General features: G+C 35.8%; 1 protein-coding gene across 2 annotated transcripts; it reads left to right on the plus strand.

Annotated features, from left to right (window-relative positions):
* Positions 1-9,823: 9,823 nt before the first annotated feature.
* On the plus strand, positions 9,824-33,804 carry LOC145662225 (uncharacterized). Of its 2 annotated transcripts, none has more exons than XM_081727565.1 (3): positions 9,824-9,932; positions 15,498-16,045; positions 25,130-33,804. In XM_081727565.1, exons 2-3 carry the CDS (start codon positions 15,561-15,563, stop codon positions 26,631-26,633), a joined length of 1,989 nt encoding a protein of 662 aa, XP_081583691.1. In that variant the 5' UTR covers positions 9,824-9,932; positions 15,498-15,560; the 3' UTR covers positions 26,634-33,804. The 2 variants fall into 2 exon arrangements, with proteins under 2 accessions (XP_081583691.1, XP_081583690.1); XM_081727564.1 differs by having other exon boundaries at positions 9,874-9,993.
* The last annotated feature ends 38,285 nt before the right edge of the window (positions 33,805-72,089 follow it).

Genomic DNA, 72,089 nt, shown 5'->3' on the forward strand with positions numbered 1-72,089 from the left:
TGTATCGTCCGAAAGGCATCCGATATGACCCTGAATATGTGGCTGCTTGCAATCGCATTGGCCATGTATCTATTTCATGTTGGGATTGGATTTCCAGTCGCGGAGCAGAACAGCTTCACAGAATTGAAGGACATCTGGACAGTGCTCAGTACTTAGACATTATGAGTAATATCATGGTGCCATCTGTACGAATATTTCAGCCTGATGGTGTAATTCACTTCCAGCAAGACCAGTCGCCAATACATACTTCCCGTGTGGTTCAGGAATGGTTCGCGGGGCAGCCTGAGATTAATTGACTGGCCGCCTCGTGGAGCAGACCTCAATCCCATTGAAAATATGTGGGCAGAAGTGAAGCGTACTCTAAGTGACAGTTGGCCTGAAGCAGATCCACCAAGAACTCAGGATGACCTGTGGCATCTTGTTTCCGAAGCATGTCTGGAGGTAGGGGAAGGAGATAGATTTGTCACCCATTTAATAGATTCCATGCCCAGAAAAATGGGGCGTGTAATAAATTCAGAAGGGTCTTGGACACAATATTAATGTCTCCGCCTTAACTCCCGAAAACAGCCCTTTTCAGGGATACCTAAACGCTTCTGAAAAAATTTCTAGAAGTAAACCACTCCTTGTATCCAATTTCTGTGCAATTCTACTAACAAAAAAATGATAATTCGCTGCAGGCTTTGAACTCAAGACCTCTTCATTGCCAAGCCCGTACCGTACCAGTGAGCTAACATAAACACGCAAACCCAATCTGAAGAAACACGACTTTCAATTTCCGGTATTCGATGACAATGATGCTCATATACTTTGCAAATGTTGTATTCAACTTGGGACATTCCGCAACACACACACCCATAAACAAAGAGAGAGAGAGAGAGAGATGAATATACAAAAGCATTCAACGTATTCGAATGAGACTCTAAGTAACGACATTCCGTTCTAAAGAGAATTTGTGTTTCTTCCCGTGACGTTAAGGGGATCGGGAAAAGTTATGTGTCTTGAAGCAGGATCCGACTTTGGATACTCTGTTTATACACTTTCTATATCCGTAGGAATATACTATATTTCCGAATATAAATGGCATGCTGTAATAAGAATATTGAGAAGTTACATCTGTATAACAAATAGCTGCAAATAAATACACTACATGATTTATTTATTGCTATTAAACGATTTTCCTAACTTCTATTTAACATTCTTATATATAATACCGACCTACCGTGAACACCTACCTATTTCAGATGTTATATTTTAAACATAATAATTAACTATGTTCTGCAATGATTATGTTATATATATGCAACTAATGTATTTTAATGTAATTTTTTTTATATAATTGTTCATGCATTGCGGAAAATATTATTTCATAAAAAATCATTGGCCCAGATAGGAATCGAACTCATAACCTGAAGATTCGAAATCAGACAGCTTACCAGTGAGCTAACACAAGGACTTATGGAAACATGCTTCTAGCGATGTATAACGGTTCTCAAGAAAATTATGATATTCATATCCACTACAAACGCTGTTTTTGTTCTACTTTGACTTATTTTAGTACTCACGCGATAATTATGTTCTATGTCTTAACTTTGAGCATTCTTTGACATTTGGAAATATTCTTTAACGTATCTAAATGTTCCATTACGTATGGAGAGCTAAATAACACACAAGCATGTGCTGACATTAATACAAGGTTTCGAAATATTGTATCATTAAATATTTCAATCAATGTTGGTTTTTTTCAACACTTGGTAACAAGTCTTATTATATTTAAAAAAAGAAAAACACATCTGCAAACTTGTTCCCGATTGCAAACGCTGGCTTGGAGGTTCGAACCTCGTTTACTATTTTCCGAAGATACCCGAAGTTGGACTTAGAAAATTTTTGCCTCAAAACACCAATAAAGAATGCGCTCAACCTTTTTGAGACAAGGTGTACAGGCTTAGAAATAATCTTTAAAAGAGAATCAGCACTGCGAGAGTTCTCACTACACCTTCTCAAAAATATCTCATTAGTTTCACGGCAAATATCACCGACTATCCACCTTTGACTACGGCGCATTTGACCGACATTAAATTTGCGTCTACCGAACAAACTCTCTTCAATGTTAAATCAATTCACACAATATTCCGAAACGATACGAATTCACTTCAGTATCACAAACATGTTTAAGCAAAAAAATATCAGAACAATCAAACTCGCAAAACGGTCTGTTCAAATCCTGGACAATATTACAAGAACAAACCGACATCGAAATTAACTTCAGTTGGCACACTTTAGAATGTGGTTCGTAAATTCAATTTTAGTAATCTTCAAAATAATTCATACGTTTTATCACTTTCTTAGCTGATTTTTAATATTCAACCATGAGAAGCGTACATAATCAACTTTATGCATATTTAACAAGATGTCTACATACATACACATACTTATTTTGTACGTTTCCATAGCAACAGCTTTTTTTAGTTAACGATTACAAAATAATCTCTCGATATATCTGTGTGTCTTTCTTTTCTTTATACATAATACTGCTCCAATAATTCGTCTCTGATCCACTTTTTATAAACTGGCACAGATTGAAAATACTATATACAACGTTATCGTTGTAGAATGTCGTCCAGACGGGACTTCCGTAATAATTTTGCTATGAAGGAAAGAACCCTGGGTTGAAGATTATAAAACACCTACCTTTTCAATAGTCCTCGTATATACTCAATATCACTTTTAATACAAATATTTTACTCTTCCATTATATATAACATATTATAACATTACACATTTTTATATTTATCAATATATATCAATACTAAGAACGTCGATTTACAATTATCGTCGATGAGGCTATTCAAAAATTAAATCTAACTGATAGTTTCCTTCATGTTCAAACAACATTAATTACAAATAAAGATCTTTATAACATTAAATATTAGTAGGATCAGAAGGCAACAAAATTAGAACATATAAACACATTGAGAATTATCATTTAATACATTAATAAACTTTGAAAAATTAAGAGATTCGATATTCATTATTCATATTCTTTCCATATAATAAGTTGCATCTATTTTATATACCTGTCGCTACCTTCATACGTTTACATTAAAATTATGATCTTTTGTTTTTAAATATTTATAATATCCGCATGAAATTCGCATAGAATAAAAACACGAAAACAAGAGTAGCGTCTTACAATAAAGCTTTTAGATAATTTCTAAGCATGAAACACAAATTAACATTTCCTCAGTTAATACTATAAAAGGAAATTGCAACAAAACTATAAGAAACAAATTCAATAATATTTTCAGTTAACTACCATAACTTAATTTCATCACTTTTTCGAACTATTTCACAATTACATATATTTTTAACATACATTTTAATAATAAATCGAATGAAGAACATATTAGCCATAAACGTAAGCAAAAATCAATTTAATACAAATCCATCAGACGCCTTTTTGATAGTTCAAGTTATACGTTCGAAGGGTTCATTTAAGGAACATTGTATAGCACAATCTTGTGTACATTCTTGTCTTTCATAGGATGATACCATATTTTGATTCCTATTTACAGAATTCCTGCCATCCGCAAATTGATTTTGTGAAAATCGGCGTTAATTATTACTTCAACTGAAATTCCTGTTGCTACTTCTAAAATTCCTAGCTCCATTTCTGTGATTAGGTTGCGTTTGATTATCGGTACGATTATATCTATTCATTCTATTATTAAAACTATGGACATTAGAATTATTTTCAGGTTGTATATTTACATTACGGACAGAAGCATATTGTGTCTGATTGCGTCCATAATTACCCTGACCTCTATCCTGAATTTTATTGTTATTCTGTATTGCCGACTGACTTTCATAATTCTGAATAAGCATAATTAGATGATTAAAGTTTATGCACTGCGCCGACATTAACAACTCTTGTAGTCGAAATGCTAATAAGATTATAATGGAAGCTATAATTCGGGATTCCGGATGATTTGGATTTAGTGATCTTAACTCATTATATGTAGATACTATAAATTCTGTAATACTCCTGTGTAATTTTGGATTGAAATGTTTCGTTCGCAAGACGGCGTCTCTATTCGCTATCATAAAATCATTTTCATAATTTGATAGGAGAGCATTCTTGAAATCTGAATATATACGAAGACTACCCCTGATAGCTTTGAACCATGTTAAACAGGGTGGTAATAATATATGCGGCAATAATTTTAAAAACTGAGACTCATCTACACCCATGAGTTCACATTCATCCTGAAATTTTTCAAGAAATGCCCTAGCGGGGATATCTTCCGCCACACCACTAAATTTAGTAAGCAACTTAACTTCGCTGAATCGTAACGGTTTACCTGTATTTGTCTTCATACATCTGTTGGAGTTGTGTTTACGCCGGATGTTTGCCTCACTCTTCTTTCTCTATCAATACTCTCATCACAGCTCGAAGATTCATTAAGTTCCAAAATTGGTCTGGGATGACGAGTAGGTTCACATGCTGTAGATGTAGGATGCACCACATTCATGTATCCATTGTCCTGAAATAGATTTTCGGGAATACATTTCTCCTTGATAAAGTTCACCTCATATTGCAATATTTTAATGTGATAGGCGTGAGCGTTTATCGTTGACTCTAGGCCATCTACTGAATCTTGAACTTCCGTAAATCTTTGTGTTACTTTTTCCATTTTTTCGTCGTACTGTTCAAAGTTTTCTACTATGTGTTGGTTCGTCTGACTCAGTTGACGTTGAATAAGATCCCATCTGCTTTCATTACATTGTTCTAACCTCGCTATCTTTTCATCAAAATCCTTAGCTAGCTGGTTTATCTTCTGATCCAATTTTTCATCAAAGTGTTGACCTTGTTCCCTAATTTGTTGTGCTATTTCATCACTTTTTCATACTTGATCATTAATTTGCTCAGACTGGTTCCTAATCTGTTGAGCTATTTCATCACTTTTTCGTACTTGATCCTTAATTTATTGAGCTGTCTCTTAAAATGTCAGTCAAATTTTCATTAGGATTCATTTCTGGATACACACTCTGATCACCAGTTATATTACTATCTGTTGCACTCATGGCCATATTTCGGTGTATCACCTTGCCGCTTCTCAATATGGTAACACTAATGTCACATTGAAAACTTGCCGTTTTTACTATTCTTCAAAACGACACTTTTATATTTCCCGGTGTTGAGGCACCAATTTAGAAGGTGGTTCGTAAATTCAATTTTAGTAATCTTCAAAGTAATTCATACGTTTTATCACTTTCTTAGCTGACTTTTAATATTCAACCATGAGAAGCGTACATAATCAACTTTATGCATATTTAACAAGATGTCTACATACATACATACACTTATTTACTACGTTTCCATAGAAACAACTCTTTTTTTTTAGTTAACGATTACAAAATAATCTCTCGATATCTATGTGTGTCTTTCTTTTCTTTATACATAATACTGCTCCAATAATTCGCCTCTGATCCCCTTTTTATAAGCCGGCACAGATTTCAAATACTATATACAACGTTATCGTTGTAACTTCACTACCTTCTCTTTCCTTCACCAAAGTAACACATGTTCAACTACCAAATTCAAACATACAGCATGAACACTCATTAGTACATAACTACCAATTAGCGACGTCAACACAACCAACCAACCACAGCACAAGAGACTATATCACTGACACCAAGCGCTAAAACACCGAAACAACATTCTCAACAGAAGGAATAAAAACAACGATTCCGTACCTGTTCCGTGATTCTGTTCCTCCAATACCACTTTCCGTGACAAAATCACTTTTTCGGCATAAACTGCACTCTAGCCTGTATTCCAAATCGATAAATATATATATATGGTTCATAAGAGTGTATATCTGCAAATTAATTCATTTTTACTTTTGGACTACAAACTGGGGCGCCGGAACCGGGAGGGCAAGGGGTGAAGTTGCCCCTCCTGAAATTTTCAAAGGGGGCAAGATACTCGTTTTGCCCCCTCACTTTCCGACTGTAAAAACATCACACAACACTGATTATATGAACTAAATTTTGCTTTTTATAGGAATGTAAAAAAAATTTCTATGTTCCAGATTCATCTTTCTCTTTGAAACAAAGGACCGGGCGCTTTTTCTGCCCCCATGTTAGACAGAAAGAGTTAGGAAAAAGGAATTGAAAATTATCTTTATTTCCATTGGTGTACATTCTCAAAACACTGTAAATTCTTTTAAAATTGTTGTTTAAGTAATCGTAAGTCTGCAATATGAAACGAGTCGTTGAGCGAGATTTTAAAGTTTGAAAAATATTACAGTTTAAGTGAGTAACAGGATATTTAGGGCCTAAATACATTTTCCATAAAGTTAAATTAATGTTCTTACAAACAATATGCAGAGTGCAGTAGGTTTTATAGTGAGGAGGAAAAATGTATAAGGTAGGATTAATAATTCAGAGCATATGAAAAATGCGAACTCTATTGTCGTTCCGTTCGTTTGATCCTCTCACTACCATTTTTTTTCGGAGTGAGAAACATTAACATATATGGCTATTTTAAGTTGTTTTCAAACGTAAAAATATATATAAAAAACATTTTCCACCGTTTCGTTTCTCGACGTGGGAAGGGTGGGACATTAAGTATCCCTCAGATATTTTTACGTGGGACCTATATGTCCCAGTGGTATTGACATGAACGATCATCTTGTATTTTCAATTATGAAACGAATATTGTCAGAAAAACAATTGGGTCCTATTTATGATTACAAATATTTTACATTTCGGCATTCTTTTCCAAATTACAGTACATGCAACCACTGCTTTATCACTAGCACATTGTTCCTCACTTTCATTGTTCACGTTCACTTCCACTACTGTTTATTTGATAATGTTAATTCGAATTCTGTGAACCATTAGCAGGCTTCTCTTTACCAGTGGAACATCGATTCATAGCATTAAAATGTAAATTACCAGGGGCCCTCTGAGAATGTATCGTGGGACACATATGTCCCAGTGGTAGTGAAAGGGTTAAGATATGAGTGCAGAAACAGAACACGTGTTTCAGCTCTCATTTCAGACCAAGTTTGTAAACAAGAATAAGGAAGGCAGTCACTGCTTATAATAACTAGTAGTGTTAGATATTTAGCTCACAGTGGTCAAGCGAGAAGTGGACATTTGCATAGTACGGATAATTTGATGTCGTTCCTGGCTGAAAGAAAAATGGATATGCCTGTTCTCAATCAATGGATTTATCGACGGGATATCTGGCTTAGTGCTGATTGAAAGAATGACATTTTAAAGATTATGGGACATGCAATATAGAGAGACTTGGTAGCAGAAGTTAAAGAGTCCCCATTTTATGCAATCATAGTCGACTCCACGACTGATATTTCAAAGAAAAAACAGTTGTCTCTGTGTGCACTGTATTGACTCTGATTCATGAAACCCAACAAAATGATCATGGAAATGCCCCACATGCCACAAAATCGGAAACAGAATTCACGATCAAAGATATTCTAACGAAACTAACCTGAATACAGAAAATATACGCGAACAGTGTCATGATGGTGAAGCTATCATGTCAGGACGAGTGAATAGTGTGCAGAAGATAACTTCGACTCAACATCCGAAAGCTGCATACATTCATTGTAATAATCATGCATTAGATCTTCCATTGCAGGAAGTAGCACGAAAATGCGAATCTTTGTGTGACGTGCGGGCCATAGTGAAAGACGTTTGAAACATCAACCTGGATTCTGCAAAACGATAGACAACATACGCACGCCGACATTGTTCTTGAACCCTGTAAAACTATCAACGAAAGTAATCCTAAACATTTGCTGCCTGTTTGTCCTACTCGCTGGTGTGTTAACCGAAAATATCTAATCAGATTTCAATCTACTACAAACAAATTCAAATCACGTTGAAAAAAATCATCAGTAATACAAGTGGTCCAGATGATGGTCAAAAAGTAATTCTAAAAGGGTATTTGAAGAGAATGAACAAATTCGGAATGATATTTTTTCTGATGGTCAGTATACGTGCTTTTGTACCTTGCGGACAACTAGCGAAAGCGCTTCCAAATTCTGAGGCTTCTGCTTCTGGAGCTAAAAGAGCAGCAGCGATTCTATCTAGAGGATACTCTAAGAAACCTACGAACGGACAGTGCATTTGAAAACTTCTATAAGGAAGCAAAGGAAAATGCAGACAGACTACACTTAAAATTGCCCACTTCATCAAGATCAAACAGAACACCAATTAGGTTGGAGCAGACTGACAATCATTTATAGCACCTACCCTAGAACCTGTATCAGATCGTCCAAAATCATTGACTATTTGTTGAAGGAAGTGCAGCGTCGTTTCAATCAGCCAGGCCTCAAACAACTCATAAAAATCTAGAAGATACTTTCTGAAGGAGCTATATGTGCTAGTGGGCCTCTCTTAAGAGAATATTTGAAGCAGGAATTGAGAGTTCACCCCTCGGATTTTAACCTGGATAGATTATGAGCTCAGCTCAGGCTGCTTCCACCTATTTTGATGACGACTGAGTCGCTGACGACCATCAGAATATTAAAAACTATTAGTGCTGAAACCCCAACTGCTAGCAGCCTTCTCGACGAAGTTGTTCGTCTAGGGACTTTCGTTCTCACTATGCTAGCTTCATGAGCATTTGCGAAAGATCATTCAGCTATTTGCGATGTCTAAAGACATATTTGAGGACGTCCATGACGCAGGAAAGATTGGCTCATCTGCTGTTGTTGCATATGTGTAGCGACCAGACTTAAACGCCATTGCAAGAGAATTCATATCAACGACAAGGGAAAGAAAAGATATTATTGGTAAATTTTGAAAAGAAATAAATGTAGAATTACGTAAGTGAAAATACTATGTGTATTATAACCAATTATTTAAATTACAAAATAGCACTTAAAATTCAATATAAACTTGAATTATTTCTTATTAATTACGTCGTACTTTATTAGTGTGAAGTGAAGTGAATAAAAAGAGATTAGGAAGAGAGGTGAATGTAATAACAAACTGGATATACTGAAGTAAGTGTAGTAAAAAAATACAAATAACTCTGGATAATTAGTGTAATTGAATTTTCTATATAAATGTTATGAAGTCTTTAGTCAAAATTCCATTTTTCCATTTCTGATTCGAAGTCAAGTAGGCAGAAAAACATATATTTTTTTTCTCATTTTTTACTTAATTATGTAGCCTACTTTATAATGTACAAGTTACTTGGTGTACTGCAACACCAGAACTGGATTTTTAAAAATATAATTTTAATTTCCTCGTTTCCAAGTGATTTAAGTAGCTTTAGGATTCACTAATAGTGTCCGTGTGACCATGTCCAATACAGTTAAAAATATGTACCAGTATATAAAATGGTAAAAATTTGTATTTAGAAACAGTCGTTGTGAGCAGTACAAATTTTACAATTTTATATGTTTTTTTAATTCTGATTCCAGTGGTTGAAAATTTCTGCACCACACCTAAATCCAGCACAAACTGACACGGGATGTAAACTAAGTTGCCTCTAATAAATGGAAATTTCACTCTCACGAAACTGTTTACACCTTCATTATATTATTATTATTATTATTATTATTATTATTATTATTATTATTATTATTATTATTATTATTATTATTATTATTATTAACCAATCAAATCAAATTATTGTTCCATTACAAACATATATTCGTATTATCTTACCTATGTTACATTCCCTTGTCTATTTTCAAGACATCAGATTGCCCCCCAGCTAAAAAATACTTCTGACGCCACTGGCTACAAACAGTTCAAATCCGCTACCTTTGGAGCATGACCTCGCTACTTTTTAATATCCAGACCTGGCATCAGTGTGTGTTTATTGTTTTTATGTTGTAAGTGCTGTGCTGTATGTGGTGGCGGGTGAACTATTTTGCAGAGAGGTACTCTCGTTTTACTGTACGGAACGGATCCGTAGGTTGTAAAATGTACAGAAAAATTTGCGTAAGTCTTTAATTTGCCCATATTATATTGAGAACAGAACCCAAACAACCCCTGCGGTGCTTCTAACCCGTTCCTACCAGTACTACTGTTACCTAGTGATGGGCGGGAAGATTTCCGGGTGTTTTCCCTGGTATATAAAACACGGGAAGGAATTTATTTTCATTTATTATGATTTACGTTTTAAATAATTTGGAGGTTAAAAGAATAAAATTCGTTGACCGTACTTTATATTAACTAATTAATGATATGATTTTTTAATTCCCATTTCTATTTGTACTAGAAAGTAGCAAAATACTAATTTATAAATAATGAAAACGGACCAGTTTGTAAAGTTATCTAGAAATTCTGTAGACAGACTTGTGTATCTACACATCGAATAACCGTTAGTAATACATTTTGTCCTCGTCTCTGACTCGAATTTCGCTCTCTGAGGAACAGTCAGATATTGAATAAGGGAATCTTTGTAGCTGTAAATACATTTAAATTTAAAATGTAATATTATCAAAATGAGGGTTGCATCTCAGGATGTTTCGTTAGTACTGGCGTTTCCGGATCTGTGTTAATTACGATTTGTTTTCTTCTTTACGAGTGTATACATGTGCCAAGCGTTGTTGAAAATTTTTGTAACACCGTAAATATCGTAAATAATTTTAAATTAGATATTTAGTAGTACACAGTAACAAAGCACAGTGTACTTTAATCAACATTCTGTATATAGGCCATTACTTACACTGGCAACCCTACGAATTTTTCGACAGACTAAGTATCTTGTGGTAGTTACATAACTTAAATTCTTTATAACATAAGTAATTAATCTGTTTATTATATCAGTAGTAGGGTCAAGTTTAGAAAATTCACTAACATGTAAATTTAAACTGCTTAGCGGTGTAAAAGTTTGTGGACTTTCTATTCGAAATGTCTCTAATATATTTACTCACATAAGACATATTTGTAAATGCACATTTATGCGTACTCTCTAAATATAACTAAATAACATAATACCGTTCAGAATATACGTTTTAGAAAACTTCTGGAGATAACAGTCACAAATATACTCTGATAAAAAACTAATTTTATTTAGAAATCATAATATACCAATAGAATGCATTTCTTTTTGTTTGCACATACATTCCCGGAATATTCTCATTTTTTGAAATCTTCCTGGAATGATTCCCAGGGAATATTCTCGAAAAATATATTCCCGGGAATTTGCGCATTACTACTATACCACTACTATTACTACTACTACTACTATTTATACTGTTTATCCGTTTAGTAAAATTGCATGCCTAATAACGTAACTTAATTTTGTCTAACCAAATGTAACTCAATGCAGTACAATTCGGTCATTTTTTACGATTTTGAAGTTGGTCCGGCGATACAGCAGTAATGTCCAATTGTGCATCTGTGACCTGTATGATGTATCTCTGAGGCCTTATTTTTTTAACCGTCATTGTGTTTGTAGAAGAAAATATACCAACGTGAGTGTATAAAATTTTGAATTCACAATGTGGCAACGTGAATTTATACATGTTTATAAATCAACTTAGGGGTTAACTTTGCAATGCCTGTACCAACTTGCATTCTCACTGAGAAAAAAAAAAACTGAAAATGAGTCTAAACTACCCTAAGGTTAAGCTAACCCGTTCTTATCTCTATCTTACAATACTATAACTGAAGCGGTCCTACTTGTCGATGCGTAGGTGGGTCGAGTATATTAAATTTTACTCCGAGTTAGTATTTCACGAAAAAATTTCGTACTTCTTATGGTTCTCATTATCCTCCAGAATTTTTCGCTCTTATCACAAAATTCTACTTAGCATGGATGGAGTTCACGGGATCCACCAGAAATAATTTGGTGGAATTTTACTATACGAATCGAAAGATTCTAAGATGTACGGAAACATTTGGCCAAGTGTTAAATTTGCTCATTTTATGTCTAGAGCAAAAACCAGCAAACCCCTGCGGGGCTTTTAACCCGTTCCTACTACTACTCCAACTGCTACAACTACTTATCCTATGGATCTGTATAGTAAAACTGCACGAATAATTGTTTAAAACATAAATTCTTTCATGATTTGTATGTAAATACTCGGTACAATTGAAAATATCTACAATAAAAAAGAAACCAGTTTGTGCTAAGGTGCTACCAAACAACACGAATGCCTTGTGATTCTAACACTGTGAATCTCGTGCTCTGGTGTGAGTCATTAAATCAGCCTAGTAATTGCATATTTTGGGAAAGATTCCTCCTGGGGTCCCCTCATTCCTACAATCAACCACTCGCAAATAATTTTCATAAATCCAAAGCGAATAATATGCTGCTGGTAGTTCTGCCATACAGTATGCAAAATTAGATCAAATCTATTGATACGTGTGAAATGCCCCTGCAGGAAAAAGGTTACTGGCTGGCACGTTCATTAAATTTGTTTTCCAAATTTATGAGAATGATATTGTTAGGTATATTTTCTCGCGATTTTTGTGCTAGGATGAGATAAAATCGGTATCAGACAAGAACACCAAGAGAATAGTAAGGACGATTTTGCTCTTCATCCAGTAACTAAATTCCGATCTATGAAATCAAGGGTATAATTTAAGATTGCTAACTTCGTACAATTACGAAGGAAAACAAAATAAATCTTGATTGGAAACATGTCTTTATGTGAGCACAGTCTCAGTATGTTCGGCCACTCCGTACGCGTACGTCCTTAATACCAAGTGTTAATATGTCATTGGAAAATTAATTGTAGTAGTGATGAGTTGAGAAGTTTTCTGCCTAAGATTAAAAGAAATACTGCGAAAGCACGTGTAACCCTACTTCAGTCCGATCGGAAAAACCTCCTTAGGGATTTTTGTAGCTCCGGGAGAAAACATTCACTGTCGTAGAAAAAGGAACTTGAGATGAAGATTATCAGGCAACTATGATGTAATGTACTAACAGTCATGTCTGAGTCAAACCAATATTTGTAAAAGGAGGAAATAATATACGATTGTTTGCCTGTAAGGTTGAGAAAATCGTGCCGATTTACTTTAGGCCCACTACTCGAAATAATTGGCGAAAAAAATATGATTGTTTCACTAATTTCCTTCTTATTGAGCCCTGAAGGATTTGCGGTTGTCAGCATGAAAATATGTCGCTTGGAATAGATAAAGTTCTATGGAACCACCAGAAGTAATTGTTGAAAAATTATAATTCTTTTACGATTTGTGCATATGTACAGCTTCTGGATGTATAATGTAACAACTACAGCGTAAAAAATCACCTAGCTGTGCTACGCAGCCATTACAAAGTACAAATGCTCTCTACCCGAGTCGTAGCAAGGCGAGTGCGGGGCTGTGTGAAAAGGGAGCCTATATAAAATGTAATAATGTATAAGAAAATTATAATGATATGGAACAAAGAACCTATAGGCCTATGATATTTCGTATGTAAGTAGAAGAAAGTAATAGGTTTTCCTTTGACAAGGGGTAAAGTTTTAAAAAATCGTATATTGGTGAGTATTTCAAATCCTTCATTTACCGTTATGTGTGATTTCACGTTTAACAGAGACAAACATCTTAAGTTTGTGTTCTTTAAATAAATAAGTTAACTAGATCTTTTTCATAAAGTTTATGATATAAAATTATTGCAAAAAGCCTTTGTATTTTAATAAACCTTCTCTAAAATAAATGCACGTGAATTGTGCTTCCATCTTTCAGTTCTTTTAAACTATATGTTATGGACATTTATATGTTTGTGGTCAATCCTTTCGACAATGAGATCTCGGAAACTACAGGCTCTCACTGATCGATTGGAAATTTTGCGTAGATTGTCCAGTTCTAATTGAATATTTAAAAAAAAACGGTCATTATTTCTTTATAACATTTTCAGGATACACTGGAAACGTTGAAATTAAAAAGCTAAAGCATCATACCCTACGCATTATACATTCCAACACCACACTGTTGTATATATGGGTCGCGTATGTCTCAAGCGTTCGTTTCATGGCCAAGTAATAATGAAAAAGGAAGGATAACCATTTCTCCAGTCTAAGATGAATATTTTCGAATTGTTTTGCCCAAAGAACACCATATATAGCTGTCATTATAATTAATTGTGTATGTAATGTGTTTGCTTATTACATACTGCATGCAAGAAGAAAGAAAACGCTGGTCATGCATAATTGGAAACTCCAACCGGAAGTAGGCTCAAATCGTGCAAACAGTGTGAGATATTGAGAAAAAAATCCATAAAATCTCCCCTTTATGATACGCCTTGCCAATTTTTTCCAAGACTTCTTTCAGTTGTGTCTGTAAAGGGACGTGCACAGATGTTGTGAAGAATGAGAAGGAGATTTATGCTCATGTGCGAATGATGCGCTGTGTAGAGAGCGCAGGTTCAACTAGTATTAGTAATTAATTATATAAAGTACAGTCAACGAATTTTAATCTTTCAATCTCCAAATAATTTAGAACCTAGAAGTAAATGATAATAAATCAAAGTAATTAGTTATATTATTCTTATAATTTCGAAAATAAAGTAAAGAAAGGAAAATAAATTCCCTCCCAGGTCCCAGCAATTTACTAGGTATATGCCAGGAGAAAAACCTGGAATATCCTCATTTTTTATTTTCCGTCCACTGGGAATAATCCCACTGGCTACCGCTACTAGTACCACTTTGCCCTAACCGAAGCTAAACATATTCCGCCTTATGCATAGTCGTTTACACTTATTATTAGCGTCATACTAAAGGTTTGACTACTCAGGAAACGTATGTTAGTCGAGCTCTTTAGTATTGCACTAATCACTTGTCAGAACGACTCTGCATAAGGCCCATTCAGTCTAACCAAACATCTTCAGGTCATTCCGTGCTGTTCTTCAACAAATTGTGTGCATAGTTTCTCAACGTAAGGCATAGTTATGCGAAGTGACATAATAACTACTATTTAGATTATCTCGATTTTTCAAATACGCTAAAATTTGAATAGCATTGCTGTCATGTTTTATTTTAAAAATGTAAGCTAGTAATATAGTAGAAATATTTTAGTTTTGGCTTTTCTGTGCTCATACAACAGCTATCTACGTTGAGTATTGATAAATATATGTCAAGAAAAGAGAAAAAAGCAAGTAACGTATCTCCATAAAATATAACAATGTATTAGAAAAGTGTAATGATATGAAAGAAAGAAGATATAGGCCTATGATATCTCGTATGTAAGTAGAAGACAGTAATAGGTTTTTCTTTGATATGGAGTAAAATTTAAAAAATCGTATATTGGTGAGTATTTCCATATTTCTGTTTAGTTCTGTATTTTCGGCTTTTAAGTCTATCATTATTTTGGTATAAGTAGTAGTAAAATTGTGGATATTTTAAAGTACTCCTTTCAGTACTTTTTACATCCCTAGTATGATTTTAAACAATGTAACCCACTAATTCAATTTCACCTGAAACGGCAGTTACCGTTGTCTTCTTCCGGCCCGCTCATAAATTCTGTTAAAGCGAATAATATTTTTCTGGTTTCAGATCTATTGGTTTTTCTAGAACAATAACTGCTGAAGGTTTCAAATCCGACGTGAACAGTTTTGTATGATCGAAATGGCATCACATTATTTCAGCTTTTCCTATAATAACATTGAAATAAAAACAGAAAACGATCGTATTAAAGTTGAAATGAAAACAGAAAATGAGTCATTTGAAGAATGTGATTATAAGCTATGTGCTAGTAATACTAATGACCAAGACCCTCTTGCAGTACATGTGGAATATAAGAAACGAGAAAGTGCAACGGAAGGAGAGAATATCGATTTACAAAGGAATAAAGAAGAAACAATATCAGATTGGAAACTAACTTCCAAAGCTATATGTTTGGTGAAGCGTTTACCAACGGCTGATGCATTTGTAAATGCCGAACATTTTCGCAGTAACATCAGGCCAGCTTCTTCCGATCTTACAAACATCACAGAAGGGTCAAGCAGTCACATGTTTGCCACTATCGGAGACAAGAACGATGACGAAGAGGATGTTCAAGAAAATGATAATCGGGAAGTTGGTAGCAATGTACAGGCCCCGAGGTATGTTTTAATGCATTTATTTCATCTGGAATATGTTTTGTATAAATATTTCTTTTCAAGATTTGCAATACTTCGTTAAGTATTCCTTTTTCCTTTATCTTAAACTGTATTATTGGAATCGCAAATATTTGAACACATAAATAATGCAACTTAATGCGCAGCGTTGTGAAAGGTAAGTTCGGCACTGAGATAATTATGCAAAGGTAATTGTATATTGCTATAAACCTCCTTGCACCAGGGTTAAATATCATGATTAAATACTTACACATTTCCGAGTAATGTCAATATTCGGTAATACGTTTCCTATTACAGGGAAGAGTACCTCGCCGAATTATTTATATCTTTCCCCTCTCACTCAAAAAGTATTCATGATATAAAAATGATACTTTGATATTCATTTATATATCGGTTTTGAAACTGTAACATTATTTTATATACAAAACACCTTAATAATTAAAAATACCAAATGTGGATCACACGAAGGAATTATCAAGTTTTTTTATATAAGATCTTTATACGAACTATCGAGGTTTTTATATAACGTTCCAGAATCCTTAAACGAACTCTTATTAGACCAACCATAAATTCAACTTTTCCTCTTTTACAAGTAGCTGATTTTATTATATGACTCATTAACTTAACTGGTAAAAGTTCGTTCCTCACACTGTTATATCTTGAGATGGAGGTCTCATAATATGCACTTGTACCGTCCGCAAAGCTAATAGATAAAAGGTTTTCTCTTGCTACTTTTGTATGACATTTGCAGGCAAAATAATATCAGTTTCACCCTTAAAGAATTCTACATCTGTTTTCGAGGCGGTCAAAAGTGCTTTGCACATGTGTGTCTTTATTGTATGGACAAACAAATGTGATAATTTTAGCAAAACACCTTTAACCATCTTTTGCGTATACTCGCCTGTTTATAAATGTAAACCATTCACGAACATAAAAGCAGCTGAAGTATAGTGATTTCTTTAATATGGATCAGATTCTGGAACAATTATTTTCTGGTTGAATTCTGTTAAACATATATGGAAAAATGCGATGATTCCGAATCCAGTGAACCACCTTTCCGTTTGATTGCAGTCGATTTAACCGTAATGAAACAATATACCGACATATACGGTGAACTGAAGCAAGCTCTCCCAATGACTTAAACGCTCATTGGGCCTAACGAAGACTTGATTGGATTAGATTTGAGTTAGCGTCCGGGTGAGCAGAGGCTATATGAGGCGTTGATTTACAGCCTAACTTTGTATCCGAACCACATAACCTCCCGTTGGGAATCCAAGCCAATGCACCGTACGCTAAGGCAAACGAAAATGAACGTGTTCTGTATATAACTCTTCCTCATGTGAACCAAACGTATAATAAAGTGATTTGATTCAGAAGTTTGAAACAAATGGCTTGTGTTTACGTCTTTCGTTGTTTTACGATCAGCCTTCTGGTATAGTTTTCGTCTATGCTAAGCAGTGCTTGTGTGCATTATTACAGTTGTAATTATGTGTATCTTTTCGATATGTCAATTCATTCAGTGCTAACACTTCTTTCACACCATCTGGTTTTGTCCCGTATTAATTTTAATCACATTTTCATATATTTTTCCCAACATTAGGCAAACATACAAGCATCACACTACCCACAAAGGTCAGTCTATCTGAAGTGATCTAGAAAAAATAAATTGGTTACTCGAGAATTTCTGAAAATTATGGATCTTACGCGTTCGTTTGCTTCAGTTTTAAGACTTTAAAACTGTGGTCATAATATGTTTATCTGAAGCGGTTTGCAAGTGGAGGCCATGTTTGTTTTGTGGCACGAGCCTAGTTTCAAGATTGTAAGGGTTAACTAAAACGTTCATTACGTCAAACGTGCTTGTTCGAGAAGGATAAAACCAAAAGCATTTGATTGGTAATGAATTGAAGAAAAAACTAGGCTTATAGGTATATACCTATGTATACAGAGCTCGTTGATATGCTGTATATTTGTGGATTGTTTCAATATTTTTTGCGTATTTTCCTATTCATAGCACTTAAGTTGATGGAATTTGAACAATACTAATAACCTACTACGATTTGAGAGAGAGTACCTTACCCGAAGCGTTTAACACAACTGAGATTGCAATAAAAAAAACTATTTTGAAAAAATGTATTGTTGTTAAAAAACACAAAACAGCTGCATGTCAGCAAGATATCCATTTCATTATGTTTGATATTAACAAACTAGTTTGATGAAAGCAGTAGAATACGTTACACAGAATGGTCGTCGTAATCCTTTGACTCTGAAATGAAGTGCCTTCTGAGATATGAACATATTTGTGGTAGCTTCTAATACATACAACTCTGGTAGGGAGTTCAAACCTTTTTGTAAGGTTTCTGAGATTTTAGTTATTTCATGTGATTTCACCAGAAAATATTTTACGTTTTGTGATTTCTCATTACAAAATGAAAACATGTTATCTAAGTGAGTATTTAATTATTTATTGGCCTTTGCAATTTTGCTGTTGCAACTTCTTATTTTGTAGTTCCACCCACACCGTCACAGGCGTTTTTCCCATGGAATGATCCGAAAAAGTGCAACTCAGCGTCAAGATAGAAGTCCTGTTTGTGACAGCATAGATTAGCAAAGTTCTTTTGTTTTTTATATTGACTTGAAGCACCATCAGTAAAGTAAATAAGTTTTCTTATGTTCCGATGTATTTCTTTAATAAACGCTTTGAAAACCTCTTGAAAGCAATAAAATGTTGTCGTACCGTGCTTTAAGTGGTGACTTGGAAAACAAACACTTTTGTGTTCTAATTTATCATTCTCTTTGAAATAGAAAACGAAAGTTTGAATGTTGAATTGGCTTGAATATTGATCCATTGGAAACTGTGTCTCATTCTGAACGATAAATGAATAATGTTCTGCAAAATCTGCTAACACCAAACATTCTTCTGCTTTAACCCATTTCCCGCTAACTTAGATTTTCGCAACACTCCGTTTCTCTTTCTTTGTTTGATTCAAAATAAAAAGGAACTTTAATATTGTTCACAAACTGAAAGGTATGATTGTTATTTTTTGATTGTTAGTTTATATAAATTCATTCTTTATAACACAGTTTTAGTTTTCTCTAAATGCATAATTTTGAAGCCTGACACGAGAATGACTTTATTTGTTGATCTGGCAACACCCCATCGCACGTCTCAACCTGCTGCGGTGTCAGAGTATCACAAAGGAGATACTAGAGGGCAACGTGTGCACAAAGTTTACTTCACAGTATTTCTTGGATGTTTACGTCCATTGATTGTTTAGTGTTGCACTTCCGCAATGTCAACGGAAAGGGAGAACTAAGTGCACAAAAGCGACTATCACTGACATTTTTATATGGATATTGGTTTGCCAATGGTTATTTTCCTTATTGTGCTCATTCAATTACACATTGACAATGGCTCAATGTCATACTTTTCTAACACTCGAGGAAGCTGTTCATTATCTCTTAGACTCAGATTATAATGAAGAAGATTTTGTAATATTGCCTTCTTAACCTGCAGAAGTAAGCGATGAAGAAGAAGGGGACGATTGTGATATGAACGATGATAATCTCCCCCTGACGTGTCAGGTGAGCATGTGATTCACGCAGTTGCAGACGACATAGATGAGTCTCGACTTTCTACGTCAAATGAATACCCCAAACCTCGTTCATGTTGTGGCAAAACAAGAGGAAGAGAACAGTTCATGCAGACCAATTTTCAAGTGGGTGAAAAAGGATGCTCATTATTCGACTCATCCTGTAAATCGAGAGCAGCAGTGTGTCTCAACGGTCCATGTCCAAAGGAGTATTCTATTAATTCACTGCTTATTGTTCCCATTTCTTATGTTTAAGTTTGGGATAATGGTTCTTGTTCTTTGTCCCTTTATTCAATCCCTCCATTCATCTTCCCATTTTCGTTTAATCAGTTAATATGGTCTTCGGTGCTGTTAACTCCCCCGTGCTTTCCAATATCTTAAGGTGTATGGGTTCTTCATTAGCCAAAAGTTGTATTGTTTCTGCAAAGATAGCTTTTATGATGACATGGGTTTTAATTAGCATTAATCGCTGCACTCTTATTAATTTTTGCCTTAGGTTTTTCTTTGGAAACAGTCTATGACTCCAGATTCCGTCACAATATTGTGCAATAGCCATTAGAATAGCTTTGTTATACAATTTAAAAAAAAAAAAAAAATCTGTCAATTTTAAAATCTTTTATAGCGAATGTTTAGAGTTTGTTGACTATTTTTTTATCTTATCTGTTGTTTCAGTTATGTTTTTCGTAGTTTAGCGGTTTGTCTAGCCATACACCTAGATATTTGAATTCGTTCACAATTCCTATTTTGACTGGTTTTTTTCTGTACAGTTTGGCCAAATACTGTAATATTCGTTTTATTAACCGATAGAGTTAATTTATTTTATACACAGCATCTTTCTAGATTTTCTAATATTATATTTCCTTTTTGCTTTATTTGTTTTCTTATAGATGCTGTCATCACAATTTTAAAATCGTCCGCATATCCCACTAGGCTTAATGTTTCTTATAGATTGTTTAGTTTTCTTAAGCATGGTTGGAAAGTAATGTCCCACATTGTAGGTCCACATATTGAACCCTGTGCGCATCCTTTGGTGCTTATTGTTGTTATATCTTTCCTGGAGATTTTAAACTAATCGTTCTGTCAGTACAGTAATCCAGCATAATTTTCTAGAGCTTTGCTAACTTTAAGTTTTTTGAGTTCTTCGAAAAGTGCGAGCAACCATAAATTGTCAAAAGCACCACTGATGTCGGAATAGATAACAAGTAGGTAGTTTTCCAGTTTACTCTCTTAAATGAGATCAATTAGTCTTCTTACAGCTGTTTCGGTTTTTTTTCTCTTCTAGAACCATACTGCAATTTTTCTTTAAAATTCTGTTTTTGTTTATTGTTTCCACAATGGTTCGTTCGGAAACTTTACTTAATACATTTAATAAACAGATAGTGCGATAGGATTTTTTATCGCAGTTTTTCTTGAAATCTGACTTTTTAATTTGATCGAATTTGCTTGTTTCCACCTTTCTGGAATTCGTCCGTTTCCAAACAAGTTGAAAAGTTTTCCTAGGTATGGTGCCCATTTGTCAGCATCATTCTTAAAACTTTCCGATTTTACTCCATCTGGTCCTGAAGGTTTTTTGCTTTTAACTCGTTTTATGTGATTTATTATTTCTTGTTTTCCAATTACTTCTGTTCTCTCTTCTAAAGATGGTAATTGCTATTCTCCTCTAATGAAGCTTTGTGAACCATTATCTTCTCCTCGTATATCATGTGGTAATAGAGATTTTATTAGATTGTCTATTGTTTCTTCCCCATTATTTGTATATGTACCATTTGTTCTTTTTAGAGTTGAGAGGGTGGTAGGTGTTTTACTTATAATTGTAGGGTAGGAATGTAGATTTAAATTAGTTCCAATGTGTTTTCCAGCTGTTTTTCTTTGATTCTATCCTTTTATTTTAGTATTTTTAAACTCTATATTTATTTAATCTGTTTTGTCTTAAATTACTTTCTGTTGTATGTTGATAGAGTTCCCTAATTTTACGCGTTTTTCTTTTCAAGTCTTCTTTTTCACTGATCCGGAAGGTTTCTGTTTTACTCTGTAATCGTTTGCTTGTCTTTATTCTTTTTGTAGAGTTTCTAATTGCTAATTTTGTTCTATTTTCTCTGCTAATTCATCTAAGTTGCTCTCTTGTATCTGCGGTAGATTTCTCGGAGATGTATGGGTTTAAGACGCAACATCCACTTGAAAACCTAGTTTTCTTCAATAACTTCTGTGCTGGCAAAACTGTGGTCAGTAAACTGTATTAGATAACGTGATAGACGTCTGTATATAAGATAATAATTTTATATTATACTACAAAACTATAATTTGATATATAATTGAAAACTACACAAATAGTCCGCTTTCAGCCCTTAAAGCGTAGATCATTTGCCCAATGGTTTATACTAAAGATTTTATGTAGCAAATTTAACCATCCTGACAAAATCCACTCGTCATATACCCTAGTTTTACATAAGTTCGATTACTGATAGGATCCTCATTGCTGTCCGAGGCAGTAGTAACTTCAGTATAAAATTTAATTTCAAACGATTTGCTCGTTTCCTGACATAATGAAAGAAGCTGGATTTGAAATTTTCGTACAGAGAAGTAATACACAGATCTTTTTCCCTTTCTTGGGAATACAGTATTTTCCAAAACGCTAGTGCACGACGCAGTTAATTTTGAATGATAAGCATGTGTACTAAGTTATCTCTCTCTAAGAAGAGTGACTCGTGAGATGATAATTTTTGACGAACATTTCAAATTCTGTTCTTCTTCTCATACCCATTTCAATGAAAGGAAGATGATAAAAACTGAGGTGAAGGTAGACAACCAAGATATTACAAAACTAATTTCAAAGAATTCAACTGCCTTCCCTTTATAATGTAAATTATAACACGTTTCTTTCATTTTTTAAATATACAGAACTAACTAACTCTATGGCCTATGGAACCCGGAGGTTCAATGCCGCGTTCACAAAAGCTCTCCACTGACTTCTATCCTTAGCTAACTGCACCCAGTTTCTACTTTCTATTCCAATCTCTGCGAGATCCATCTTAATATTGTCCTCCCATGTGCGCCTAGGTCTTCCTAATGGTCGTTTTCCGATTGGACTTCCAGTCAAGACTGAAAGCGTTTCTACTTTCTTCTATTCTAGCTACATGGCCTGCCCACCGAAGCCCCTAGACTTGACGACCCTAACAATGTTTAAATATACAGAGTGGACCCTTTATCTTTACAAGTTCTTTAAACTTTAAAGTAATAAACAATAAACACTGAACTTTTTCGCAATGTAAATAATACCCAAGAGACGTTGTTTGACATACCCAGCGATAGTAGTGTTGAAAACCAAGTAAAGAATTTTGTTAACGTTCAATGTCGTCATGAGTATATTACAAATTTAAATTCTATGTGCTAACCGGAATGTAGAATAGCAGAGTTTTTTTCCTGTGTGCAAGATGAGGACGTTACAGCTTAAAATCCTATGAAATTCGAAATGCTTGTAACACTAACAACACAAAGAAGACGAACGGGGCACTACATTTCCTCATTATCCAGCGCCGAATTTTATATTCATAATTACATTTCTTATAAATAGGTGAAAAATTACGAGGAATTGAAAACTCGACGTTTCTCAAAAGGTTTTATTTCGAAAAAGCACCTACAATTGTATCACAATGGCCCTGAAGATCGTAATGTGAATTAAAATTTTAATATCACAACAGTCAGAAATAGTAAAATCAAATATATGAAAACAATCCGAGGATACCAAAAATACCAGCAGTTTATGTTACACTGCTTCAAATGACGTATTTTGTGCAAAATTTTAAAAGATGTTATAGCCTTCCTTTGTTCCCTTGTGATTATAGTAATTGCAACAAGTTCTCGCATTGACTAAAGTTTCTGTCACTTACATTAATAATGTTATTTATAAATATATTAATTGACTTCCTACGTCCATTTTCACCTATAAAATCATGTTCATTCCATACTGTAACATATGCACCTTGGTGCGTACTTGAGTTAATCTGATTTCTTTTTTTTAAATGTAAACACAATGCATTCTCGTCTGTGGAGAATATAACTCCTACGGAAAGCACTCGATTGTTGTAAATTCCATATTTCTACGACATATCATGTAATAGTTCCATAGTACGAGATTTCAGTTCATCACGAAATATACAGTACGAGTGCTTGGGAATAGTGATGGGCAGTGGGAATATTCCCGGTGGAAAGGAAAATAAAAAAGGGAATATTGCAGAGTATTTTCCCTGGCATATGAATTCCCGGAAAGGAATTTATTTTCATTTCTTTACTTTATCTTCCAAATTATAAAAACCATGTTTCTAATTACTTTATTTTCATTTATTATTATTTACTTCTAGGTTTTAAATAATTTGGAGATTTAAAAAGAAACACTTTCGACAGTACTTTAAGTAACTAATAATATGATATTTTAAATACCATTTCTATTTGCACTAAAGAATAGCAAAGTACTAATTTAAAAATGATGAAAAGGAACCAGTTTGTAAAGTAATGTAGAAATTATGTAGAAACAGAGATGAAGTACAATTAATACACCCCGAAACTTCGTTAGTAATAGACGTCGGTGTCTTCTCTCTGACTCGAATTTTCTTGTATGTGAAATAACGCATAAAATTTCAAGAAATAGGTAGGAAGAAAGGTCATGTGTTTCAATGTTGCGTGCTAAATTATAAAACTATGTCAGTATCTTGCAAATATTGTGAACATAAAAATATATGCGCAACTTGTGTAATTATTCATTGTAGCTTTGGAAAATTCAAGATTACTAATAAGACGCCAACTGACCCAAGCAGTATATATATTTTAAGCTTATATATATTTGTGTATATATTTTAAGATTATACACAAATATATAATCTTAAAATATATATATTGCTTTGGTCAATTGGAGTTTTATTAGTAATGTATGCGCAACTGTGTCTTCTGACAGTTACCCAACCTAATTTGTTTATAACATAAAAATTTAATATGTTTATAATAACAATAGTAGAATCAAGTTTAGAAAATCCACTTACATATTAATTTAAACTGTTTAGCGGTGTAAAAGTATGTGGAAGTACTATACCACTTTTTCCACATATTTAATTGCATAGAACATATTGTAAGTAAATACACATTTATGCGTATTCTCTAAATATAATAAAAAAAAGATAATGCCGTTCAGAATATACATTTTGAAAAATACTCTGGACATAACAGTAATAATTAACTGTCATAAGAAACGAATTTACCCCTGAAATCATAATATAGTAATAGAATTCAATTTTCTTTGTAATTGTACATAAATTTCCGGAATATTACCTATCACTACTTAGGAACCCCTCATATTTTAGATGCAAAAGAAGTATAATTAAAAAATAAATATCTTCCTATTAGTGCTGTACTTTATATTCCAACGCTTGCATTTTTGTGGAGTTTCTTATTATATATTTCCATTTTGTGTTTATTCATTTTTTTGCAGATTCCGTAAACATACTCCTTCCAGAAGAGCACATACGTTCATTACACCAATGGAAGATATTTCTCATTTTGGTAAGGAATCTCGTACTAACAAGGAAGTTTACAAGGGAATCTCTCGATCACATTTGCCGACACAAGTGTTAGTACATACAGCAGAAAATTCTTGTACATGCCAAGAGTGCAAAAAGGAATGTATTAATCGTTCAAATTCGGCTGCACACATGGTAATACATACTGGTGAGAGAACTCATACGTGTGAAGAGTGTGGAAGAGGATTTACTCATCGTGGAAAGTTGGGAAGACACATGTTAATACATACGGGTGAAAAACGCCACAGATGCCAAGAGTGCGGAAAGGGGTTTACTCATAGTTCAAGTTTGGCAACACACATGTTAAAACATACGGGTGAAAAACCCCACAGATGCCAAGAATGCGGAAAGGGATTTACTAGACGCGGATATTTGGCAACACACATGTTAATACATACGGGTGAAAAACCCTACAGATGCCAAGAATGCGGAAAGGGATATACTATACGCGGAAGTTTGGCAGCACACATGTTAATACATACGGGTGAAAAACCCCACAGATGCCAAGAATGCGGAAAAGGATTTACTGGATGCGGAAATTTGGCAACACACATGTTAATACATACGGGTGAAAAACCCCACAGGTGCCAAGAATGCGGAAAGGGATTTACTCAACGTGGAAATTTGGCAACACACATGTTAATACATACGGGTGAAAAACCCCACAGATGCCAAGAATGCGGAAAGGGATTTACTTATAGTTCAAGTTTGGCAACACACATGTTAATACATACGGGTGAAAAACCCCACAGATGCCAAGAATGCGGAAAGCGATATACTGGACGCGGAACTTTGGCAAGACACATGTTAATACATATGGGTGAAAAACCCCACAGGTGCCAAGAATGCGGAAATGGATTTACTCAACGCGGAAATTTGGCAACACACATGTTAATACATACGGGTGAAAAACCCCACAGGTGCCAAGAATGCGGAAAGGGATTTACTCAACGCGGAAGTTTGGCAAAACACATGTTAATACATACGGGTGAAAAATCCCACAGATGCCAAGAGTGCGGAAAGGGATTTACTCATAGTTCAAGTTTGGCAAGACACATGTTAATACATACGGGTGAAAAACGCCACAGATGCCAAGAGTGCGGAAAGGGGTTTACTCATAGTTCAAGTTTGGCAACACACATGTTAATACATACGGGTGAAAAACCCTACAGATGCCAAGAATGCGGAAAGGGATATACTATACGCGGAACTTTGGCAAGACACATGTTAATACATACGGGTGAAAAACCCCACAGATGCCAAGAGTGCGGAAAGGGATTTACTGGACGCGGAAATTTGGCAACACACATGTTAATACATACGGGTGAAAAAGCCCACAGGTGCCAAGAATGCGGAAATGGATTTACTCGACGCGGAAATTTGGCAACACACATGTTAATACATACGGGTGAATAACCCCATAGATGCCAAGAATGCGGAAAAGGATTTACTCATAGTTTAATTTTGGCAAGACACATGTTAATACATACGGGTGAAAAATCCCACCTGTGCCAAAAATGCGGAAATGGATTTACTTGTCGCGGAAATTTGGCAAGATACATGTTAAAACATACGGATGAAAAACCCCACAGGTGCCAAGAATGCGGAAAGGGATTTACTGGACGCGGATATTTGGCAACACACATGTTAAAACATACGGGTGAAAAACCCACAGATGCCAAGAATGCGGAAAGGGATTTACTGGACGCGGATATTTGGCAACACACATGTTAATACATACGGGTGAAAAACCCTACAGATGCTAAGAGTGCGGAAAGGGATATACTGGACGCGGAAATTTCGCAAGACACATGTTAATACATACGGGTGAAAAACCCCACAGGAGCCAAGAATGCGGAAAGGGATTTACTGAACGCGGAAATTTGGCAACACACATGTTAATACATACGGGTGAGAAACCCCACAGGTGCCAAGAATGCGGAAAGGGATTTACTGAACGCGGAAATTTGGCAAAACACATGTTAACGCACACGGGTGAAAAATCCTACACGTGCCAAGTATGTGGAAAGGGATTTTCTCAACGTAGTCATTTGGCAAGACACATTTTAATACATACAGGTTCAAAACCCCGCACATACCAACAGTGTGGAAAGAGGTTTACTGGCAGGTCAAATTTGGCAAAACACATGTTAATACATACAGTTGTAAAATCCCACCTGTGCCAAAAATGCGGAAAGGGATTTACACAATCTTGAAATTTGGCAAAACAAATGTTAATACATACAGGTGTAAAACCCCACTGGTGCCAAAAATGCGGAAAAGGATTTACACAATCTGGGACATTGGCAACACACATGTTAGTATATGGGAATGATAAATCTCACATCTGTCATGAATGCGGGAAGGGATTTACTCGACGTAAAAATTTGCCAGCGCATATGTTAACACATACGAATGAAAAATCTCACACGTGCCAAGAATGTGGAAAGGGATTTTTCTCAACGTAGGTAATTGGCAGCAAACGTATTAATACATAGGAATTGAAAAGTCTTTCACGTGCCAAGGATATGGTTAGCGATCTTCTCAACGTAGAAATTTGGCAAGACATTTTAATACATGCAGGTGAAAAACCCCACACGTCAACAGTGTGGAAAGAGATTTACTTGCACTTGAAGTTTGTTAAGACACTTTGATACATACAGGTGCAAAAATGCACAGATTTCAACAGTGTAGAAAGAGGGTTACTTAAAGTTTAAGTTTGGCAACCTACATGTTAGTACATACGGGGGGAAATCCCGCAGGTGCCAACGTTGTGGAAAGGGAATTATATAACCTGGATAATACATAAGAATGAAAAATCTCACACGTGCCAAGAATGCGGAAAGGGATTTACTAGACGTGGCATATTGGTAACACACATGTCAATACATACGGCTGCAAAACCCCAGACGTGTCAAGATTGTGGGAAGGGATTTGCACAACCTGGAAATTTGCCAGCACACATGTTAATGCATACGACTGAAAAGTCTCACACGTGCAACTAATGCGGAAAGGCATTTACTCAACGTGGAAACTTGGCAACACACATGTTAATACATAAGGGTCAAAAACTCTACAGATGCCAAGAGTGTGGAAAGGGATGTACTCAATCTGGAAGTTTGGCACACATCTTCATAGATACGAATGAAAAATATCACACGTACCAAGAATGTGGAAGGGGATTTTCTCAAGGGAGAAATTTGGCAAGACACACATTAATACAGATGCAACATCCCACACCTGCCAACAGTGTGGAAAGAGGTTTACTCAGAGTTGAAGTTTGACAAGACATGTTAATACATACGGGAGTAAAACCCCACAGGTGCCAAGAATGCGGAAAGGGGTTTACTCTACGTGGAGATATGGCAACACACATGTTAATACATGCGCGTGTAAACACCGACAGGTGCCAAGATTGTGAAAAGAGAATACATAGGAATGAAGAATGTCACGCGTCCTAAGAATCCGGAAAGGGACGCGTGAATTTGGCAAAACGTGATAACACGTTGACTGCCGTAAAGCCCGCATATGGGCTTCACATAGTTCTTCACAGGAGCCATGAAAACCACATGCGGGCTTCACATTTCTTCCTCTTCAAGTCGTGATTTCCCGCGTGGGCTTTAGTCTTAGTTTGTTAAAGAAATTTATATGGCCATGCGGCCCTGAAGTAAAATATCTGTGAATGGCCTGCGGCGCAGATTAAAAGTATTGTTTCTGCACGTATGCAAATTTATACTAATTCATTGAGGATAAAACATTTGATGGCTCCGGCTGTCGGAATTGAATATCAGCCTTGGCAGTCATGCATGCATGTGAAAAGGCCTACAAGTGCCAAGATTGTGGTGAGGTTTACTTATAGTTCAAATTTAACAGCACATACGGGTAAAAAAGCCCACAGGTGCCAAGAGTGTGAACGGAATTTACTCAATCTGGAAGTTTGGCAGGACATGTTAATACATACCAATGAAAATACTCACATGTGCCAAGAGTGTGGAAAGCATTTTCTCAACGTAGAAATTTTGGCAACACACACTTTAATACATAGAGGTGCAAAATCCCACACATGCCAACAGTATCGAAAGATGTTTACTCACACTTCAATTTTGGCAAGACACATTAATACATGCGGGTGTAATACCCCACAGGTGCCAAGATTGTGGGAAGGGATTTACACAACCTAGAAATTTGGCAGCACACAGGCTAATACATACGAATGAAAATTCTCTCAAAGGGATTTATTCAACGTGGAAATTTGCGAAGACACGTGTTAATACATACAGGCGAAAAACCCCATAGTTGCCAAGAATGCGGGAGGCGATTTACTCAAATTTCAAATCTCGCAAAGCACATGCTAATACATACAGGCGAAAATCCCACCGCTGCCAACAATGTGGAAAGAGGTTTACTCAGAGTTGAGGTTTGGCAGCACACATATTACATACCAGAGAAAAGCTCATAGCTGCTAAGGACGTAGAAAAAATTTACTCCAAGCTCAAATTTGAAAACACAGAAGTTCATACATACAGGTGAAAAAAACTTAAACGTCCCACGAGTGAGGAGACGGATTTACTCGTCGAAGAAATTTGCTATAACTCGTGCTAATACATACATATGAAAAACACCACACGTGCCAAAAATATAGAAAGAAATTTACTTAAAGTTCAAATTTGGCAACACATGTTAATACATACAGGTAAAAAAGCCAAAACTTCCCAAGAGTGTGGAAGATGATTTACTGATACTCGCAGTTCGATGAGACACATCTGACGAGCCCCACGGGTTCAAATAGTGTCAAAAGGGAGTTATTAGAAAATTGTATTTGGTAAAACACATACTCCAACATGCAGCTAAAACCTCATTAGTGCCAAGAGTATTGAAAGGTATTCCGGGAAAACTGTTCTGGTAAAACAAGTCACATATACAGGTGAACAGCCTCACAAGTGTGCCTGGATTGTGAAAACGTATTTACTAAGAAGTCAGACTTAGCAGCACATATAGTAGAAAGTGCACGCAGTTGAAAGTTCTCACACGTGTCAAAAGTGAGAAGTTTGGATTTCCATCTTCGTAACACTTAGATTCACACGTATATGTATAAAACTTTGTGACCGAAACTGTTCAAACTGATTTATTAAAAAGATCACTTGGCAAAAGCTATATAGATATGTACAGACGTGAACTCCAGAGATGCATAGTGTATGGAAAAATATATGGTCTATGTTCAGATCTTTATTTACTTTAGGTTTCAGACACAGCTATTTTACACTGAAACATTTTAACAATTGTGTAACATAACAATAGAATAATTTGAAATCAAGACGGTGCAGTAAAATGGCAACATTACAAAGATAGTTTATTTATAGATGATATGAAGGTATGCTCATTTGAAAGAAACGTCTACAGATTTTGGTAACTGATTATACGTGCTAACAATTCGGTTTAGAAGGAACCTTTGGACAATATTATTCCCTCAGAGTTCGAGTGTAGAAGAGATCACTAGACCGTGTTATTCTAGCGGGTACGCGAAAATTGATCTGACTTAATAACTGTTCACATGATATATGGCCATTTACAATTTTATGCAAAAATATTAGGTCAGAAATTTTGTTTCTAACGGGGAGATTTGATATTGAGAAATGTTTAAACGTCATTTTTCGAAAGTGTTCGGAGGTGAGGTACACAATAGGATACAATAACTAAAAAGATATTAATTACAAAATTTAATTTTTTCAGACGAGTAGGGCAGGCCATAAATCAGATAGGAGAACAGTACTCAATAGTGGGAGCAACATATGACATAGAACAAGCCAAAGGAATTAGGAATTTTTATGTCGGTGAAGCGATAAAGGAGTTCTAGTTTTCTCATAGCAGTATAAGATATTGTGTTTATATGATCCGCAAAAGTAAGCTTACTGTCAATAGTAACACTACGATCTCTGAAATAGGTGACAGGATTTATGATGTGATGACCAATTTTGTAGATGGGGTTTATAGGTTTTTTTTCGAGAAATTGTAAGAGAAGCACATTTTTCGATGTTTAAACTGTTTCCAAGAGTTAAACCGGTTGAGAAAAATACAAGCATTACGGTGGAGAGCAAGAGCATCGTACTCTGATTTAACTTTTCTTTAATTTGCAATCATCAACAAATAGAATATTGGTAGAGCTGTTTGTAAACGAAGAAGACAGATCGTTCATGTATAATAAAAATAGACGTGAACCCAGAACACTGCCTTGAAGAACTCCAGAAGATACTGGAATAAAGTCACAAAAGTAACATAAAACTGAAACTCGTTGTGTTCTATTACTGAGATATGTTTCTAGAAGACTAAGTAATTTACCATGTATATTGAATCTAGAACTGAGTTTGTATAGAAGAAGATAATGTGGAAGAGAATCGAAAGCCTTAGACAGGTCCAAATACAAAATGTCGAGTTGAGAATTTTCTGAGATGTCCACAGCATCGGATAGAAGTACTGATAAATTAGTAAGACAACATTTTCCTTCAAAAAAGATTGTAACATTCATCCTAATTGAATAAGATATTGTAACATTCATCCTAATTGTTACAGGTTAAATAGTAGAGGCATGTCAAGTGTGTGTGGAAATAGGTTTACTCCAAATTGAAAGCCTGTCTATTTTAAAACATACAGTTCAAAACCTTTGCACGTAGTAAGATTGAAGTAGAATCCCTTGAATAGTCATATTTAGCAAGATACTTAGTACAGACAGAAGAAAAACTTCGTACCAAGAGAAAAGAGAAGATTCTCTTCAAAGGCCAACCTTGGTAACGCACATGTTGAAATGCACAACAAATACGTCATGTACGCCTCATGCTAACATAAAAATAGAAAGCATTCTACTTACCAAGAGTGCAGCAATTTACAGTTCACATGTAGCAGCAAAGGCTAAAACAATAGAAATATATCTGGCCAGAATGGAGGAAAATATACAACCAAAATCCAATTCTCTGAGCTATATTAGAGCATCACATGAGATACATCATACGTGCCTTCAGCTGGGAAAAGAGCAATCGAAATCAAATTTGGCTGCATAGTGTTAACACATAGACCTTAGAAAGTTTATATAAACTAAGAGTGGAAGGAAGGGATTACTTTAAAATTGAATTATAAAATACATATTTTATCTGATACAAGTTCCCTGTCTTGAGACTATGAATGAAATTTTTGAAAGTCGAAAATTTTGTACATCCGTCACGCATGGAGACAACAGGCCCTAACGTGTGAGGAATGTGGAAAAGATTTATTGAAAGATCAGTCTACCAACATCCATGTTAATTCATAACTGTGAGGATATTTTCAAGTAATAAAAGCAAACGACATTTAACCCTTTGCACTGAAGTGACAAGTCAAGCTCATCAGAGCCGCCCGGTGCTAAGTCCCACCATGACGAGTCACACTCGTCATAAAATTTAAACTATTGTAGCATCACGTAGGGTTATTATATTGATGTTTTGAAAGTTATATAATGATAAAATATCTAAAGTATACTTTTTTAATTTATACGTCAATTATTAGCATTCAGAAAAAAAATCGTAGTGGAAGGGGTTAAGAAACGAAGTGTTTACAGATACATAAAAAAACCGTCTCAATATTGGCAAGAGATTTAATTGAAAGTGATATCTCACAAGAGACACTTAAAATGGAATGGAACAGCGTATTTTATAATTAATATGAGTAAGCATTTGTAAACAGATACATACAAAATTATCCATATACACCTTATATGTACAATTTACTTTCCCTGGATAAATATCATTACGGAAATCGATTATAGGTTACTGTTCGAAATTCTGCTTTCTTGATTGCTCCTCATAACCCCGTAAACTGTTTACCTATTTTTTGATTTGAAACGTGTATATATTTTATCCAAGCACATAATAATTCATGTATGATTTCGGGCGGAAACATAAGAAGAGAAGAAGCTCTTTTCTTAATACCCGAAGCAAAGCGATATTGCTCGAAAACATGCATATATGTTAAAAAGTAAAAAATTAATTCAGTGTATTTAGTGTGGTGTACTGATAATTATACAAGCTTAAGTAGAAATAACAGTTTTAATCTCCAATGTTTTTATAGATCCACTCCATTCTTACAACTTTATTTTTTAAAATATAATACTTTAGTAGTTTACAACTGATAAGAAAGGAAACAATGTGACAAGTAAGAAATGCGAAAAATTTGATAATGCATTACAGTATCATACCCAGAAAATCACTACCAGATCTGTGTCCAATTATCAATGCAGCAGTGGAATTAAGTGTATTTTGTTTACATGGAGTGTTTTCTTTAGCTCCCGGCGTAAGTACACGTGAGCGAAGTTTCACTCAAAATATATATATATGTGTGTGTGTGTGTGTGTTATGTGATTTGTTTGTGTGGAGGGTAATTTGTCCGTAGGAACACGGTGTAAACCCACCCAAGTCTGTTATGTGCGTTGTCTATGTGTGTGTTTCCTTGTAAACGTGAGTGTGTGTTGATGTGGCTGTGTCATTGTCTCTGTCTCACTTCAACGTGTGATAGAAACCACACAGTATGAAGTCGGATTATAGGTCTCCATACTATTTCGCTTACAACAGAATTTTCTAGTAAACCCTCTCCTATACCGATCTTGCGTTTCAGTGACACCTTTCCATCTCTTCCACCTAGCAACCAAGTTCGGAAATGGGAAACTTGCATTTAAGCCTAGGAAGGCAGACGTAATTTTCTGCCCACTAGTTCGGAAATATAAGAAGACAAGTCCCTCTTAGAGACCATGAACCTCAGATGAGGGCATACTCCGTGATTCGTACCAGGTATTGCTGGAACCAAGTTCTTATAACTTCAGTTGTATTTGTGATTAGCTTGAGGATCTATATTGGTTGAAGCAAAGAGAAAATTTCTAACAAGTGATTTTATTACAATGATGAAAAATGGAAAATTACATGAAAATTTCAAGACGCTTACTTGTGTTAAATACAAGCGGTAGGTTCTAACTTTGTATGAAATCAACCCCAACTTAACTTACTGTATGTTTTGAGCTGCTAGAACAAAATGTATAAGTTACTTGAAAAGCCTCTTTCGTGAGCATCTAAGTTAGGAAAAATGAAACCAAGACGGGAAAGAAGTTCATACTACCTTAAGGCATGAGAATTGTTTACGGATTAGTGTTGGCTTCTTTCTAATTATCGCTACGGTCAACTATTTATGATTCAACCCTCCAAATCCAAGTTGTGTTACGAACTCCTAAGTTCTAACTTAGAAATTCATACTTGTAAAATGTACTTCTGAGTTGGCAGAGTGACAGCCTACTGATCTCTACGACGTTGGGTTTCAGAGTGACAGCGGCGACAAAATTATTAAACTTAATAATTACTTTGTTCTGCAATGATTATATGTTATATATATATACAACTGATGTATTTTAATCCAATTTTTTATATAATTATTCATGCATTGGAAAAAAAAATCATAAAAGAAGCATTCACATAGATGGGAATCGAACTCACAACCTTACGATTTGAAATCCAACAGCTTACCACAGAGCTAACACACGCACTCCTCGTAACATGCATCTAGCGATGTATAACGAACGGGCACTCAGGACAATGATATTCATATGCACTGCAAACAGTTTTTTTTGTACTTTGACTTTTATTTTAGTACTCAGGCGAGAATTATGTTCTATGTCTTAACTTTGAGCATTCTTTTATATGTGGAAAGATTTCTTTACGTATCTTTTTTTTTGCGTAAGGAGAGCTAAATGACAAGAACGTGCTGACATTAATACAAGGTTTCGAAATATTGTATCATTAATTCTTTTTCTACACTTGGTAACAAGTCTTATTATATTTAAAAGAATTAAAACACATCTGCAAAAGCCAATTTCTAAAATTGGCTTGGGGATTCGAACCTGGTTTACTTTTTCCCGAAGATATCCGAAGTTGGACTTAGAAAATTTCTGTCTTAAAACAGCAATGGAGAATGCGCTCAACCTTTTTGAGACAAGCTGTACCGTGCAGTGAATATATATATATATATATATATATATATATATATATATATATATATATATATATATATATATATATATATTCGTTCTTCAATTTCTTGAAGTCTCTTCTGAAAACCTGAGTAAGCACCACTCATCACAGCTGCGTCATCAAATCCCTGCCCTCTGAATTGTTTTAGAGACAATCTCAATTTCTCCAAATTACATAATACTAGAGTTGCAAGTCCGGATGCAGTTGGATTTCTTACATGTAAAAAGCACAATGGACACTGCACCAAAACAGAGTTAACTGACCAGAGCGCTACTAAACGAATTGCGCCTGCACACTTCAGCAGTGTTTCAACTCTTGTAAGAGGCACAATGCACCGATAAGCTTATTTTTAAACCCCTCGAGAGAAAGAGACATCTCGTGCGTCGTTTTCAGTTCTGGTAGCTCATTACTTGGTTCAAGTAATTCAACTATTTGGAAAATATCATTTTCTTTCAAGTGTTAAAAAAGTAGTATTTACAGGCAAGATGCAGGGAACCTTTAGAAACCCTCGGGCCCATAACGGTACAGGCCCCCGCACCGCGAGGTTTTGCGGTTCATAGATCCGGCATTTAACGTAGATATTGTAAAATGTTTTCCAATAGTTTTTTTAATTCTTTTACTCGAGATTCCTACATAGTTTGTTATTAAAATACTTAGAGTAAGCGAGGGCTAAAATCCGCAGTTTGGTGTTTGAGTTGCGCTGGAGCCGAAAGATATAACGGCAAAATAATGAATTCCGCACAGAAGTATAAGGATCATTCCTCTATATTTTGAAGAAGCTAGAAAGCCTACTAATTTATTACTTAATAAGACACACCAATTTAAAAAAAGATGGAAAAATTCGAAGTTTTACCCCAGTATAGGGGGAAAAGGAGCGAAATTCCACTTTTCGCTTCACTTCGTTAAAAACAACAATTTGTTCTGCACTGCAAACACATTAAGGGAAAGAAAGAATTGTTCCGACTATGCAATGAAATATATGAAACAGGAGAATGGCCAAAAGACTTTCTGAAAACGATAATGATACCGATGGCTAAGAAATCGAACCCAAAGAGATGTGAGGAGTATAGAACTATTAGTCTCATATCTCATGCAGCTAAAATTCTGCTCCGAATACTGAATAGAAGGTTATATGGAAGAACAAATAAAGATGTTGAGGAGGAGCAGTTCGGGTTCAGAAGAGGTAAGGGCACAAGAGATGCTATTGGAATATTAAGGGCGATCGGTGAGAGATTTATAGAAAAAGGGAAAGAGGTGTATGTAGTATTTATTGATCTAGAAAAGGCTTTTGACCGCGTGAATTGGGAACTGTTGTTGGAAGTTCTAACAAAGATAGGGTTGGAATGGAAAGATAGAAGACTCATAAGAAACTTTTACATGCACCAACAAGTAAGTGTTAGGATAGGGGAAGAACTGACGGAAGAGAGTGCAATTGGAAGGGGAGTTCGACAAGGATGCTGCCTCTCGCCAACACTATTTAATGTCTATCTAGAAGAGATAGTGAAAAAGAGCCTACATGATGATGATGGCATTTCGGTAGGAGGTAGAATGATTAGATGCATAAGATTTGCAGACGATATGGCGCTTCTTGCAGAATCTGAAAAGAAAATCAATAAAATGTTAGAAAAAATGAGAAAGGGTTTTGAGGAATATGGGATGAAAATAAATGTTAAAAAGACAAAAGCCATGGTGATTGGAACAAAGGGGTCTGTGTCAAATATAAAAGTAGGAGGGGAGAAAATAGAACAAGTGAATAGTTTTCGATATCTGGGTAGTATTCTTAATAATGACATGAAGTGCGAACGTGAAATAAAAGCAAGGATAGGAATGGCGAAAGAAGCCTTTAGGAGGAAGAAAAGTCTGTTTTGTGGGACCTTGAATAAAGAGTTGAGAAAAAGACTCATAAAATGCTTCGTGTGGAGTGTTGTACTGTATGGGGCGGGAACGTGGACATTACGTAAAGGTGACGAAAATCGACTGGAAGCGTTCGAAATGTGGGTGTGGAGAAGAATGGAAAGAATTAGTTGGGTAGAGCGGAAAACGAATAAGAGAGTGTTGGAAATGGTGGGTGAGAAAAGAACATTTTTAGATATTATTAGGAAGAGGAACTGGTTGGGACATTGCCTAAGAAGAGATTGTATCATGAGGGACGTCCTAGAGGGTATGGTGGCGGGAAAGAGAGGGAGGGGGCGAAGGAGACTACAATTAATGGATGATATTAAATCAGAAAGATCATACGCGAAGACGAAAAGGCTAGCGGAGGACCGTGGAGCATGGAAGCTTCTCAGCTGCGGCAAGTGACCTGCCAATAAAGGCAGAATACCTATGATGATGATGATGCAAACACATTTACGCGACATGTTTCTGCTTAATATAGTCATAGAAAGATTAATAATAATAATAATAATAACAGCACCCACCCACCCATCCAATATCTCACCAATACGTCCGAGATGGCAAATTTTAACTACAAAAGAACGTTACACAACATGTTTTCTCTGGCAAACTCTTCAATACAAGCTAAACCGTGAAGTGGTTGATATTTCTTTGTTATCGATGAAGTGCGAGTAATATGGATAGCCAGACACTACGCAGGAATTTATTTCGGGAGGGGCCCTAAGCTTTTCGGGAGTCCAAATACAATTTGAAGCTAAATTATATTAAAATTTGTAAACTTTAACCTGAAATTAGACTAAATTTACAAACAAGTCGGGGTGTCAAGACCTTCAGAACCCACCCCTGCGAATGTCCCTGAGGATAGCAATGAAACTAACCATCAAACAATGGAAGTTGATTGAAATAAGTAGGCAGCTCCTGTTGCCACGAACCCTTAATTTGCCCAGCAGAGCACATCGGGGGATAACGTATTTCTTTGAAACCCGAACCAATCTTCAAAAACTAATTTCATATTCGTTATCAGCACTCTAAAATTAGTAAGAATTGGTTAGTTTTATCTCCGAAGCATTTTCACTGTTGGTTGACCAGTATTTTCAGAGCAAGTTTCTCTTTATGTAGTTAATACGTTTAATATGGATTAAATATGATCCAAGATTAGTTGATATAAAAGGAAAATTAGTATAATTGAGTTCACTTTTCATCTATTAGTAAATACACATTAGTAACTAGTGTTTTGTAACTTGTATGCTTAGTGCATAAAATAATTTTGTGATCCTGATAGATTCCTAAAGTGAAAAATATTAACTGTTAACAATCGGATTGTACCTTTTGTTGCTTGATTTCTCTTAACACTGACACTCATATTTCCAAGAAAGACTCGCGTAGTCATAACAGTCTTCCAATGACGAGACATATATCATTCCATTGATAATATTGAGGTAAACAAAATGTCATACGTGCGTGTGAAAACCCATGTAAACTTTTCTAGAACATGTAGTAAAATATCCTATTCGTAGATATGAAATTGGTGCTTTGTTACAGCTACTTAGTGGTATAAAAACGAAACTGAATTATATTGTCATTAACCACGCGCGCTGATCTTGGGGATTGGCCTCCCTGGATATAGATATCTTTATTCGAATTTGTGAGAAGGAACTACACATATTTCAATGCCTCCCCAAAGTTATACAGACGTCGTCGTCGCTGTCATTAAGATCTGTATTACACCAATTCTAAGACTACATTACTCAGTTAATGAGATATAGCCCAGAATGTTGATTGATTTTCTTCCTTTAAAAAAAACATTGTCAAATACATTATATATGTATAAATCGATAAATCACATCGAACCAAATAAAATTAGACGCTCGAGTACAAGTTTACATGTTTAGTTTATAGAAAAATATGCTGCACTAACAACTGAATCTTTCGTTGCCAATAATCAGTGAAGCTTTCATTCATTGTCCTGGCAGTAGCGAACAAGCAGCTTGCTTGTCTTTTCGTAAGGTGACACACATACACTTTTTCGAACATGCTAGTTGTAATCGTAGGTAATACCAATCAAGTTAACTAAAAGGTCTTGGTAATAAGTATTTTCAAATTGGTTAAAATGAATCCGAACCTGTTTTCGGGACGGGTAATTTGAATAGGGACATCAAAAATATAAGCCGTCACTTTAGAATGTTTTTAAAGAAAATTACAAAAGTGTTTACTTAAAATATTAACTTTATTTATTATTTACAAGGCTATGAAAAAATATTTCTTCACATTCTTTCAAATATTACAACTTTCACAATTACAAATTAGAATTTCTCACTCACTACAAGATCGTACAAAAAATAAATACCAAAATTTATAGTTGTAAAACAATTTCTTCTATTATAACTTTCGGTTTTAAATTTCACGACTGTAAATCAGGTCAAGAGGACAAAAGTTACTTGTAATATGGGCAAAGTTCCTACAATCTAAGAACCCAACAAAACTGACTCTCAGTGAACTATATGAAAGAAAACTAAATATTCTAAACTTTCTAAATAAAGTACTCAAAGAAGAATTCAAGATACGTGTTTGTAAACAAATCATGATTATACTAACTACTGCTTACTTCTTAACGTTAACGATGTTATTGCTATAATAATGCGTTTCTTCTTACTTTCCTTATCCATTTTCTGTTAAAGATTATAGCTTCTTATTGAAGACTTTTTATTGTTAACTTATTACCAACTGCATTCTTCTACTTATAAAAAGATATACATATATTGGTTTATATCGAAAATATAAAAAACAAGCTGACATCCGCTTAATGAATTAGGTGAGCCATAGACAGGGCTGCTCGTAGATTTCATGGTCTTTTACACAAATTCTATGCGAGGTCCAACCAAGCTTGTGAAATCTCCATCCCCGTAAAGGTCGTCAGCACAGTTGGAACTTCGTTTTTGTTGAAATAATCAAGTAACAATATTTATATGGTTTAAGTCCTTTTTATTATTTCTTCCACTACTTTTAAAGGGCTTGTGACACATCCATAAGGTGTCTGGGCCACAATCCTCGATTTTGATGAAACTTGGTAGATTAATAGGACACTGCAAAACTAATGTAACTAGCAGGAATTTGTCGAAAAAGCTGTAGTTTCTGAGATTCGATTCAGAGCCAGTCGATTCATTAAAAATGACATTTGTCGTGATGTCTCGGGAACGGCTCCACCGAGAACAAGCAAACTTTGAAAGCCATAGTAGATACATGACAGCTTTGAAACGAAATTAAAACGACTTGTCTGCACCTGCGCAGAGCGTAAGGATACACTATCAGGTCTATGATCGCGGTCTATTGGAACACATCAGTGTGATGCAGGCATCGTTTTCTTTCTACAACAGAGCAACCTTTCAAATAGTATCATTCACATTTCCTTATCATGTCCCTGAGGCGGGAAATTTTGACAGAAATCGGGATTTTTCTTTGAAAATATTTCTTTTTTTAAATTTTGAGCCCCTCTGGACTAGTGCTCTCAAACGAGTCGGGTCAGGCTACTCGCGTCGGGTCAGTTGGGTCAGTTCACTTTGGTCAACTGAGTTTAGGTTGAGCTTAAACTCGGCTGGAGTCGAAAGCTGCTGTTTTTCACTAGCTGCCTAATTAAAAATAGCAATTTTCAATTGATTTTATAGAAACCATAAATCTATTTTCAACACTTGCAGCTAGTGTTTTTATGGTAAATGCTTATTTTTGTACTTGTGTGTACTTTAATTTTTAAATGTGGAAGATTGATTTTACCAATCGACTGTAATATTAATATCTACACCAATATGGTGTCTGGATTTAGAACAAAACTAGAAGTTGTTTAAGCAAGGCCAAAAGAAAGATTGGATATGGACGACCAAGCCCAAGCAGGAACGCGGTGGCTCAGTGGTAGAGAATTCATCTCTGGTGCATGGTGTCCATGGTTCGATCCCAGCTTGTGCTAAGTGGGCTTTGTGGTGGAGAAACGCCGTATAGTGGGTTTTCTCGGGGTTGTCCTGTTTCCTCCCACTCTTCATTCCACCATTTCATTCATTTCTCATGGTCACCATATCCCTTAGCCTCGGTGCAGAATCGAGGGACCTTAAACTGAATATTTCATTTTATTTCACCAAGCCCAAGAATATCGATACAAGAACAAGATAAAGATTGGATATGCAAGACGAAGAGCATAGTAATCTTGCTCTTGGCCTTGTTTTGATGAGCACCAAGTAGCGATGAGCATATTTTCTTGCTTTCCGTATAGTATGAAAGACCATAATCAAAATCACACTTGGTCTTCATTTGTACCGATGAGGCGAGCATTCTTGGCTCTTGTATAGCATAAAAGACCACCAAGACTACTAAATGCAGGACCAAGACTTGACTGTGCAAGACAAAGAATAAGACGCAGTATTGATGACCAAGACCCAGGGTGCGAATTGTTTGAATTTCATTCATTTGTTGGGCTGAAAGTGATGAAATAAAATTAGTACTTTATAATTAATTATCATACTGAATTTTTAAATTTTAAATTACAAAATTCATATTATGTATCTTCTTACTTGCAACTATATATACTGTAAAATACGTTTTAATTACCGAGAAAGAAAAATCAAAGTGGCGCAGGTCCCGGAATCATAAAAACCTATTTTGGAATGAAAGTTGAAGGGTTGGAAAAATTCACAGGTGTTCTCCCGTTTCCTCAACCCTTATTATTGTAGTTCAACGATTTCCTTTTGTCTCCGCCAAGAGACTCTTGCTACTGCCTTCCAAGACCCCCTGCCGTCTGAGCAGGTGAGAACACTGAACTTGAAGAAAAATTTCTTCACATAGAACTAAAGCAAGAAAAAAAAATTTCTCCCTCGTTGGACATTGGTATCAGCTATAAAAAGAAATAACCAAACCTCAAACTAAGATGCATATACAAATCCCCCGCTTGATCTAGCTAGTGGTTAACGTGTAAGACTTCGCTACACGTGGTCCGGGTTTAATTCCCAATGTGAGTGCATTTTGGCGTTCACCCAGTGTCGTGACCATAGTGCTCTCAAACGGGTCGGGTCGGGTCAGTCGGTTCAGCTCATGTCGGGTTAACAGGTCAGGCTACTCGGGTCGGGTCAGCTTGGGTCGGGTTGTCGGGACGGGACAATCGGGTCAGCTCAGGTCGATCTTCAACCCAACCCGACCCGACCCGTTGAGAGCACTACTCTGGACCCCCACTGTGTTAATGCAGAGATCTAAAACTCAACTGGAAAACACTAAGGGGTGTATTAAATGCCTGTACAAAATTTCAAGTTTTTATCTTGAACAGTCAGGGCGGGAAAAATATCAAAAATCCCTACAATGCCCCAGATTACTATAAAATACATTGATTTCAGGCAGAAGATTTCCTGAGACACCCTATTTACCCTAGAATCGTAGTTTGCCCTTTATTATCTTCAGAATAAAACTACCTTTTAAACGGGCCCTTCACGTGTCTCCATCATGTATCTCAGGCGGGCAAATCGCGAAAAAAAGGGATTTTTTAAACCACAAATTCCCTTTTATTTACCTTTTTGCCCCTCTGGATCCACCTTGTGCTAACGCAGAGATCCGAAAAATCTAATAAATAGTACTCGTTGGACTGAATGTTTGTACAAAATTTCAAACTTCTAGGTGCAAAAGTAAACCCGCCAAAAATAATGAAAATAGGCCTAACAAAAATATTTTTTTAAAGTTATGATGTCATCACCTCCTATGTCTCGACGCAGGAAGGCGTGAAACCATACGTAACGTGTTCTACAGTGCCTCTAGACTTAAAAAGAAAGTAAAAAGCTTTATTGGTTCTTTTTTAATCGAATAATGAAGACGCTACTTTAGTACCTAAAAATAGGTACTAGAACTCTGAAGGGATTCAGATTATGAGACAAGAAAGTTTTAACATTTGGATTGTAAATTTGGATGTATCATGACTTCTTGTATCTACTGTCCAAATTATATGTAGTTAATCCTCAATATAATATGAATTTTATTTCTAATTTCTGTTTCTATCCTAGTCTGAAGGAAAACCTTATTTGCGCACAATTTTAAATCTAGCATTGTGGCAACGTTGGGCAAAGATCTGTGTTCAGAAAGACCAACAGAGATCTGTGCGCAATTCGGGATCTATAGTGTGCGCAATCCTGTTGCTCCCGTTCAGTTTGGTCCTTTGGAACAAATGCTATAACGTCAATAAAAGTATCACAAATTGCTTACTTATAATACAGTATATACAAACTGTATATTCTCTTATTATTTGTGTAAGTGTTATTCTCTTACATACAATTTTCACTTTATGGTTTTCAATGAATAGGTTAGGTTCTCTAAAATAACGATGTGTATAGCATGTTCCTTTTTCTGTACTTATAAATGTATTTATAACTATAAATTTATTTACACAAAACTTAACATTTCGACTCATATTTCTTTGATTTACATAACTACTGTAGTTACATATTTTTCATTAGTCATTTCGATAACCTGAGAATAGATATAAAGTATAAATTTATAAAGTAAGTAGTCGTAACTTCGAAATCAACATGTATTCTTCTTCCATTTCTCATTCAGTCACCTTCTTTTAGATAAAAATGTCCTTTTTTTTTTTTACAATTGCAAACATAATATAGAGTCACAATGACACATTTAATGGCATATATAAATATTATAATGTCTTACGAATGTTCGTTAAAATCTCATACATTAAAGCTTATACATACCACGTTTTTGATAAAGTTATTAGAACTCATTACAGGTCAATAGAGGCATCTTAGGAAGAAGGGCAATGCATTATACGACATTACATTAGTAGAATCGCTTTTGGTGTTCTTTTAGGTACCTCATTGCAACCACAACATTGGCCTACACCACGAGATGTAGAAAGAGTAGAAACAACATTTTGATTTTTTTTTCAGTGATTATGTAACAAATTTAAGAAATAAGACGATAATGGTGAAATGAAGAAAGTGGGAGGAGCCGGAAAAAACTAAAGAAAACTACACGATGTTTGTCCACAAGGCGCACTTACTGGGAGCTTGTATCATAGCAGGGTCCTCACAAAAAATGCAGTTTCTACTAACGTTAGAAATATTTAACTCAATAGTCGTGACAAGGTACAACACTTTTTAGTAAAAATACTGTATAAGATGTAACGTTTCAATACTATAACAGTATCTTCATTACACTTAAACACACTTATCCACACTAGATAAGTGTGTTTAAGTGTGATGAAGAAACTGTTATAGTATTGAAACTTCACATCTTATACAGTGTTTTTATTAAAAAGTGTTGTACCTTGTTACGACTATTAAGTTAAATATAAAATATGTTTACAAGCTCTACAGGTGGTTTATTTAACGTTAGAAATATTCTTTGAACATATTGTTATGCATGTTAAGGAGATGCAAAGAATTTTCACCTATACAATTAAACATCACTTTCATACTGCTTACAGTAACTGTATACATATACTTAATTTTCAACTTAACCGGTGGTTTTCATTTGATAATCAGACAAAAGTGTCTAGGATAAGCGCATATTATAATTACACATGAGACTGGATTTGAGACAGGTCTAGTGCCGAGGAGATGTCTGCGACACAGGAAGTCCCGGGTTCGATTCCCAGTGGGAGAGATTTTAAGTTTAAGCGCATTGCGGTGGTTCGGATCCCATCTCAAACTGTAGGTCCAAGTTGCATATAGCCTCGGTGCTGGAAAGAAACGCTAAACACTAATAATTAACTAATTAGATGGGTGCTTCTGGATCAAACATTTATAGAGGATTGTTGATAGGCGTTCAGCACCCATACAATTTTTCGCTGGAATTTATTTCGAAATTTATCCACTCTGATGCCGATCGATGCAGAGGAGAAAATGATTATCACCTAAATTGAGCTTAACCAATGAATATCACTATTTAATTACACGAATCACTCTTAAAACGGTAGTTACAATCAATCCAGCCCACTTTCACTCTACTGTTTGTATCAGGCGCACACGCAGCAATTTCTTTCTAGAGGGGGTCCAATTTCAATTTGAGGATAAAGAATTTTAAAATTTGTAAAATCGCCCCTAAAATTAGACTAAATTTACAGAAAAGCAGCTTTTGGGGGGAGCTGAGTCCGGACCACCAGAACCTATCGCCTGTGTATGTCCCTGGTTTGTATTTTATTGGTTAAACTAGCTGAAATGCCCGTCCTTCGAACAGGGAGATCAGGTTTATAAAAATATTTGAACTCCCAACTTCCCTAACAATATATATTTTAATAATTGATTACACGGTTCATCCCGACTATACATGTCATCCCCCATGTGAACCCGAAGGATTGATAGGGGTTTCTTAGCCACACGCGAACAGAAACGCCATCTGGGTGGCACCATTCATCTCCACAACCCCGAAAACCATGGATTCCAAACAAATATCGCTCATTTTCGATTATTTGTACGTCAATCTCCTTGTGATCCCCCTAGGGATGGTAGGGATATCTGACCTCCACTGAAACTGAAACGCTATCTGGATTGTCACCATTTATCTCCGTGACCCCGAAAACTAAGAATTCGACACTAATATCAGTCATTTTCGATTATTTGTATATGTCATCCCCCTGTGACCCTCTTGGGGATGATAGGTGTATCTTACCCCTACAACATTTTTTCCTGGTTATAAGTAATATATGTACCAAATTTTGTTAAAATTGCTCCGGGCGTTCCAGAGTTATGCTAGACAATATCTAGATATATACAGACACAACTACATACATTATTTTTTTACGTATCATCCTCCTGTGACCCTCCTAGGGATGAAATGGGTATTTTTCGCTCATGATGTTTGTTTACTCACTGTAAGTAATACGTATACCAAGTTTGGTTGAAATTGCTCCAGGCATTCGAGAGTTATGTTCGAACATACATACATACATACATACATCTTCACAAAATAACCAACTTTTTAAACATATAGGAGAGACCGGGGCTGGTTGGCGAACTTTTCATTCTTTATTTTTTATGAGCAGATTGTGCACTGTATTGCAATGTAATGGATGTGTACGGACAGACCAATGTTTCCTCTAATAAATTCAATTTGTGTTTTTCTTTTGTTGCTTAAGTTTTCGAGAAATATTTTTTCTTTCTTTTAAAACGGAGTATGCCAACCGATCCCTACTAAGGGGCTGGTTGGCTGATATTGTGGGACTACAGGGTGCGGCCCGTAAAACCGGCCCGTAAAGTGAACACATAAAATGAAATGTAATGTATTGAATATGATTAACTACAACACATATATGAAATGTAATGTATTGAATATGACTACTGACCTTCACAGCAGCCTTCACAGCAGGTGCTGAAAGTGTCCTCCGCCCACTTCAACACACATGTGAGCACGATTGAGGAGATTCATATATACCCTTGTCAGTTCTTGTGTTGTAATGCTATTGGTGACATCCTGGATCCTGGTCTTGAGTTCTTCAATTGTGTGTGGATTTGTTTCGTATACTCTTCCCTTTAACAGTCCCCATAAGTAAAAGTCACACGTGGACAAGTCTGGTGACCGAGGAGGCCACAAGCCTTTGCTGATTGTCCTCTCTGGTGTAAACATCTCATGCACAACACTTATCCGGTACGGTTTTAACTTCAGTCCCCTTAAAACACGTCTGCAACTTCTCTCACTCGCATGAACCTGTTGACTCAATCTCCTGGTTGACTTTCGAGGACTTCTTGTCATTATCTCCTCCACCTGCATCTTTAATTCAGGTGTGCAGACAGATGGTCGTCTGTTCCTGGGAGCATTTTGAACCGATCCTGTACGCCGCCATTTTTCAATCAATTCCTGAATGGTGCTTTTTGCTGGCACAGAACGTCCTGGAAATTTCTCCCGAAACAAATTCTGTTTTCACAAAAGATCCAGTGAGAATGAACCCTTCAACAATGGCAACATGCTCGGGTATCGAATACGGCATTATCACACACTAACACTCACCCGGCTTAACACAACGAGGCCTTTTTCTCAACTGGTTTCGACAAGTTTCACTGGCTGCGGCTGCACGTGACTGCTGCAGGTCACGTAAGTCGACCCGACCTCGACACGCCATCTCTTGGTAGGAAGGTAGATTATTTAAGTGTTGCCAAAAACACAATATACCAGAATATTACGACGGGCCGGTTTCACGTGCCGCACCCTGTAGTTTGCATACTTTTTAAATATAGCAAAACACACACACACACAAAAATGGATTTATTAGAAATAAACGTTATTTTTTTAAAATTCTATTGTATATATATTGCAATGAAGTAGGGTATTTGAAGTTTGAAATGACTTTTATTCACAACATTTAAAAGAATCAGCATTATGAAATATGAAAACTTCTTTCTTTCATTCTAGCTTGGTTGTCATGACATTGAAAGCTACAAGATTATCAAACCACATTCGTTTTAATATGATTTGGTGTATGTTAATTCTTCATATTATTTCAAAATGTAATTAAAATAACTGAACTATCAAAAAAGGTAGTTTATTTCCCGCTGTTCACAAAGTAGCTAAGAGAAACTAAAATATGTTTTAGCTGAATTATCGAGGAATGCAGTTTATTTCCTACTTTCCACAAAGAAAGAAAAAGCAATAGGTAGGCCTCTATTTTTGTAACAAAAGAACACATACCAAATATTCTTGATCCTGAGAATTAGGCCTATTCAGAAAATTCAGAGTCCGGCATACAGTCTTATCTCGATTTCTAAATTTTACAGTAATCCAATCCGTGCATGCTATTCTATAACATTGAAGTAAAATATTAGTAGAACTGTAAACTACATAACAATAAAACAAACAATGTAACAATAAAAGTAAAATGAAATAAAATTTCTCACGAGGTTGTTTGGCGCACTTCTGTTGCCTAAGGAGAGAAGTGAATGGAGAGTTTTTGTGAATGGAGCATTCAACCTTCAGCCTCTATAGTCCATAGAGTTAATTAGTTAGCAGGTCTTTTTGCTTAAGAACAAAACAGAAACATGAAAAAGCATTACATTGAATTGAATTGAATTGAATTGAATTGAATTGAAAAGACTTTATTCAAGCGGGCGAGGTTCAGCATATTGCTGCTCTACCACCTAACCCTTGTCAAGGAAGTACATTGTGTTATACAAAAAACATACAATCAATTGAGTACAAAAGATACGATTACATACAAGAAAAATACAGGTATACAGTAAGATGATAAAAAAAAAGAAAAAAAGTGGTACTGTTAACAAAACACACACATACGCACAAGTACGACAAGTGAAGAAAGAAAAAAAAAGCATACAAATACAAACATAAAAACAAGCACATACCAATCAATAACATAGAGAAAAAATAAGCTATGCTTGTGATTCACAATGCAGGGAGGAGGGTGATGAAATATTTTTACAATGCATGATTATTTAATAAAGAATATGTACAAAGTAAAGTCTGATTTCATTTACGTGGTTCAAGTGATAGAATACAAATCATGGGTACCTGAACTTAAATTTTGTTGGCTAAGTAAATAAATTTTTAACATTTTCTTGAAAGAATTAAATGTGTTAGCTTCTTTTACTACATTTGGTAGAGCATTCCATGACCTTGGTGCTAATACTGAAAATGCCGCAGTGGTTTGCTTGAGTCTATGGTGTGGAATATCAAACGTATTTCTTTTTCGTGTTAAGTGAGTGTGAATAGTTGACCTAGCAGTGAGTTTCTTGTGTAAATACGCGGGACGTGTTGTTTTAAGAATTTTATAAATGAGAGAGCAATAATGCAAATGTCGTCTTCTGGACATTGTCAGCATGCTATTGCTGTTCAGAATAGGCAAAATATGATCGAATTTTCGTATGTTGTAACAGAAGCGGATGCATGAATTTTGTACCTTTTGGATCAGAATGGCATTGCTTTTTGTTAGAAGCGGGCCATACACAACATCACAATAATCAAACAAAGACAGTATCAGCGTTTGTGTCAGGAGTAGCTTGGTATCTTTGGACAGACAGTCTTGTATTTTGTACAAGTTTCTTAGTATTCCTAGAGCTTTTGAACACTGAGTAGAGACGTGGTTATTCATAGAAAGTTTATCATCAATTTGTATTCCAAGACTTTTTACACAAGGTGAATAGCTAATGTTTGAGTCCATTATTTGTAATTCTAATTTGTCCGGAGCAATTTTATTAAGTTGATTAGCGGAACCTAGAACAGTATAAGTACATTTTAAGGGATTAATAATAAGACCGTTATCAATACACCAGTCACTGATAGCCTTAAGATCTTGGTTAAGGAGTCGAACAACTTGTGGTAAGTCCTGAGGCAAGGCTTTTATAAACAATTGAGTGTCGTCTGCGTAACAGTACATCTTTGAATGCTGTACAACAGATACCAGATCTGCAGTGTATAAGGTGAACAAAACTGGCCCTAAAATTGAGCCTTGTGGAACACCTCTATCAAGTACAGCAGCTTCAGAAATTTTATAATGAGAGGAACTCCGTAAAGTAACTTGCTGTTTTCTCTTATGTAGATAAGATTCGAACCATTTTATGGTATTTACTGAAAAGTTATAGTATTTCATTTTTGCTAAGAGAACACCATGCTGTACAAGGTCAAATGCCTTTGAGAGGTCTAATAAAACTAGTATGACCACATTTTTGTCATTTAGTGCATGAAGCACATTATCTTTAATACCTAACAAAGCAGTAGAAGTGCTGTGAAATTTACGAAACCCAGATTGTTCGCATGGAAGTATGCCAGAGCTATCAATATATGAAATCATTTGCTGAAGCACTAACTTTTCAATTACCTTTGAAAGAACTGGCAATATACTTATTGGCCGAAGGTCACTAGTTGATTTAATACAAGGCTTCTTTGGTAATGGAAGAATTTTAGCTAGTTTCCAGGGATCAGGGAATTTACCATTCGATAAGGAGTAGTTCACAATATTAGTTAAGGGAGATGTGATAACAGGTAAAGCTATTTTAAGCATATGTGGGGTTATTTCATCAAAGCCCGCTGCATTGGATTTAATGTTAACAATTGCTCTTCTAACTTCATGTTCATGAACAGGTCTTAACATGAAAGGAGCTCCACAAGCAGTGTGTTTCAGTGAACTGTACAAATTTATTTGTTTATCAAATGTATCGTCACTTGTTACTGAGATGTCGGAAACCTTAGCAAAATGACGATTTATGACATCAGGACAATTTAGTTCTTCAGGGAGGTTCAACGATGAACTTTTTCCACCTATTCCCAAATTACGTAACGTACGCCAAGTGTCTTTATTGTTTTTAGCGTTATTTACACGAAAGGAATAATACGCAATCTTTTCTTATCGAATAACTGCCGTAGTAAAATTACGAAGCTCTTTGTACTCATCCCAGTGTTGCTTCAACTTAGTGCGTTTGAACCTACGGAGCGCACGGTCGCGTATTTTCATTAGCAGCTTCGTATTACTAGATACATAAGGCAATTTGCTATTCGAAACTTTAGCTGTTTTTATTGGCGCGTGCTGATCAAACAGATGTTTTAAAGAAGTCTGAAGAAAATTAACTTTAGCATTTATAGATTCCTGAGATTCAATTTGTTTCCAGTTCAAGGCTTCAGCATTTTGTAGAAACGCGTCGTGATTAAATATATTAAAGTTGCGATAACGAATAATATCAAATGACTTTCTTGGCGGTTTTTTAATGTTTAAGATAGCATGTGTCACCCAGTGATCGGATGATCCAATGGGTGGACTAACGCCACTTGATGTTATCATGTCAATTTTATCGGTAATAATGAGATCGAGTAATGATTCACCGAACTCTGTTATTCTGGTTGGTTCTTTAATGAGTTGGACAAAACCAAACATATCCAGGATACGGTTCAAATATTTTGTTTCGGCTTTGTCAAGACAGAGCTGATCACAATTAAGGTCACCTAATATATAAAGACAATCAACTTGTGGATATACATGTGTAATCAGATCCTCAAGAATAGACAGTTTGGTGTAGGGGATATTAGGTGGTCTATACATTGATACGATACCTATGCGTAGCGAATTTATTTTCACCATTACCGTAAGGCATTCTACTTGATCTGTGTTAGGTATTTCAAACAGTTTTACATCCAAATTTTCAAGATAATACATTAAAATTCCTCCAGCATGATGTTCTCTGTCTTGCCGAAGAATGGAGTAGCCAGGTATATTAATGAGCCTTGTATCAGTTGAATTGTCAAGCCACGTTTCACTAACTATAAAAATAGCACACTGTGATTCTAATATTAATAAACGTATTTCATCTATTTTAGGTAAAATGGAACGAACATTAGCATGCATAATTAAAAATTGAGACTGTTGTCCTGACGTAAACTCAAACCTTTCCTGAAAAGTTTTGTCTATACTAGTATTTAAATATTCCCTTGTACCATGCCAGTGGTCATGAATGCTCCCTTGTACTATGTCTACGTTACTCATAATTATTGTTAAACACTTTTCTTACAATACAACTACAATATAGCGATAATGTACCAACTAGTAAACCCTTTAAAGTTAGAGTCGTACCCGCCTTTGTCTCAGGCTTTGAAAAACAGCAATATAAATCTGATCCATCATCTCCATAGAGAGTAAGTAACCTACGTTTTGCAAGAACAGAAATTTCTCTACAAGTACACCCCTGAATATTGACATATACAAAAACACAATGGACACTAACAAAAATATCGTAAGACTGCATTGTACAAAGCATAATGAAGCAGTCACTAAGAGAAGTGTTCAGTAGACTATCAACATAACACAAATATTAAAAAAAAAAAAAAAAAGAATCTATCTACACTTTCACAATAGACGAAACTCATCCCACATTTGCTGTTGACAGAGTACACTACGCTGAGTTTAAATGGCTTCTAGCTCACTTACAGTAGTTATGAAGTGCTTCTGCTTCCCTTTCACAACAACTATTTTACCGTCTTGAGTAAAACGTCCCTTGTACCAAACTTCTGTGTCGCGTTTTTGAGTAGTTGCAGCCGAGCCTTACAAAGATCTTCTCTAATTGTAATACCTAAATTCTTTAACTTCCTTTTGTTTCTAAATACCAATGATCTGATTCTGTAATTTGTAAATTTCACTATGATAGGTCTGTTCTTACCGGAAACCACTGGGCCAATTCTGTGTGTTCGACACAGGTCAGAATTCTGAAGTTTGACTCCAAGACGATCATCAAACAGAGACGAAGCAATTGCATCCGTATCTTCTCCTTCACGTTCCGGTAAACCGAAAATTCGAATGCTATTCCTCCGTTGGTACTGCTCAAGTTCTACAATTTTGTCACTTAGATCGGCAATTGTTTTGTCACGTTTTTTAAGTTCAGTCTTCATGTTGTGCATATTTGTTTTCAGATCGCTAACCTCATCACAGTTAAATTTCATAGTTTCCTCCAAACGTTCAATAACCACCTTTATTACAGTTTCAATAATGGAATCTACAATGACCTTCGTTACCTCTGGAGACTGAACGGCCGATTTCACTTCACTACAAATCTGTTTCACAAGATCATCTTTTACATTTTGGGATGACCGTACATTTGGAGTGCCGGTGTTCTCGCTTCGTGTATTCTTCGGCATATTTCACTATTAACACACAGAAAAACAATATATATTTTACTTTAAAAGCAAGCTTAATGGTTTATGAACAACAAATACATGCACTCAGCACTATCTTCATAAAAATCGCTTCATAAACAGCACAAAAGTGGGAGAATTGTTACGCACTCCTACACGCTGGCGGCCATCTTGCTATCTATTAAGAACAAAACAGAAACATGAAAAAGCATTACATGAACAGAGAACATTAAGAATTTCGGTGTTTTTATTTCGGTTATGTAGTTACATCTACGTGAAGTTAGCCCTTGCTTTCAAATTTCTATTCGATACCAAAATCTTTTGTTATTGTTTGTTTTAAAGAAAAACTCGTTTGTTTCCAAAAAAACAAAGAGATATTTACAAAATAAAGTTGAGGGGAAGGATAACTTTACACTAACCCTGTACTTTCAAATATCGATTCGAAATCGAAGCCAATCATTTGTGTTTCGTTTGATATTGATTGTTTTGAAGAAAAAAAATGTTTCAAACAAGTAAAAAAAAACCGTAAGGGTTACAAAATACAGTTGGGGCAGCAACTTCACACTGACCCTTCTTACTTTCCAATTTTGATTCGAAAACGAAGTCAAGAGTTTGTTTTTCGTTTGTTATGGATTGTTTTGAAGTAAAAATCGTTTGTTTCGAAAAACGTAATGAGATATTTATCCAATAATCGAGGGAGTTCCGAGCTAACTTCACATTGGCCTCTCCAATACTTTCAAATTTTGCTTTAAAAGTATAGCCAATCATTTGTTTTTTGTTTCGTATAATTGATTTAAAGAAAAAATAGCTTGTTTCGAAAATAGTAAGAAGATATTTACAAAATAAAGTTGAGATGTGGCCAAACTTAGCCAGGTCCCTATACTTACAAATTTCGATTGATTGTTTGATGTTTAATTGTTGATTATTTTGAAGAAAAAACAGTTTTCGAAAAACATAAAAAGTGTTTACAAAAGAAATGGGTGATGAAACTTCACACTGTAAAAAATCGTTGTGTTATTTCAACGACATGCCTACGTGTTAACACGATTGTGTTAAAATATAACACAAACAAGTGGTTAGAACAACTCGCTCTCCATTTGGAGTTGTGTGTCAAATGCCGGTAGTTGAAATGACACACAGCCGCGCGATGTGTTTTCAATTGTTTTACGTAATGTTTCTGAAAAAACAAAAACCCTAACAGCACAAGATGTGCTAGACATGTGCCATTTAGGTGTTCTAAATTTATCTCCCACATTTGATGCATTTATTGTTTCTTTTTCTAAGCGATTGTGTACTAGAAGCAACAAACGCATCAACTTTATTAGATGGCAACTGGCGCCGGTCATTTGAAAATGAATATGGAAGAACTATAAAATAAAGTAAATAGACAGTCATCATTTTGTTATAGAATTAGGTCTACATGGCGAGCAGATTTTATCTTATCCCGAACGGTTATCGTCGAATATACGCGGCTTAAGGGAGCAATCTGATTATCCAAATTCAAAAGACCTCAAGAATTTATCCCTCTACAAGCGACGTTTTCTTCATCGTCGCCGTGGCCAAGTCGGAAGAGCATGCGGCTAGTAATTGAAAGGTAGGTGGTTCCTTCCCCCTCCGCCAATGGAGTACATTTTTTTACTTGTTTAAAGTGTGTTTTTTACACTCAGCATAATGTAAACACATTACGCATATAGCCGATTTAACATATTTTGTGGGAGTAATTTTGTGGTTCATTAACGCTTACGGCACGGCTCAAAACCGGTTATGTATTAAAGACGTAACACACCCCCTGTGTTAAACAACAACACTGCGGCGTATGTGTTGAACTAACACCGTATAGTGGTAGTCACGCTGGAACCACTGCCCTGTGTTAAAATTGAGTTGAATTAACACAACCATTTTCACTGTGCACACTGGTAACACCGTCATATTTCGAATCAAAGCAAAAGCTAATTATTTCTTATTGGTTATTTTGAAGAGATTTTTTTTGTTTGTTTGTTTGGAAAAATAGAGAGACTTATCTGTTGTTGATTGTTTTGAAGATAAAAATCCCTTTTTCAAAACACAAAAAATACGTTTGAAGATATATTTGGTGGTCAACTTCACACTGATCTTCACACTACTTCTTCTGCTTTTAGATTTCGATTCAAAACTCAACCAAACTGTTTATTTTTCCTTTCTTATTGAGTGGCTTCAAGAGAAAATATTTTATTTCGAAAAAATCTTAAAGGCTATATAAAAATAAAAGTTGGGTGAGCCAATTCACACCGATCTCTCAATTTTTCTTAATTTAAATAAAAACAATACATAAATAATTCTTAAATGTTGACGTTGCCAAAAACGTGCTAATATTATTGTTTAACAGTTGTCCCCAAAACATTTGTTTCTTTGAAGCCACACGACTTTCTTAGTTAAGTTTACAAGATTTATATTTATTTAGAAGCATTTCCGACAAAAAGTTAAAATGAGATAAAACACAAAAAGAAAAGGGCGAAAGAAATAAAGCTAACCGGAAGAAGTTAAAATCTGTATCGATCAATTTACTTGGTCAAGCTGACTCAATTGATATATAGATTGTATATGTTTCGTTGCTGATTGTACCCCACTCCCGGAAACTAAATTAGGCTCAGTAAACCGGAAGTGCTTAACCGGAAGTAGTTAAATTTGGTATCGATCGATTTGTTTTGTCAAGCTGAATCGACTGATATACAGATTGTATATGTTTCGTTGCTGATTATACCCCACCCCCGGAAACTAAATTAGGCTCAGTAAACCGGAAGTGGTTAACCGGAAGTAGTTAAATTTGGTATCAATCGATTAGTTTTGTCAAGCTGAATCGATTGATATATAGATTGTATATGTTTCGTTGCTGATTATACCCCACCCCCGGAAACTAAATTAGGCTCAGTAAACCGGAAGTGGTTAACCGGAAGTAGTTAAATTTGGTATCGATCGATTAGTTTTGTCAAGCTGAATCAATTGATATATAGATTGTATATGTTTCGTTGCTGATTGTACCCCACCCCCGGAAACTAAATTAGGCTCAGTAAACCGGAAGTGGTTAACCGGAAGTAGTTAAATTTGGTATCGATCTATTAGTTTTGTCAAGCTGAATCGATTGATATATAGATTGTATATGTTTCGTTGCTGATTATACCCCACACCCGGAAACTAAATTAGGCTCAGTAAACCGGAACTGCTTGACCGGAAGTAGTTAAATTTGGTATCGATCGATTTGTTTTGTCAAGATGAATCGATTGGTATATAGATTGTATATGTTTCGTTGCTGATTATAACCCACCCCCGGAAACTAAATTAGGCTCAGTAAACCGGAAGTAGTTAAATTTGGTATCGATCGATTTGTTTTGTCAAGCTGAATCGATTGGTATATAGATTGTATATGTTTCGTTGCTGATTATAACCCACCCCCGGAAACTAAATTAGGCTCAGTAAACCGGAAGTAGTTAAATTTGGTATCGATCGATTTGTTTTGTCAAGCTGAATCGATTGGTATATAGATTGTATATGTTTCGTTGCTGATTATAACCCACCCCCGGAAACTAAATTAGGCTCAGTAAACCGGAAGTAGTTAAATTTGGTATCGATCGATTTGTTTTGTCAAGCTGAATCGATTGATATATAGATTGTATATGTTTCGTTGCTGATTATAACCCACCCCCGGAAACTAAATTAGGCTCAGTAAACCGGAAGTAGTTAAATTTGGTATCGATCGATTTGTTTTGTTAAGCTGAATCGATTGATATATAGATTGTATATGTTTCGTTGCTGATTATACCCAACACCCGGAAACTAAATTAGGCTCAGTAAACCGGAAGTAGTTAAATTTGGTATCGATCGGTTTGTTTTGTCAAGCTGAATCGATTGATGTGTAGATTGTATATGTTTCGTTGCTGATTATACCCCACCCTCGGAAACTAATTTAGGGTCAGTAAACCGGAAGTGGTTAACCGGAAGTAGTTAAATTTGGTATCGATCGATTTGTTTTGTCAAGCTGAATCGATTGATATATAGATTGTATATGTTTCGTTGCTGATTATACCCAACACCCGGAAACTAAATTAGGCTCAGTAAACCGGAAGTAGTTAAATTTGGTATCGATCGATTTGTTTTGTCAAGCTGAATCGATTGATGTGTAGATTGTATATGTTTCGTTGCTGATTATACCCCACCCTCGGAAACTAAATTAGGGTCAGTAAACCGGAAGTGGTTAACCGGAAGTAGTTAAATTTGGTATCGATCGATTTGTTTTGTCAAGCTGAATCGATTGATATATAGATTGTATATGTTTCGTTGCTGATTATACCCAACACCCGGAAACTAAATTAGGCTCAGTAAACCGGAAGTAGTTAAATTTGGTATCGATCGATTTGTTTTGTCAAGCTGAATCGATTGATGTGTAGATTGTATATGTTTCGTTGCTGATTATACCCCACCCCCGGGAACTAAATTAGGCTCAGTAAACCGGAAGTAGTTAAATTTCGTATCGATCGATTTGTTTTGTCAAGCTGAATCGATTGATATATAGGTTGTATATGTTTCGTTGCTGATTATACCCCACCCCCGGAAACTAAATTAGGCTCAGTAAACCGGAAGTGGTTAACCGGAAGTAGTTAAATTTGGTATCGATCTATTAGTTTTGTCAAGCTGAATCGATTGATATATAGATTGTATATGTTTCGTTGCTGATTATACCCCACACCCGGAAACTAAATTAGGCTCAGTAAACCGGAACTGCTTGACCGGAAGTAGTTAAATTTGGTATCGATCGATTTGTTTTGTCAAGATGAATCGATTGGTATATAGATTGTATATGTTTCGTTGCTGATTATAACCCACCCCCGGAAACTAAATTAGGCTCAGTAAACCGGAAGTAGTTAAATTTGGTATCGATCGATTTGTTTTGTCAAGCTGAATCGATTGGTATATAGATTGTATATGTTTCGTTGCTGATTATAACCCACCCCCGGAAACTAAATTAGGCTCAGTAAACCGGAAGTAGTTACATTTGGTATCGATCGATTTGTTTTGTCAACCTGAATCGATTGGTATATAGATTGTATATGTTTCGTTGCTGATTATAACCCACCCCCGGAAACTAAATTAGGCTCAGTAAACCGGAAGTAGTTAAATTTGGTATCGATCGATTTGTTTTGTCAAGCTGAATCGATTGATATATAGATTGTATATGTTTCGTTGCTGATTATACCCCACACCCGGAAACTAAATTAGGCTCAGTAAACCGGAAGTAGTTAAATTTGGTATCGATCGATTTGTTTTGTCAAGCTGAATCGATTGATATATAGATTGTATATGTTTCGTTGCTGATTATAACCCACCCCCGGAAACTAAATTAGGCTCAGTAAACCGGAAGTAGTTAAATTTGGTATCGATCGATTTGTTTTGTCAAGCTGAATCGATTGATATATAGATTGTATATGTTTCGTTGCTGATTATACCCAACACCCGGAAACTAAATTAGGCTCAGTAAACCGGAAGTAGTTAAATTTGGTATCGATCGATTTGTTTTGTCAAGCTGAATCGATTGATGTGTAGATTGTATATGTTTCGTTGCTGATTATACCCCACCCTCGGAAACTAAATTAGGGTCAGGAAACCGGAAGTGGTTAACCGGAAGTAGTTAAATTTGGTATCGATCGATTTGTTTTGTCAAGCTGAAACGATTGGTATATAGATTATATATGTTTCGTTGCTGATTATAACCCACCCCCGGAAACTAAATTAGGCTCAGTAAACCGGAAGTAGTTAAATTTGGTATCGATCGATTTGTTTTGTCAAGCTGAATCGATTGGTATATAGATTGTGTATGTTTCGTTGCTGATTATAACCCACCCCCGGAAACTAAATTAGGCTCAGTAAACCGGAAGTAGTTAAATTTGGTATCGATCGATTTGTTTTGTCAAGCTGAATCGATTGATATATAGATTGTATATGTTTCGTTGCTGATTATACCCCACACCCGGAAACTAAATTAGGCTCAGTAAACCGGAAGTAGTTAAATTTGGTATCGATCGATTTGTTTTGTCAAGCTGAATCGATTGATATATAGATTGTATATGTTTCGTTGCTGATTATACCCCACCCCCGAAAACTAAATTAGGCTCAGTAAACCGGAAGTGGTTAACCGGAAGTAGCTAAGTTTCGTATCGATCGATTTGTTTTGTCAAGCTGAATCGATTGGTATATAGATTGTATATGTTTCGTTGCTGATTATAACCCACCCCCGGAAACTAAATCATTCCCCCCATGTTGTGCAACAAAGTCGTAATTACTCAGCAATTGTTTGGCATTTACGTTTTATTGTTTGAATATCCATAAAAACAAAGTTCAGATCTAACTAATACTATATTTCTTACCTCTGTACTCCAGGTAGTGACGATCAGTGTTGCCACAGTCCAAGCTCTGGAGTGGGCTGAAAAATAGTACCAAATTGAAACAAAAAGGGCTGAATTTATTATCCTATACCAGTGTAGTACATGGCTCTATAACACGAAAACTAAAAGAGGTAAAGTTGTAGAAACACTCGCCCCCTCTTCCAAGAGTTCAAATAAAGAAAGTATTCTTTTTAAAATTACTTTATAAAAATATCCAAGAGGATCCCGAACAATCATGGAAGTAGATGAAACTTTTCTCGCACGTAGAAAGTTTAACAGAAGCCGCAAATTAAAGGGGGAAAAATTATCATGTTCGGTCTGTACGTATTGTAAGGAAACCAAATGCGCCTCTATTTCAAAGTGACCAATACACCAAAATCGTGTTATGGCCATACATGAAAAAGTACATAAAAGTAGGAACAAATCAATCATCTCCGACTTCGTGTGTAAACAGTAATAATAAAATATTAAAATATAAATTATTGCACTTATTCTCTCTTATTTCACGACCGAAGGAGGATAATAGAATGTAAGAAGAATATAAGGTAAGTAAACTGACAATGTAAAAAATGTAAAACCGGTCCAGGGTCCTCGAACCTTCCCTGAAAGACATCACAAGAAAGAGATGTAGGAAGCGTCTTACTGACATTTTTAAAAATGTGACAATTATTTGTTAAATGGTGCTGAACTGGGTAGAATTGTACCAACTTTTTCACAAAAGGGGCTGAAAATGCCAGCGTGGTACCAACGGGCCGCTGAATGACAAAAAGGGCTGAATTTGGTACAATTGTACCAAGTGTGGCAACAGTGGTGACGATTCTGTGATGTGACGGAGAACTGAAAAAATACTTCAGACTGGCAAAAACACTCTTTATCTAATAGACTCCATAATCCGCAAGTTACAAATTCCATATGAAGGTGACAGCTGCATCAATAGGTCGCTCTTTTATGACAGCAGCAACAGCTCATTACACTAGTTAACAAAGGTTTTGTTACATAAAAGGAAATACCTGTTCTTAAAGCAACTTTTTGCGCTGAATTCGAATATGCACTCGGTTTTTCTCCATCACGTACGATTTTCTCGTAACAGAGGGATTTTCGGGAAAATCCCTCAAAAATTTCCCTTTTCGTTTATTTTACACCCCAAGATCTTGTCCCCTTGCATATACTAACATAGAAATTATACCTAAGTATACTTCGATTCATATTTAACAAACCCTCCAAGTTTCGTAATAATCGCTTTATTCTTTCTAGAGAAATAAATATGTTTGTATGTATACTGTGTGTACTGTTTATTGCACCTTATAGTAATGCTTTCAGATCTCTTAAGTTGAGGTAAAACGTTTTGCTTTATTACCACAAACACATATATAAAATATAATACAATATAATTTACAAGTGTGACAATTTACAATAAACAATAATACAAATGTACCAAAAGGTCATGAAAAGACAATCAAAACTATCACAATATATGAAACTTCCATTGGGTTACAAAAACGTACACTACTTCCTTCTTTTGTAAGAAATGTTGCATTCTCTAACAAGACCCCAACAATAGTTCCCCATCATTGAAGGATCCCATCGTCCCTGGTACATTTTCTCCATTGCCATTATATCTTGGTGGAATCTTTCCCCCTGTTCGTCGCTGAGAGCACCTAGGTTAGCAGGAAAGAAGCTGAGGTGGGAGTGCAAAAAGTGGATTTTTAAAGACATCCTATAACCCAACTCTTTGTATTTCTGTATCATGTCCTGTACGATTTCTGTGTAACTCTCAGCTTTGTTATTGCCCAGAAAGTTGCGCACAACACACTTAAATGCTGTCCAGGCAGCTAGCTCAGCACTGTTTAACTTGCTGTCAAAGCTATCATCAAGCATTAATTTCCTAATTTGGGGACCAATAAACACTCCCGCTGAAATCTTAGCATCACTCAGGTTAGGGAACTTATCTCGCAAATACTTGAAACCTTCACCAGATGTGTCCATGGCTTTGACAAAGTTTTTCATAAGTCCTAACTTGATATGAAGTGGCGGTAGTAATATCTTATTAGGATCTACCAAAGGAGCGTATTTGACGTTGCATTCTCCAGGTACGTAATTCACTCTAGGTTCCCATTCCTTCACTTCATAATGTTTGTCATCAGCTCGGCTATCCCATAAACATAAAAACATTGGTACTTCGTGTAACCGCACTGCAGTCCTAATAAAATACCAACTACCTTGAGATCACAACATATTTGCCAACAATGGTCCTTGTAATTTATAAGATTTAGCAAAGTTGACATGGTGTCATAGGATTCCTTAATCTTCACTGAGTGCGCAAGTGGTATAGAAGGTTTTTTATTTCCATTATGTAAAAGGACAGCTTTAAGGCTGACCTTTGACGCGTCGATAAATAACCTCCATTCTTCTGGAACGTAAGGAATTCCTAGCTCCGCCATCAACCCATTTATATCCGTACATACGCACACATTATCTTGCATTGAGAAATAGCTTGAAAATTGAACATGCCTTTTCCTGTACACTGATATGTTCGTTTCTGCATCCAATAAGTTCCACTGCTGGAGCCTTGATCCCAGACGTTCCGCCTCTTGTTTTGTCAGGTGCAAATTACGGACTAGGTCATTAAGTTCACATTGCCGGATGAAATGTAGCTCGCGAACACAGTCAGGGATGAACGTTGGATCCTTGGATGTACATGTTGATCTCGATGGTTCATCAAGGTCATGATCATCATCAGAGTCTTTTGGCCATATCTCTTCCCAGTTGGTAGGGGGCTCGGGAAGTGGAAGTTCATCCCCGTGCGGAATAGGTCTAATTGCGGATTTAACGTTGGGATAACTTATTGTGTATTTGCTTTTTTTAGAATGTCCCTTAACTACTGTGAGACAAAAATAACAATCATCCAGATGGTTGGTGGGTTCTCTGCACACCATTGGTACAGCAAATTTCATGAACCTCCGTTTCCCTTTGGCCCATGCAAGTAAAGTGACGTAGCACGACGCACAAATTATGTTGGGTGCCCAAGTTTTGTCCTGATCTCCCACAGGACATCCTAAATATATATAATATGCTAGTTTCACCGATAGCGTAATGGATCTACACTGTCCTTTAACTACAAACTGGCCACACACATAACAAAAACTATTTGGTGAGTTAACACACGAACGCCGTCCTCTTGACGCCATTGTACTGATCACAAACTAAACTTCTGGTCTTAGTTGGGTATAATGCCGTTAAGATCAAACATGAAAGCACTCTTAGCAGCAAAGACAACTTTGAAAGTGAAGTAGTGTTAAACCACACGTCAATATAAAAATGTACAAAACTCCCTCACCAGGTGTCAAGAACACAAGAAAGAAAGAAATGCGCGGGGGATGGGGGGGAACGATACCGTAGTGGAAAATTCAGACTGCATTAGTTCATTGTTGTCAACAATGAGTCTGTATTCCATTCTTTCTTTCTTTTGCATTCTGTTACATTTGATAACAAATATTGATAACCATTTCGTGAACAAAATGAAAAAACTTGGAGAATTGTATATATATGTATTAAGATATACATATACTGTACGTTTAAAAAAATATACGTTGGAAGTACATTCTATTTTTATACACGTTTCTAATTTACAGAGAGCAATACAAGTATGTTGTTGACTATTGTAAATATTCATTTTTATGTCTGTGTTTGTAGTAATAGAGCAAATCGTTTTTACCCCAACTCAGGAGATCTGAAAGCATTACTATCAGGTGCAATAAACAGTACACACAGTATACATACAAATATATTTATTTCTCTAGAAAGAACAAAGCAATTTTTACGAAACTTTTAGGGTTTATTAAATATAAATCAAGGTATACTTAGGTATAATTTCTCTGTTACTATATGTAAGGGGACAGGAGCTAGGGGAATAAAATATCTGAAAAAGGGAAATTTTTGAGGGAATTTCCCGAAAATCCCCCTGTTACGGGAAAACTGTACGTGATAGAGAGAAACCGAGTGCATATTCGAATTCAGCGCAGAGTTCCTTTAAGATCAGGTGATTTTTCTCATGTAACAAACAAAAAGTTTAAATTTGTTAACTAGTGTTATGTTAATTAATGAAGGAGTTATATGCAGTTCGTCAACAGCCCCTGCTGCCAACCAGCCCCGGTCTCCCCTTCTAAGTAAACGTTAATGTTATTATAAATGGTTTCCTCGTTCAAATTCTCAAATATTTGGGCGATGATTTGATTACTTTCTATTAATTACTCTTAGTTTCTTGCTTGATATTCATAAACACTTTTTTTCTGTATGCTTTTTACTAGATTATCCAGTTATTTGATGATAATACAAACAGAGTTGGGTGTTTTCCGTTTGGCAGATTTGTCCATTGGCAGATTTGGTAATTGGCGGATTTGGTAATTGGCTGATTTGTCCATTCTTACGATTGGCGCATTTGGTCATTTTCGCGTTTGGCAGATTTGGTAATTGGCAGGTTTGGTAATTGGCGGATTTGTCAATTGGCAGATTTGTCCATTGGCAGATTTGTCCATTAGCAGATTTGTCCATTCTCGCGGTTGGCGCATTTGGTCATTTTCGCGTTTGGCAGATTTGGTAATTGGCAGATTTGTCAATTGGCAGATTTGTCCATTGGCAGATTTGTCAATTGGCAGATTTGTCCATTGGCTGATTTGTCCATTTTCACAATTGGCACATTTGGTCATTTTCGCGTTTGGCGCATTTGGTAATTGGCAAATTTGTCATTTGGCGGATTTGTCCGGGTCCCGTAAATCGGACAAAATGCTCTTTCTTTTTGTGTCCTGCACGTTTGTTTGAAGCGGTAAACCTCCAAACGCCTAGATTGTGAGAGGACTGGGCCATAAACAATCAACAGAAAGATGCGGAAAGAAAATACTTATAAGCTTGTCTAAGTAGCGGCCTAGCTGATTTGATAGGAAATGAAATTAAATATTTAAGTTCTACGTTCCACGATTATGCCAACTAGGCTAAAGGAAACAGTAATGATGAGCAATGAAGGAATTGGTGGAATGAAGAAAGAGGGAGCAAACAGGAGAACCCCAAGAAAACCCACGCACACAATGTTTGTCCACCACAAAGTTCGCTTGGCGCGAACTGGGATCGATCTAAGGACCTCATGCAGAGGTGAACGCTCTACCACTGAGCCACCGCGGCTCACCTAGGTGATTTGTGCAAAGAACTTGCCTATAATATTTTTGTGGTAAGAATATGTACGTAGCGTTTGCCACAAACATTAAAATATTGAATAATACAATAGATTCTGTGGAATGAGGGAGCTTTCTAGTCTTTTTCAGAAATAAAGCTGTAAGAGTATCAGGAAAAAATGATTGTTCCCTGACACAAAAGGACACTAGAAGTGTTTTTCATTTAAGTTTCGCAAATAGTGGTTGACCTGAGTGACTCCCCGCACCTCCAAGTTTTTGAGGAAGATACCACTGAACAGACCCATATCCACGGGGGGGCAAGAGGGGCCGGCCCCCCTAAAATTTTACGGTAGGCTTGCAAATGAACTATAATATGGTGATGAGCTATAATATGGTTGGGTCGGGCCCCCCTAACTTCTACCGGGCCCCCTACATTTTTGGGCTGGCTACGGGCCCGGCACTCAAGTTATAAATTAAGTGAAGATCAAAAGCATCACAAATTATAGTTCTGAAATTAAAAGATAACTTCCAATTTTCTTACGCAAAGAAATCTCGTGTAATAGATTTGTCATAATCTAGACATATCAGTCTTTTGAATGCTTCTCGGTGAAATTTCAATCTGGTCGTATTGTGGAAGTAGGGGGTAGGAGTGCAGAACAACAATCCACATGACCTTAGGTCTCTTTAAACAATAAAACGTTCTTTTAAGTGTATTCTGTTATCTAAGCTATTAGGATAAGGGAGAGTGAACAGTTAGAAACAGAAAAGGTGCTAGAATTTTCTTTGTGGATGGATTTTAGATTTTTGGGCTTTCGTCATCTACGGCCATTTAGCCTGGCACATTTGAGGCATGACGTTCCTCAATGAGCACAGAATCCGGGAAAAGGGAAGGAAGAAAGGATTGCGAAAGGAAGCGGCCTGGGACCTATAAGTTAGGTATGATACATGATTCCCTATCGAAGGTGTAGTAGAGGACGTTTCTGTTCTCCATGAGTCGATATTGCCAACTGACATGGTCGATATGGAAAAGATGTATGGTGATAGAGAGGTCAGTGGGTCAATAGCATGTGACCCACTGTGACCCACCACCCACCATGACCTACTGCGACCCACCGACTCAGTATGATCTACCGACCCACTCTGCTCACTGCCTTGTAGACAGTATCTTCTGAAGACTGGTAAATTTGTCTTCGTTTACTTTTAAGATTTTCATTTCCCTTCCTTTTCCATTTGTTTCTCTCTACTTACCTGACGTATATCTAACCAAGTGAAAAATGAACTTCAGGCACTTTTGGATATTGATATTTTTAATTGTAATAATAGCAATAGGACTTATACTACTACTTGGCTTTCGAGACCTGTGAGTTTTTAGAGGAGCTAACTACTGGAAAAAAAAATACATTTTTGAATCACTGTAATATATAAATTACTATATAAAAAATTGAATGTACTTATGTGTGCCTGATCATCACGGTGAAAAATTACAAACTCAAATGAAATTACTTTTGGTATATAGTTAGGCCTTAATCCAAACTGGGATGTTATATTGCTTTCATTATAATGCATAATATCCTAAAGAGGTAGTGAGGATCCGAATTTTTGGAAAAAATGAGTATCTCGCAAACCGTTAAACTTACGGAGCTGAAATTCAGTGTAATAACTTTTTATTGAAAATAAACAGAATGTGTCCTAGCATTTTGTAAAATTCTGCTTTATGGGGAGGGGGACTTTCTAGATATGGAAAATTGGTAGTGAGTCGCTTCGTAAAATGATCGAAAACGATAGATATTATTTAAGAAAAAAATCAAACATAAAATACAGTGCTTGGCTTCATATATCCATTGCTTTCTACTATAATAATTGCTGAAGCTTATCTTTATTATATGGAGCGTTTACAGCACAGGGCAATCAACCCATAAAGTTGTGAGGAAAATAGAGATAAAATTTGTACTGTAAGCTTAATTACACGGAAATTTTAAGTTTGGATTGTACGCATAATTATATGAAAAATTTTACACTTTTTTCTCCCTTTACGTTGGTCTACTTACCTTGATTTGAAACTTTCAAATTTCATCCGTTTTTCCACTGAAAAGTATCGATAATTCAACATTATGATAATTTAATTGAAATTCATCGTAATTTGGCCCATGGCAAACAGCAGTGTGGTAATTGAAGGGGAAGAAGAAGAGAAATTCCCATTCACCTCTGAACACTTTCCAGGAACCTCGTTCCCTTCGCTTTCTAGACGGGGGAGGGAACTTGGTAATGGCATCAAACTTTCATGTGTAATTACAAAAATTAAATTTATAAACAAATAAGAAATCTTCAGTTTATCAGGCTTTAATTGATAATTTATTCACAAGATTCCCTATCGAAGGCGTGGTAGATGAAGTTTCTGTTCTCCATGAGTCGATATTGCAAACTGACATGGTCGATATGGAAAAGATGTTGTATGGTAATAGAGAGATGATACTTCTTGCTGAGTATTTCAAAACTAACCGAGAAAAATCGTTATCAAGCTTAAGTCTAACAAGCAGATTGTCGATGAGGAGTTGCAGAAATCGGGTAGAAGTATTATCAATTTCCACGACAGAGTGCGAACGGGGATTTCCCCTTATGAATTTACAGATGACTGATATTAGAAATAGACTAAGTACTCAAACATTGTCTAACTTGTTGTTCATCAATGTTAATGGCCCACCGCTAGACAAGCTCGAAACAGACGAGCTAGTTATTTCTTGGCTGAAGGATGGACATCATTCCGCTGCGGATGATTTACCACCAAAAAGTTATCAACAGGAAATAAAGCCGATTTCAGATTTGTTTTAAGGGGAAAATTACGAATTATGGAAAATGTATACTTGTATTACTAATGGCTTATTTGTGTAATTCAACATTTTTACCTAATTTTTAGTAAGTATCTTTTTTGTTTTAGGTAAACTACTTTGAATAAATATTCATAATAATTGCAATTATTCATATTTGTAACTTAAATTTAACGTGGTGTTTTAGTGATTGCACAAATTACAATTATGAGCATACTTGTGGAGATGCTCTCACATGGGGTACCCGAGCACCTTTATACACTATGAAAAACTGATTTTTCAAATCTTTTGTGAGAAAAATACTGTGAACTGAGAAACCATAACCTTTTGCATGTTGTACAGGGGTATTTTCCTGCGAATAGAAGTTTCTTTTGGAATGCGTTGAGAAATTAACACTTGCAAGAATACTCTCTTAGTACAAATATATTTTAGGCACACACTAATTTCCCCCACCTCGAACTCTTTCAATTTCCTCACTGACAAACAATTTACCATTTTATATCGTAAAGGTCAGATCCACCGCTATTGTAACAGAGTGGTGCTTGAGCGATTGACTAGAAATTCAAACTCCGATTAGCGATAATTTCAGTCTTGTTTTATTACAAGTGTAAACTCTTTAGTCAGTACAGAAGAGGCCGTGGGTCGTGTTCAGAGTTGATGACGATGGATTTTGGTGAGTCAGAGTAGGTCACAGTGGATGAGAGTGGTTCATGTGGGTGGTGGGTCAGAGTGGGTCGTGGTGGGTGGTGGGTCAGTGGGTCATGTTTTCATTGACCCACGCCAACTCTGAACGTATCTTCACAATGCAATGGTGTGAAGGATTTACAATGCAACTCCAGTACATAATACAACTCTGCTCAGTGGTGTCCACTGCCCGATAATGTTCAGCGAAACTTCAACCTACAATTTGTTTCCACTTTTGTGTTCGTAGGACGTCAAGTAAGCTTATTATTTAATGTTGAATGCATGCTTCGTGTTTTCCAATAATTCTGACAGTGGGTTGAATCCTAAGCAAAATAGCAGTGGACTTAATCAAAATAGCTATCTCCTTGGAAAATTCCTCTCCTAATTCGTATACCTTCAACCTTTAATTCTGTCTGGTTATCTTTCAGATATAGTGTTGTATTCCATGTACTCATGTTGTTTTGTACAGAGTAGGCCTATATCAATTTCTCTTTTATTTCACAGATTTCCACCAAATTTCCTTTTTCTCATACGTCATACGGACATGTGCAATTATGCATTTGAAAGATTGTTTTATTGTTAAGAGAATGCGGTACTAATAATTAAATTCGGATGAGTAGTATTGAAGCAATAGCTAGCTAAAAAAGACAATATCATGGCTCATAGCGGACGTCTTGAATGGCCGTCATTTTGGTGTTTCGAAGTGGATTTTGGCTCAAATGTTACATTTTGACATAAACTATGACCACAGAAAGTGGCATTTTCCAATCAAGGAGTGCAGCATTTTGGCTTTTACAGCCATGTACCCAACGTAGTGAAGAGTTTGGTAGAATATCCCAATACAATTACCTTGTAATTACTCGAGCAACTTTCATTTTACTCTGATTACCATCAAACTCCTAGCATTCAATAGCGGTGAATGCGAAAAAGTGTTCCCAAGTTGAAGGCCGCCATTGAGATGGCAAAAAACAGAATTTCCAACTAAGTTGGTAGTACTTATGGGATTGGATTTTTAAAATTTGACATTTTGTTTGTGTACTGCATTTAGACATGATCAGAAATTATGTTATTCATATGAAAATTGTGGTGCGGTTGGCAGCTCTGTTGACTATGTCATTCGTTTGCTAGTCTGTGTCTTTTCAATTCTTCGTAATATGGGGAAAATTTCATTCAGTTTGGTGTCAGCTCAGGTTATTTATGCAATATTTAATGTAAATTTTATATCTATGGTTGACATGCAGCTTGGCAGCATGCGTTCCATGAAATGTTAGAAGTACAAATTTGTACAGTATACTGTTGGAAGTCTTCGACGGATAATATTAAATTCTTAACCTACCAGTAAGTCACTGTTTACGGTACAATCATTAGTATTATATCATAAGCAGTAATGAAAGAATTTGTAGTGTTGTTATAGAAAAGTCCACTCTATGGTATATTGAAAACAGGGCCGGCTCTACCATAGGTGAAACACTTCATAACTATATAATTTAAATTAAATACTTCTTTTTGGAAACAGTTTTCATGATGATGGTAGTTGTTTACTAAGCTGGTCTTCTATTTAAATACTATATTCATAAATCATGTTTAGATCGCATTAGTTTAATGTCACATGGACAGTATTAAAGCAACTGGTCAAACGAATCCCAGCATGAATTGCTTGATTCTTGTCAAATACAAGAACTCAATTCTCGAACAGTAGCGAACACCTGTTCCATTTAGTTAGTTATCACTGTTTTGATATGAAAACTAATTTTGTCTTTGTGACAAACAACTTCCTTATCATTGAAAGTGGAGGCAAGTCATTTTTTATTATTATTTTTAACAGATGTAGAAGTAAAATCCAGAAATAAAGATAAAAGAGCTAGTTGCACTAGAATTGCAAACTGATACATTGAGATTGAAGCACGATATTGAATTCTATAAAAAAGGGTTACCATATTTCCTCTCTCTGCTGGTATGTTTGCTTTATCTTTCACTAACATAATATTTATTATTATTTAAAAAAAAAACAGACAACTGGTATAGTGTTTAACCTCCATAGTGAATTTGTATAGTATACTGCACATCGAGCTTAGGTGTGCTTTAGGGAAACTTATTGATTTAGTTGTGATAAAAATTATAATTAATCCTCTTAACATTTATTTTGGATCCTTAAGGTACTTTATAATATATATATGTTAGTTTTGAATATGTACACTATAATGTAGATTTTCCTTGTAGCATTTGTATATAGTACACGTAAAATAACCAATTTCAGAACACTGTACTAGATTTTCGAGTATGAAGAAGTGTATTATAGAGAGGTCTCTTTTGTGATTAAATACCATAAGAAATCACTTTTGGTGGAATTCATAAAAATAATTTATTTTTTGATTGAGACACAAATGTACCGGTACTTGGTATTTTTGACAAAGAAAGGAGACCTGAACTTTGCGTACCGGTATGTCTGATATTTGCGGTTCATCCCGACGATCATGAATAGGAAGGTGATCTAATTTGCCACTTTTACCCTTCAGCAATAAACTTTGTGGTGGACAAACACCGTGTGCGTGGGTTTTCTCTCGGTTCTCCCGTTTACTCCCACTTTTTTCATTCGACCATTTCCTCCATTTTTCATCATTAACCTAGCCGTCTCCTTTAACCTAGCCGGCATATTTGTGGGACGTAAAACTGAAAGATGTATTTATTTATTTATTTTTATCTGCGTTGCAACCAGAATCCAAGCAGAAAACCACTGCACGGAGTAGAACTTCTCCACGTGACTAAGGTAAAATGTATAGTATACTGTTTGGTTTGTTTGGTTTTTCTCAAATACGTTTTAACGCAAATAAAAATAATATGAGTGTTATTTGGCATATAGGCCTAATATTCAAAATGAGTCTTCTGCAATACACAAACGAGCAATTCTTTATTTTGATCAGCCCTGTTTACTCAATAAAAACAGTTTTAAAGCACAATTTTCACCAAGCATAGACAATGCCACATTAGTAGTTCAAATGGTTGACCACCAATTAGCAGCACTCTCTTATCTCACCCTACAGCATTGCCGACAAATATTTTTTCAAGGTATAGTTAGGAGTTCGAAGGAAGGCAACGGTCACTTTCATTCAAAAAGAAAACACCGATTATAACTACACCTTGAAAAGATATGAAAAAATAAATATTTTTCACATTAAGATATTAAGGCAAAAGTCTGGATCTTCAATAAACACCAAACACTGCAATTCAATGATCACAAATGCATTTGAGTGACTGTTGGGCGGCTTTCATTGTTAAAACAAATAGTTGGAAGCTATGTACATTTTCGTTCAATGAGTGTAAAAAGAAAACGTAAATTTGCCACGAAGGAGGTCAAGTCTTTCTGAGTGCGAGTGTCTTTCCCTCCCCTTCGTTGTTCATGATCGGGTCGTAGCTTTTAAGATTTGTTCTTTCTGGAGAAAAGGGGGCGGCAAATTATGTCATTGCACGGGGCAGCAAATTGCCTAGGGCCGGCCCTGATTGCAAATGTGAACCAGTTATCATGAAAAACTGTGTTTATAAGTTGTTCTTGTGCCTTGATTAAGACGAAGGTGATAAAATGTTTTTCAGACATCTGAAGTTGTATTGTATCAGTCTGCCTCGCCTGTTGTCTTAGATTGACGCTTTGACCCCTGTATTTAGAGTCAATTGAAGCTGAGTTCTGCAATTTATATCACTACAGTTGCATTAGCAAATATGCATAGGTCACACAGACGAAGAACGCCATTTTAAATGAAATTGACCTAACATTGAGAAAATGTGTTTCCTCACGCCACCAACAACAACGTCAATTCTCATTTTTTGCGTCATATCACAAATTGGCCTTAAAAGACATTTTCATCTAAATAAGAGGAATTAAGAAAGTAATAGATAGCTCTCCAGTATACGCTTTCGAATTTTCGTCTTTTAATATATATTAATCATTCATTTTTATAATCCGTAGTTCCTACAACTCCCTTCATCAGTTACTTCCCCCTCATCTTCACACAAAAAACGTAAGTCCCGCAAGTTTAATTTAGAGACTTGAATCCCGCAAACAAATTGGAAATTTCCCTATCGTCACTAGATGCTACTTTTATTATTAAATTTTGCAGTAAACACAGAACGGCAAGATACTTCCATTTGTCTTGTTAAAAATGTGTAAATCCTTGGGGATGCAACTTCGGAGGTTCTAGCAAAGCAGTATCTTCCTTTAAAAAATAAAATAAAAGTCAGTACTATTAAAATATACAAAGATTTT

Source organism: Thermobia domestica, chromosome 10 (assembly GCF_964235325.1).
Source record: "Thermobia domestica chromosome 10, izTheDome1.hap1.1, whole genome shotgun sequence".
Lineage (NCBI taxonomy): Eukaryota > Metazoa > Arthropoda > Insecta > Zygentoma > Lepismatidae > Thermobia > Thermobia domestica.

Excerpts from the sequence above, each read along its gene's own strand:
- LOC145662225 (XM_081727565.1), top strand. The coding sequence starts at position 15,561 with ATGATCGAAATGGCATCACATTATTTCAGCTTTTCCTATAATAACATT. Across the intron at positions 16,046-25,129 it reads AGCAATGTACAGGCCCCGAG|ATTCCGTAAACATACTCCTT; the intron begins GTATGTTTTAAT and ends ATTTTTTTGCAG.